Source organism: Lathyrus oleraceus, chromosome 4, assembly GCF_024323335.1.
Source record: "Lathyrus oleraceus cultivar Zhongwan6 chromosome 4, CAAS_Psat_ZW6_1.0, whole genome shotgun sequence".
In the NCBI taxonomy this organism is placed as follows: domain Eukaryota; kingdom Viridiplantae; phylum Streptophyta; class Magnoliopsida; order Fabales; family Fabaceae; genus Lathyrus; species Lathyrus oleraceus.
In genome coordinates, this window is record NC_066582.1 from 212,974,171 (window position 1) to 213,046,259 (window position 72,089).

General features: G+C 38.6%; 1 protein-coding gene across 1 annotated transcript; it reads right to left on the reverse strand.

Annotated features, from left to right (window-relative positions):
* Positions 1-3,364: 3,364 nt before the first annotated feature.
* LOC127136723 (sugar transporter ERD6-like 6) lies at positions 3,365-40,452 on the reverse strand. Its single transcript, XM_051063250.1, has 10 exons — positions 40,140-40,452; positions 39,210-39,379; positions 4,657-4,704; positions 4,514-4,576; positions 4,365-4,424; positions 4,082-4,147; positions 3,934-3,993; positions 3,715-3,829; positions 3,538-3,613; positions 3,365-3,419 (listed from the first exon to the last, which is right to left on the reverse strand). The coding sequence occupies exons 1-10, from the start codon at positions 40,450-40,452 to the stop codon at positions 3,365-3,367; spliced, it is 1,026 nt and encodes a 341-aa protein (XP_050919207.1).
* Positions 40,453-72,089: the final 31,637 nt, after the last annotated feature.

Genomic DNA, 72,089 nt, shown 5'->3' on the forward strand with positions numbered 1-72,089 from the left:
CTGGGGATCAGAGATACCAGGAAGCAAAGAACTCTGCAAGGGATGAATCATCAATCATTCCAGTTGGGGACGAGAGTTATCACAGACAAGGTCCACCACACCAACAACTCTACTCGGGAATCTATACGAGGAGATAAAGGATTTATCGGGATCAACCACCAAATACCGCTCTTGCCCAAAGAGATCCAAGCTGCTGAGGAAGAAAGATTGCTACTCTGCTGAAGGGAAGAGAGGTGACTCTCAACAAGCAATCCACTTGGTAGGATAAACCACAAGGGGTTTCGGAGGGAGGAGATATAGTCGTGCCAGGAATATGGACAAAAATCTTACCCTGTTGGGGATCGTACCACCCTTGGGAGAGCACTGAGGATCTCCTAAGTATCCTTTCGTCATTGTGAATGTTCACTTTGTTTAAAAACAAATTATAAAAAATTTGATCGTTTAAAACAATGATATTTTCTTAATCAAAACATGCAAAACATTTGTTGAATAGAAACAGATAAGAGTGCCAATAATTGGATAAAAGGCTCAAATTTATTTGATAGAATGGTAGTCTGCGAATGGCAAGACTCCATAGATCTTTACAAATTTGAAATTGGTGATATATATTGGAAAAGGGCTACATTGAAAATAATGACCATTTCTCCACCAATTCTGAATCCGATGTATTTGAAGCTTTGGCCGATAATGAGCAAGGATCTCTGACGGACGACAGTTGTAGAACAAAGTCTTGTCAGGATGCAGTTACTTGCCAAATCCCTAATTTTTGCCTAGATTGCCCCAGGATGAGGTACTCAATCTAGCGGGATACATATATCATTATTATATATTTTTTGTGTCTCTAACTTTTGCCTGGACCGCCCTTTCGGGTTTTCAATCCACCGAGACGCTCATTTTTGCCTAAGCTGCCCTTTCGGGTTTTCAACTTAACGAGCTATTCAATTTTTTTTTTATTTTTTTTTTAGGCGAAGTATTTCTTGACTGCATCTGAATTCACAGGACGAGTGAAATCCTCCCCATCCATAGTTGTAAGTATCAAAGCACCGCCTGAAAAGGCCCTCTTAACAACATACAGACCTTCATAGTTCGGAGTCCACTTGCCCCTGGAATCGGGCGCAAAAGACAAAACTTTCTTGAGCACAAGGTCACCTTCTCGGAACACACGAGGCTTGACCTTCTTATCAAAAGCTTTCTTCATCCTCTGCTGATATAATTGACCGTGGCACATGGAAGTCAATCTCTTTTCTTCTATCAAGTTCAGCTGTTCATAACGACTCTGAACCCATTCAGCATCAGTCAACTTGACTTCCATCAAGACTCTCATTGATGGAATCTCCACCTCTACAGGGAGTACAACCTCCGATCTTGACTTAACGATCATATCGTCAACGTACACCTCAATCTCTTTATGCATCATGTCATGGAACAAGGTAGTCATAGCTCGTTGATAGGTGGCTCCGGCGTTCTTCAAACCGAAGGGCATCACTCGATAACAGAATGTTCCCCAAGGTGTGATGAATGTTGTCTTCTCCATATCCTCGGGTGCCATCTTAATCTGATTATATCCGGAAAATCCGTCCATAAACGGGAAGACATTGAATTTAGCTGTATTATCTACCAACATATCAATGTGTGGTAGAGGGAAATCATCTTTCGGACTAGCTTTATTCAAGTCTCTATAGTCCACACACATCCGGACTTTTCCATCTTTCTTAGGCACGGGCACAATATTGGCCACCCATTGAGGATATGTAGAAGTCACCAGAAACCCCACATCAATTTTCTTCTGAACTTCCTCTTTAATCTTTACTGCCATATCGGGATGAGTTCTTCTAAGTTTCTGCTTCACAGGCACGCATTCAGGCTTCAAAGGTAGGAAATGTTGCACAATATCAGTATCTAGACCAGGCATGTCTTCATATGACCAGGCAAAGACGTCAACATATTCTCGTAACAACTTAATCAACCCCTTCTTAACAGATTCTTCCAGAAGTGCCCCAATCTTTAGCTCTCGCACACAATCTTCAGACCCCAAGTTGACTGTTTCCAGATTCTCAAGATGCGGATGAATGATCTTCTCTTCATGCTCAAGTAGACGGGTGATCTCATCAGGAATCTCTTCAACATCATCTTCCTCTGCCTCAAATACAGGGAACTCAAAATTGGGAGATGGTGTTGGGTCATTATGTTCAATGGGTCTAGAAATCAACCTGCATAATGATTTTTGGATATGAAAAGCTTTAGAATTCAAACAAGGCAAATCATTATGCAGATGAAAAGATTGATTTTATTCTTATTTAGGGTTTTATGTGATCACCAATTCCATGCAAAAAGCGAAAAGGGAAAATAAATGGAAAAACAAATATTTAACATGAATTTATTGAATGAAAATATCATTGTGTTTATGCGCCAACAATGTCATCACTCCTCCTTTTGGCATGGGAGAAGGGTTTTTAAACAAAGTGATCATTACGTTGACTTATGGACAACTGTTGGAATATCCACAACGACCCAATTGTTGCAGACCCCTCCAAGGATGATGAAATTGCCAGAATCCTTTGTATCTTCTTCTAAAACGGCAGCAGCCTCCTCATCTAGACCAGTGTGGATAAAACCTCCACCCTTGAATAAACCTTGCTTGTTGAAAGTAGCAGAAGAAAAACCTATGCCAGCCCGGGATTCATTGTCTTCTAACTCAATCATTTTTCCTAAACCAGTGGTTGCACCACACTCAATGGCCAACTTTGCATATTTGTAGGAAGCAAATGAAGGAGTTCTCTTCTCAATAGGCTCAGCTATAGATAAAGCTTGGAAAGGAGTCCCAATGTCAACCTCAACATCTATATAAGAGAAGGAAGACAAATGGCTAACCAGGAGAGCCCTTTCTCCCCCTACCACCACCAGCTTCTTGTTCTTCACAAATTTCAGTTTCTGGTGTAGGGTGGACGTCACGGTGCCTGCCTCACTATGCCAAATAAGGGAAAAGAGGGCGCTTTTTTTGGCCTATAACAGCGCTTTAAAGCGCCCTCTAATCTGGCGCTAGCATAGGTAAAGACAGCGTTTTTTTTCCTGGTGAAAGCGCTCTCTAAAGTGGCTCTTTAAGCCCTTTAAGGGCCACTTTAGAGGGCGCTTTTTAAAGAAAGTGCCCTCTAAAGTGGAAACTTTTAAGGGTTTAGAGGGCGCTTTTACTGGAAAGCGCCCTCTAAAGTGGAAACCTTTAAGGGTTTAGAGGGCGCTTTTATTGGAAAGCGCCCTCTAAAGTGGAAATTTAAAGGGTTTAGAGGGCGCTTATTTTGGAAAGCGCCCTCTAAAGTGGGTGGTTATTTAACATTTACATGCATCACATGTCTCTGTGACCATATTCTCATTTCAGGTTATGTTGCAGCCACAAGAGGTAACCAGAAGAAAATGGCATACAGCTGCTTGTTATAATTCACAAGAGCAACTAAAGGTTCTTTTTATGCTTTTATAATATTAAAATACAAATACTGATATATGCTTATTGTGCTACTCGAAAGGAAACTTCATCTGAAAAACTGTTGTATTTCTTCAAGAGTTTTTCCCTTTGTCTCGGGGACCCAAATGGCAACAAATCCTGCTGTGAAAACACACACTGCAGTATATATTGTAAAGGTTCCTGATAAAAACATAGGAAGCTTCTGGTTAGAAACAATAGATATTTATAGAAAATTAACATAGGCAATGCACACAAACCTCCCGAACTCCAATCCAAGAGCAAATTTGCTGTTAATGTAACCAACCAGGAAAAGAACCAATTGGCAAGTATTGTAAAACTTCCAGCTAGGCCTTTGATGTTAATCGGAAGAATCTATTATGTAAAATATATTCAACACATCAACTATCACATTATATTACAACAAAGGTTTGTTCATATAGGGTTGTCATGCATATTATTATTGAAGAAAATTGTACCTCAGACATTATAATCCATGGCATTGCTCCTAATCCCAGAGAGAATGCAATAACCATGACCTGAAAGAAATTGAAAGTTTATAATAATGAAGTTAGGGAAACAAACAATAGAAACCATCATTTGTGTAATAAAGTTGTATTTACACACCACAACTCCAGCCACCGATACGAGGCTCAATGTCGCATATAAATCAGAATCTGGTGATATATATTCCTGAGAGCAAATTCAACATAAAATATATTATCCATATAAAAAACCAAAATATAAAGAAGAATTTACTGATATATAATCCTGTGAATCTGTGTTACAAATTTCTGAACATTTATGCATGAATGCATGTGTAATATCTAGTTAATGTATTATGTATATATAAAAATAAACAAAAAAAAAAATGTTCAAAAAATATAACAAACAAAAAAATTATTATTACCTTCAAGTAGAATGATATTGAAACAACCAAAAGACTCAAAGCCATTGCAGATGAAGAAACCTGCAATAGGAGATTTTGATTAATCTCTTATTACCCTCCAAACAAATAGTAATGTGAATGCAAAAATTATCGAAAAAGCTCAGACTCACAATAAGTAAAAGCCGACGACCAGATTTGTCTGCTAACCACAAAGTTAAAATCGTAGCAAGAACCTAAATGACATGTAAATATTGTTCAGATTATGGTCTGATAAATTTGGAACGTTACAAATTTAGTTTCCTTTCGGTCGAACCTGAACATCACCGACTCCAAATGTTGCTACATCACTCGAAACATGCGTCTGAACAATAGCGAACGTCAGAAGATAAACCAAGTAATATGAAGATTAGAAAAATACCTATGGTGTCAAAATCGAATAGCTAACAACGAATTAATAGAAGGAGGAAACATCGTAGATCTAACAGAGGTGGAAGGAGAACGCCTTAGAAGTAGCGAAGATCGTAGCAGTGAGAACCCTAACGTGAAAAAGAACGAAAATAACAGAGAGTGAAATAACAAAATACGCAGTATGTTATAATTTTAATGTTTACTAAAGGGGACCTTAGAGGGCGCTTGTGGAAAAAAAGCGCCCTCTAAAGGGGGCCTAAGAGGGCGCTTATGAAAGTGCTCTCTAAGGCTTTCCAAAAGCGCTTTATAAACTGGAAATGCACATGGACTTATAGAGCGCTTTTTTAAAAGTGCCCTCTAAGGGTAACCTTAGAGGGCGCTTTCTAAAAAGCGCCCTGTATTGTTGTCCCTCTATCTCCTCCTTATTTTTTCGCCCCACCTTAGAGGGCGCTTTATTACAAAAGCGCCATCTAAAGTACGATGTCTATTCCAGTTGTTCGCTCCTTATTTTTTCGCTTCACTTTAGAGTGCGCTTTTGTAATAAAGCGCCCTCTAAGGTGCGCTGTCTATTAAAGTTTTTGGCGTAGTGCCTCTTGAATCCATGGTCTGCCTAAGAGACAACTATACGATGGGTGAATGTCCATAACCTGGAAGGTAATCTAAAAATCACTTGGTCCGATCTTGATTGGGAGATCAACTTCCCCAATCACAGTTTTGCGAGACCCATCGAAAGCCTTCAAAACTACTCCACTCTGCCTCATGGGAGATCCTTGATATGATAGCTTTGAGAGAGTGGACTTTGGCAATACGTTCAATGATGACCCAGTGTCCACCAGTACATTGGACATGGCGTCGTCTCTACAATTCATAGATATGTGTAAAGCCAAGTTGTGGTCTCTTCCCTCCTCAGGGAGATCAGAGTCACAAAAGCTCAGGGTGTTACAAGCAGTAATATTTGCAACAATGCTATCGAATTGCTCCAAAGTGACATCGTGATCCACATATGCCACATCCAACACCTTCTGCAGAGCCTCTCGGTGTGGTTCTGAATTTAAGAGTAAGGATAACACAGATATTTTGGATGGCGTTTGTAGAAGTTGGTTTACGACATTGTACTCACTTTTCTTGATGAGCCTCAGCATCTCGTCACAGTCTTCTTTCACATTGCCACTCGGGACAACAGAAGTAGGAGTTTTCAGTACGGAGGAGGGCTTAACAGCAAGTGCCGGATTCGGAGAATTCACAGCGTTCCCAATCGGGCGTTCAACAAAATCAGCATTAATTTGAGGCTTCAGCGACGCTGAAAACACATGGCCACTACGGGTCAAACCGCTAACATCGGCAATATTCACAACAGAAGAAGAGGGCAATGACACCTCTTTCCCATTCTCTACTGCTACGGCGTTGTAGCGATAGGGAACTGCTTTTTCAGAAGAGTAAGGCATAGGACCAGCAGGCTTAATGATCAGAGCGGGAGAAGCCTTCTGCTTGCTACCATTGTACTTGATGATAACAGGCTCAGGTATCCGGAACACTGGGGAGATCACATTGACCTCAGGCTCATTTTCATCAACACTCCTGTTTTGAAGGATCTCAATGACTCCTTCGTCCAACATTTCCTGAACATCCTTGTGCACCTGGCAACAACCTAATCGATTAATAGAGCAGACTCGGCATCTATCATGGTCATGCTCGTAATGACTGTAGTCACATAGCAAACGATGCATCTGGACCAGAGATTGTCGGATATGACTGACATACTTGACTTTGTATTTGCCAGGGCACCCCTGGACCATGTTAACAGATTTCCCATGCTCGGGCAATGGGTTCTTCTTCACATTAGGACCTACGTCCTCAAAACACAGAATTCCACACCTCATAAGGTCCTGAACCTTGGTCTTCAAAGGGTAACAATTCTCCACGTCGTGGCCGGGAGCACCAGAATGGTAAACACAATGTAACTCGGGCTTATACCACCATTGGGGGTTAGCAGGTATAGCCGGTGGGTCTCTCGTAGTAATCAGCTTCCTCTCTATCAAAGAGGGATATAACTTTGCGTATGTCATAGGAATAGGATCGAAGGTGACCCTTTTCCTCTCGTAACTTATATTGGTCTAATTACTGTTTCGAGGCTGGTAGGCCTGCTGTTGCGGACGAAGCTGTTGTTGCTGATATTGTTGATTGTCTCTAAAAACAGGTGCTATATGAGCCACCTGGTGCTGGTTACCGGCGGGACGCTCGGTCTTCCTCATCACAGAGGGTCTTCTTGGTCTCTCATGGGAGGTCACAGCATGTGCCTCTCCATCTTTCTTCTTTGCAAACGCCCCATAACGTTTGGCAGAAGAGCCTTCTTCTCTGGTTAACCGTCCTTCACGGACCCCTTCTTCTAGACGCGTCCCCATATTTATCATCTCGGTGAAGTCAGAAGGAGCGCTAGCAATCATCCGCTCATAATAAAAAGAACTTAAAGTCTTCAAAAAGATCTTAGTCATCTCTTTCTCTTCTAGCGGAGGCACGATCTGTGCTGCCACCTTTCGCCACCTCTAGGCATACTCCTTAAATGTTTCTTTATCCTTTTGGAACATGGCTCTCAATTGATCTCTATCGGGGGCCATACCCATGTTGTACTTGTACTGCTTGACGAAGGCCTCGCCAAGATCATTGAAGGATCGGATGTTCGCGCTGTTTAAACCCATGTACCAACGTAAAGCGGCACCAGACAGACTGTCCTGAAAGTAGTGGATGAGTAGTTGGTCATTATCGGTTTGAGTTGACATCTTCCTGGCATACATGACTAGGTGGCTGAGAGGACAAGTATTTCCTTTGTACTTTTCAAAGTCAGGGACCTTGAATTTCACAGGGATCTTCATATTTGGAACCAAGCAGAGTTCGGCAGCAGACTTGCCGAAAAGATCCTTCCCTCTGAGAGTTTTCAATTCCTAGCGAAGCTCAAGAAACTGATCGTTCATAGCATCCATCTTCTCATAAACATCTGGACCCTCAGACGGCTCAGAATGATAGATGGTGTCGTCTACCCTGGGCAAAGTATGCACGACAGGAGGAGGAACGACAAGGACCGGGCTAGATTCCGGCAGAGAAGCAAAGGTAGGAACAGGACCCTCAGGCATGAAATTGGGAGGCATCCCCCACGGGAACCCGGTTGGCATGGTTGTTGGAACAAAGTGCGTACTGGCAGCGGGCACAGTAGAGGAGACAATCTCAGAGATAAATGTCCTTTGGGGAGGAGTTGAAGGTGTCGGAGAAGACTGGCTCTGGGCAGCCATGAGTGACTCCATTAGGGCAGTCAATCTGGCCACTTCCTCTTTCAGCTCACGGTTCTCTTGCTCTAAGTGATCCATCAGTCTTGAAATGTTGGCTCTAGTGTAGTACCGGTGAGTCAGCTTGTCTTCAAAATAAATGAAGGACACAGAGTTAGACCACAGGGCAAGGGACCGGAAACAAAACCTGCTTATGCATATGATGCATGCAATGCTTGTGCATATGATTTGTTTTTTATTTCAAAGGGACTTTAGAGTTTTATTTGTAAATTCTGGAAATATTAAGCATTTTATCACATATGGAAATTGTAATACCCCAAAATTTACCCTTCATTTTTCCTGGAAGCATACGCTTTACACCTCATGCATGCATTCATTTTTAGGTCATTTAGCATTTGCATTTCATCATGGCAATCAGAATATTTTTTCAACAAAAAAAAACGAAAAAAAAAACGAAAATAAATAAATAATAATAATAATAAATAAATAAAAGAAAATTTTGGACTTGGGCCTCTCTCATTTGAGCCCATAGGTCCACAAATATCAGGTTATAAATTCAGAGTTTCAGTGAAACAAAATTTCATTCGATTCCTATTACCCTGTCTAGGAAAAAGATAGTGAGAGAAGAACCCTGGGGAAAAAGATAGTGAGAGAAGAGCTAACAGAGTTCAGAGTAGCCTCCAAACCCTGAAGGGAACTCAACTGCACAGAATCACCTCTGCCTCACATAAACCCTAAAGATTGTTTTGTAAACCTCACGGATGCAACTCAATTTCAATCAAGCTCTCCAATCAGGTTTGCCCTATATCCATCATCTTTATGCCTTTAATTTGAATGCTCTAAATGCATGAGGTATTATGGGTGAATTTGATACCCTTTTGATGCATGTGTTTGACAAGAGGTTTAGGCCTCCTACCCTTGGTTGCTTTTTGTGAGCTTTTTGTGAATTTTAATGGCATGATTCATGTGGTTACATTTTGATTTAGGGGCAACTCTTGGTTACCCTGTTCTGTTTCTCTAACCTGTTTGTTGAGTTTTATTCTGTGAGGGCTCATATGACTCTTGCAGAGATGGTTTGCCTGGTGTTCCACTTTATTTGTGGGATACCGCCTAGAGGTTTCATTTCGATTACCTGTACTGACCCACTTTCTTTGATGATGTTAGCTTGGAGGGATCTTAGGGTTTATCGTTCCTTTAATTGTTGTTACCTCGGATCTTTATCCGCGTGGTACTTTTACATTTTTCCCGCACTTTACTACTTTCCTAGCTGGAAGACCTCGATAGGAGGCAATGTTTCTGTGTGTTTATTTTTTTTACAGGTTCCTTCGCCAAGGACTGCCTTTTTGCATGAGCATCCCAAACCCTAACCCTTCATTGATTTTTCTTCTCCTAAACACACGTTTACTCCTTCTACTACAGGCGAGTAAGTCTCCAAAGGTCGAGCATCCGGTAGATTGTGTAGTAACGTCGTTCGTCCAAACCCAATTCATAACCCCGTAGTTAGCCGAACTACGGCTTGCTCTGATTCTCATTCCAGATGAGATACGTAAGCATAAGACGCGATGTCTTAGCAAGCACACATCCCCCCAACCCATAGGTCAGCCGAGCTACGAAGACTCTGATTCTCATATTCAGATGAGATACGTATGTAGTGGATGCGACATCTGTGCGAGTCATTTTCATTTAACCCCCTTTTTTTAGTAAACAGCACAAGATAAACTCACACCCTTTAGACAAGAACTACAAAAGTGGATCCCGTAGAGTACTACGGATGCGTAGGGGTGCTAATACCTTCCCTTCGCATAACCGACTCTCGAACCCAAGATTTGGTTGCGAGACCCTGTCTTGTCCTTTCCTTTTTCCAGGTTTACTTCGAGCGTTTCCTTTCCCTACTTTGGGATAAATAACGCACGGTGGCGACTCTTCTGTCATATTCTTTCGCCGGTTGTTTTTTCGCACACTGTATTTTTCAGGTTGCGATAGAAATATCTCATCAAATAATATCAGGGAAAAAAAGTGCAGCATTGTCAATCATATACAAGAGAAAAGGAAAATATTCGTCTTATGGATCCCTAGAAACAATCATCTAAAGCTCGGGACACAGGAAGATAAGATGCGTGAAGCCTCTTCACCTCCCTCTCATAGGCTGCCTCCATATCGGCCTTCTCTTTGGCGAGTCGATCATACTTCCTCTTCCAGAACTTAGAAGACTGGGGAAGTAGAGAAGTCCATACATCATCAGGGTCATCAATAACCTGATGCTCAAGAAACTCAATCAACGCATCCTTCTCCTTAATCTGCTGAAGCAACTCTTCACGTTCACGGATCCAGGCACGTGAACGGTCTTCGTCTCTCAACTCCTCTACTCCTTGATTAGGGAGGGTTGAAGGCCCAGCCATAATCATAGGTGTAGGTCTCGGATACTCGTAAGGCATGAGATACTCAGAAGCTTTCCTCCTTACCCAAGCAGTGTAAGGCTCCAAAGCGATGCAATTCTTAGGACCCAACTCCTTCCTTCCTTCCTTTCTTATGAATCTTGCACCAAGCGCGGACCATCCTAGCTTTCAAGCCTTGGGGATCTTTACCATCCTGAAAGAATACACCCTCTAACAGAATGTTATTGGGTTTATCCTTTAAGGGGAACCCAAGCTGCCGACGTGCCAAAACATGATTGTAGTTAATACCACCACATGTACCAAGAAGAGGTACATTGGAGAATTCGCCACAAGAGTCAATAATCTGCACACCATCATACACACAGTTATACCAAGAGATATCATCATTAGTGAGAGACATGAGTCTCGTGGACCACCGTAGACATCCCTTATTCTCCTTGAAGGCGACCGTCTGCGGTAAGTGAGAAATAAACCACTTATACAACAGAGGCAAACAACACACAATGGCGCCACCACCCTTTGCATTCCTCATATGCAAAGAGAAATAGGTATCGCCCAACAGAGTCGGAACGAGATTAAGAGTAGAGAAAATCCTAATAGCGTTCACATCCACAAATTTGTCGATGTTGGGGAATAACACTAGCCCATAGATGAGAAGTACAAATATGGCCTCAAAGGCGTCCTCACTCATGGCCTTCCCATACATAGTAGCTTGAGCAATGAGGAACTCAGAAGGGAGACCTTGAATTCCACCTTTGGTAATCATATGAGCACCAACCAGAGATTCATCTATGTGCAACATGTCTGCTATCTCTTGTGAAGTAGGAATACTCTCCAAGCTACTGAACGACACCTGGTCCAGAATAGGTATACCCACAAGATAATCATACTCCTCAAGGGTAGGCAAAAGCTGGAAATCCGAAAATGTGAAGCAACGGTACAAGGGATCATAAAACTGCACCAATACACTCATCAATCCTTCATCCACCTGAGTAGTCAGAAGAGGAAGAAGCTTCCCAAAACGAGCCTTGAAACCCAAAGGATCTAATACATAAGATGTCAAATTCCTTAACTCTTTCAAGTCTGGTTGTCTGAAACTGTACTTCTTTGTATTCCTTCTTTGTCTTTCCATGTCTGAAAATTTTGCAAATAGACCTCTTAAGTTCCTTGAAAATTTTCTTATTATTTTGATGATATGAATGCAAATGGGTGCATGAATGCATGAATGCAACAATCACACTCAAGGATCAAGCAAAGCACACCAAACAAAGGTCATGGGATGGATCATGTTATCCTTAATATCAATCATCCATTTTGGTGGATTATGGTTTACACCTTATCAACACCCAAGTTCCATTGATATTAAGGATACCTGAATGGATCAACCATGGATCAAGGGTTTGTTGCAAGTCACGAGCATGGAGTTAGGTTAAGAACCACCCAAAAGGGAGTGTACTAAGGTTTAAACCTGCGAACATGTTCTACAAAAGGTTCCCATAGTCATCATCCCATCTTTTGGATATTATCGGAGAAATTACTACTCGTATTCCAAAAATATTCTCAAGAGAGACTCTTATGAGTGTAGTATCGCGTAACAATCGTATCAAATCTTACACTTGAACGACCTTCGCACTACATCCTAAGCATAGGTCAAGATGGGTTTGGTAAACTAAGGTCCTTGGCTTCTAAGGTCTATATTGGAAAAGTAATGTCTAACCACAACTTACTTGTGTGACATTATTGATCCCAACATAACCTCCACCAAGTGAATGGACTTGCAAGTCAACTTGCTAAGGAATAACTCCACATAAGTCGACAAGACTATGCCATTCTCCTATCCTAAGTGCACTCGAGTTCGGGTATAGAACTCATCTCACGAAGATCACCAAGCATACAAGGAATTAATATTCAAACAATTCAATCATTACATACAATACAGTAATCCCAAATTGCACAAAAATATGTCACAAAAAAATATACAATACAATACAACAAATATGAAAAGTAGGCAAAACCCACTAGGCAAATTATTTGTCCCCAGCAGAGTCGCCATTTTTCTGTAGCGGGGTATTCGTTACCATTAGAGATATTGACTAAATCCAAGGTAAATCATACAAGTCGAGTCGCCACCGCACTTCTATTTATCCAAAGGAATGGTTAGAAAGCGAACAAAAACCTAAAAGTTTTATCGAATCAAAAACTAGTAAAAATGTCAGAGATCTGGGTAAGGGGGTTGGTTATGCAATGGGAAGGTGTTAGGAACCCAAAGCATCCTAGGTACTCCTAGGGAGCCCTTTTCACATTTGTTGTAAGGTTGTTGTTTTTTTTTTGTGAAAATTTATTTGTGCAAACATTATTGAAGGGATGAGAAAAGAATATATAAATTTATTTACATTTTGTGTCTGAATGGATGAACCCATTGCCTACGTACCATCTTAAAAAAAGATTAGGATCAAAACCTCGTAGTTCGGGGTAAAAAAATTCAAAAAAAAGCTGGTGAATTGATTGGTCCAAAAACCTTAAGGTCTTTTGTTATCAAAGGGAGAAACCTCAACCTAAAACCACAAATCCACCATGTGAGGATAGCTTCAACATGCTAGTGAGGGGTTAACCCTATAATAAGCATGGAAGACTCATTGTCCATCACTAAGGATAAATGTGAGTATTATATCTACCTCAAGGATAACTCAAACCTAATAGCTAATGGTTATAAAAAAAGGGGTTTGATTAAGAAGGTGGCCATTGAAACCACAAAAAGTATTTGAATGGGTTATATTTACCAATTAAAAGTATTTACAAAAATATGGTTAAAGTGGATTAAAAGGTTCAATTCAGAATAAGTGTTATGAAAAATAAGTTTTGAAAATCAAAAGCATAAGGCTTAGGTTTCTAATGTTGAAAACAAAAGTTATTGTTTGCACAAAAAGTTTTGGCTTGGGTTAGAATGGGGGAAAAAAAGGGTTAAATTCCTAAACATACAAGAGATAAGGGAAAAGAAAATAAAACCACATTAGGAGTTCCCCTCTTGAGATCATATTGATGATCCAAGTAGCTCCCATCCTTTGGAATAAGCAGTCACAAACAAATATCTCAAGTCATTAAGCACAGGTAATCGGAATAAACCTCCAGGGGGTATCCCACAAATAAAGTGGAACACCAGGCCATCTCTGCAAGAGTCATGTGAGCCCTCACAAAAAAACTCAACAAACAAGTTAGAGAAACAAGATAGGGTAATCAAGAGTTGCCCCCAAATCAAAATGTAACCACATGAATCATGCCATTAAAATTCACAAAAAAAAGCTCACAAAAAGCAACCAAGGGCAGGAGGCCTAAACCTCTTGTCAAACACATACATTAAAAGGGTATCAAAAAATTTCAGGTTGAAAGTATAAAGTAGTGGAAATAGGGCATACCTGATTGGGGAGGATCGATTGAAATTGAGTTGCACCCGTGAGGTTTGCAGAGCAATCTGAGGGTTTATATGAGAGGGAATTGGTTCTTTGCCGATGAGTTCCCTTCAGCCTCTGGAGGTTGCTCTGAACTCTGTCAGCTCTTCTCTCACTTTCTTTTTTCTGCCAGGGTAATAGGAATGGAATCTCCTTTTGTTTCACTGAAACTCTGAATTTATAACCTGGTTTTTGTGGACCTGTGGGCTCAAATGAGAGAGGCCCAAGTCCAAAAAATTTTTTGTTATATTTTATTTATTTATTTATTTATTTATTTTCGTTTTTTTTTTTTTTTTTTAGTAAACAAAAGTAAGAGAAACAATGATGTATAATTCAAGCATGCTTGGTGATCTCAAACCAATCACAAGGAGTCCCACCCAAAGGCAAAGGGAACCAAGATGCTCATGATCCTTAAGGCTATGCAAATGCAATATTATGATGCCATGAGGGATCTTAGGGTCAAAATTGGGGTCTTATAGACATCATATTCGCATTTATGGGTCCTCTTCCTAGGCTTGTCAGGAAGTCTGGCTTCTTGGAAAAGAACTTCCCTAACTACCATGGGCGGGAACCCATGGTTTTCTGTGATCAACCTTTTGAATTTTGTTTTCTAGAAAACCAGGTATATTTTCCTCCCCCACTTGAGGCTCCTGACTCAGCCTATATAACATGGTTAAATAGGGTGGAGAAAAGGAGAAAAGCTATATGGTAGGAGTTAGGAAAAAATTTCGACCTCATTCAGCTTTCAAGGGTGCACCTCAAATATAACCCTGCCATGCTACTTGCCACGATGTGATTTTGGTAATCGACCACCAACACTTTCCACCTTCCTTGTAGGATGTTGACCCCTACTCTCTTTAACCTTGCTGCCATTGTCGGTCTTCAACCAACTAGGGAAGATTATAAACCATCCCAATCATCACTGACCAAACCAGACTTCAATTTCTTTGATGGGGGTTTCGATTCTTTCATCAGGGATCATTGTGGCTTGACTGGAGATGTTGATTCTTACGAGCATAAAGAGTTCTTGACTTACTGGTTAAATCACTAGGTTTTTTAACCTGTGGGGACCAAATTATGAAGATGTTTGTGCCTTTGGCCACTCAACTTCATGAAAAACACAAGGTTTGTCTTAGCAAACAAGTCTTGTGTGGCCTTTACAAATTGTTGGGGACGTCGTGCCATAAAATCATCAGGCAATCTTACCTCAATAGTTTACAAATAGGGGGTCCCATCTGGTTACTGCAATTGTGGCTCAATGCCACTTTCATGCCTATCTTGCACCCCGAAACTCACTCTAATATGATATTGGGTGTTGAAGGTGCCCGACTTGCCCACACTACTCTTGACAATGGCGAGATTATGTTGCAAGAGACGTCCAAGAAGTACGTCTATATGTTTTACAAGAGTAAAACATTTGTCTCCACCATGGCGCCATTTGCTGCTCGACAGCGTGGTCTGGCATAGTTCCACAAACCTTTCCCCAGTCCTACTGTTGAAGGGGAAAATGACATCCATGGTATCCTTATGAAGTGTTTTCGGCCTACTCCTTTATGGACGAAGCTCTCCACTGCTGAGAGCGGTATAAGACTGGCTGAATACCAGCCCAACTTGGTAACCAAGCAATTTGGCCTAAGTCAGTTTCTCCCTAAGTTTCTTACTCCTTCGGAAGATTGTATGTTCATCTCTACTGCTAACTCTTCTGAGGAGACATTAGTCCAATGCCTCATAAATTTCAAGAAAAAATCGTTCGATTTTCCCTCTTTTAGGTTTTCTCTCTCTTTTTACTACACGAAAGAGTTCGAGGACTGGTGGCAATCTTATTATCAGTCGGCGGCAGATTGCACCCTTATGGCACAACACATCTCAGACACCTTTGCTTTTCACCAGGAAATAGGTACATAGTTAAAGTTATATGTTATCGGCACCCTTCTCAAGTATTGACAAGTTTCTAACCTCGGTATTATCATTTTCCTTTTTTTTTTCTTTTTCCTGGCCTTCTGAATTATCTTTCGCTTTCGGCGCTTTTGAAATATTGTCGTTCTGCCCAAATCAATGATATTTTGAGTACTATTTTCATTTTTTTATACTGATTTCTTGAATCATAATCCGATAATTTTTTTAAAAATATCCCATTTATTCGCAAGGTTTGATTATCAGGGCATGATTCCTCAATTTGATATGCGTTATGGAATTCCTCTTTTAAAATGTTTTTTTTTTAATTTTCGTGTTTGTTAAGACTTTCTTAGCCTCGTGCCTACGTACCCACAAAGTGAAATAGAGGATCAAAACCTCGTAGTTCGTGGTAAAAATAACAAAATGTTTGTTTTGATTCATTTTTAATGAAAATACATTTTGTTATTTTAAGGAGAACACTCAACTAGCCACCCATAAGTATGAGAATTGTGCATCACCACGGAGAAGGGCTCCAACTTAGATAAAGATCAACAAGTATGCCACTAGCTCTCTTAGGTGGAAAATAATTATCATCAATATTATGGGGATAGGAGAATTACATCTCAATTATGGAAATGGCTCATGTCTAAACCTTGAGAAAAAGTTTTTAAAGAAAAAGTGCACAAAGGGCACACAATAGTTTGAATGAGTTATGTATTTTTTTAAGTCTTTTTGAAATTGGTTTGAATATGCTTAAGATGTATTAGCATTTATTAAGGAAAGGTTTTGAAAATCACTTGCCAAAAGTCAAGGTTTATGGAGAAAGTGGTTCAAGTTTGAAAATAAAAAGGTTTTTGAAAAAACGAGAGAAGATTTTGAAAATTAAAGAAGGGAATGAGATGAAGAGACTATCCTAGAACATAAAGTAAAAGCTATGGAGGAAAAATTTGATCAAAAGATAGCAAGCTTTATGACAGGAGTTAAGCAAGAATTCCCTCATTTGGATTAAGCCTCAAGCAAGCCAAATAAGCAAAGAATAATCCATGTATCACATGAAACCAAAGTATCCAAGTCAAGTCTTCAAAATAAGACCAAAGTCAAAGGTACCATATCAATCCCAAGGTCTCAAATCACATGCTTGACCTTAAAATTGATCAGAGGCTCGACCATGTACATACTCATTTTGATAGCATGAAACGAGAGTTAGGGCTCTAGATTGTTTTTTTATTCTTTTTTCTGGCCTTCTGAATTATCTTTCGCTTTCAGGGCTTTTGAAATATTTTCATTCTACCCAAATCAATGATATTTTGTGTACTATTTTCCTTTTTTTTTATACTGATTTCCTAAAGCATATGCGTATAATTTTTAAAATATTTCCCATTTATTCGCAAGGTTTGATTATCAGGGCCTAATTCATCAATTTCATACGCGTTATTGGAAAAACTTGATTAATTTTGAAATGTCCTTCCCAATTTGGTGACCATTTTCTAAAATCTTCGTCTTTCTTGTCGACAAGAAGTATAACTTTCCAGACATAATCTTCGACATAAAATACTTTTGACTTAATCTTTTTGTTATAGGTTGTAGCGGTAAATTCATGACCATTAAGCTATGGATGAACTTAACGTCAATAAAACCAGAGTCGCCACCGCGCTTTTATTGTTTCAAAGGAAAAAGGGAAAAGTACGAACGAAAACCCAAAGATAAGAAGTTTTCAAATCAAAACTAATAAAATGCCAGAGATTACAGGTAAGGGGGTTGGTTACACAGAGGGGAGGTGTTAGCACCCAAAGTGTCTTGGGTACTCCTAGGGAGCCTTTTTGTGTGTGTAGTGTTTTGGCATAAAATGATGTTTGCAATAAATAGAGTGTGAGGATGAGAAAAGAATTCATTAATTATATTTTATGTTTGACAAGGCCTTCGGAGTTGTGCCTACGTACCAACATAAAATGAGGGATCAAAACCTCGTAGTTCGTGGTAACAATTTCAAAGTGAGTGAGTTGCTTTTAACAAAATTTCAAGTTTAAAAGAGGCACCAAAGGCCTAAAAGAGTTTGAATGGGTATTATTTCTTTTTGTCTTCTGAAATTTTAAGTCAATATGGTTAGATTCATTTACAAATTTGATTAAGAAAAAGAGTTTTAAAATGCAATGACATAAGGTCAAAGGTTCTAATTTGCAATAAAGAGACTAAGTTTAGAAATCACAAGTAAGGAAGATTTTAAAAGGAGGGAGAGATTTGAAATTAAAGAAGTGGGAGAAGACGAAGAGACTAATCCTAAGCAAAAATTTAAAAGTTAAGAGTTGAAAAGATCTGACCAATGGGATGCAATCCAATAGACAAGAATGTCATATAGAAACCCAATTTCCCTTGGACTTTAGAATCAAGCAATATCAATACACACAATAGCAAGGTGAAGAACAAGGCATTAAATAAAGATATCCACATCCAAGCTTAGCAACTCCATGATGTTCTTCATGATCTCCTATGTATCATATGAGATACTCCTTGAATGGCTCAGAGATAGGCATTAAACACAGGTTCAAAGTAACAACTTCATCAAAACCATGTAGCAGATGAACTTAAGAAGGGGTCTCAATACTTGCATCAGATGAAAGTTCAATTCACAATGACTGGCTTCAGAAAAGTTGGCATTGACCAAGTCCTTTTTGCATAGGGAGTGTTGCCTAATCCTAAGTCCAATGTCTCAGATCAAATCCAACAGTCTACACAAATCCCTTTTTTAGAGTTTTTATTGTTATTTTGTACATTAAGGTCAAAAGACCACAAACACAAACAAAATACACAAATAAGTATATACAATCACAATATAATCACAAGATATGGCTCAAGTGAGCAAAGTAAAAATGGCATTAAAGTAAACAAGTTAAATGGTATGAATAATGGAAAATAAATAAAGACTTGAATTTAAAGTGCAAAAGGTAAATGACTTGAAATTAAAAGTTAGTCAAATGTTAGCTGATTAGAAGTTAGTATTTCTTTTGCTTTTCAATTGTTTAAGTCATTCTTTGAAAAATACTCAACCCTCTATTCACAAGCATGGATCCTTAAACCAAGACATCTTCCAAAGGAAAGAAAAAAGGCCAAGTCTACATACAATACCATGAAAGGGGGGAGACTTACAATCTCACTTACTGGAATGCTATGCCTTTTGGGTCAAAATTTAGCGCTATGTTAAGCAATCATAATTGGACTTATGTAGAAGTCACAACTATTTGCGGACGGGCCATTTTTAGTGTTAATGCATGTTAGAGATATGGTATTATGAACCATACTCCTAAAACATACCACACTTAAAAGAAAATGGCAAAGGGGGTGGACCTAATCTCATCCATACTTATGTTGATTTTGCAATCAACTAGCCTTAGGGTATCGAGATATCATAGGTCCAAGAAATGAATGGGAATAGAATGGGATTAAGATGAAGAGGGAGAGGGAATGAGATCAACACAAATTGGTCAAAGGAGGAATTTTATCAAATTAAAATCATTCATTCATTTTGGGAGATGAAATGTATATTTCATCAATCCCCTAAATCCAATGATTTTAATTCAACAAAGTCAAATCAACCTTGACCAAGGCCCAACAACAAAAGTCAAACTCAGCAAGTCAACAAAAATAGCTCAACACAATTTATTTGCAATTAAACAATTAAAAATCAATTAAAAATATATTAAATTAAATTATGGTTGGTCAAAATCCTAAAACCTCTTCAAAACACCAAATAAATAGCCAAGAGATTTATCATAGGTCAAACAAGTTCAAAGGACCTTGGAGGAAAAATTTCATTATTTTTGGAAACTTAAAAGTATTTTTAAACAATTAAAAATATGCACAAAAACAATTAAATCATGAAAAATATTAATATTGATCCAAAAAATAATTTTAATTCAGAAAATGAAAGAGAAAAATATTTGAGAATTTTTGGCGAAAGTCCCATATTTTTTGGATCAATATTAAAATTAATATGAATTAATGAAAATAAGGCAATTAAAATAAAAATCAGAAAATGTAAAAATACGTGGACCACTAATATCCCTCATTAATTGAGGTGGCAGATCAAGTGGATCAGAGTGCGTGTTCCATGATGTTCCCTAGTCAATGTGTCACACACGTGGTAATCAATTTGGACGCTCAAGATTAAAACAAAATAGACGGATACTATGGTCTGGAGACATGCCAACACATCGCCGGAGCCATAGCTCCGGTCTTCTTCTCCGATGGACCTCACCGGACTGGTCCACCCTCAACCATCACCAAAATGAAAAAGGAGGACATGAATTTAAAGTAAAAATGCTCAGGAGCTCGAATCTAGCCTCAATTTCACCTAACTCCAAGTATATTGAAAGATACAGGGATTTGAATTTTGAGGATCATGATCTGAGTTGCTTCAATTTGACCTCAAAGCAACTTAATCTTGTTGCCTACATTGGTAGGACTTCAGACAACCAAAAATTATCAAGAATAGTGGAGAACTTAGTGAGAATCAAAGAGATGGAAAATTCAGAAATTCACCTCCACTGCAGGTTCAGATGGACATGATCTTGCTCTCAACTGCACTTGGCCTTGCTCTGGATGCTTCACGGAGTGGAAATGGATCAAGAAAGAAGCAGGACTCTTGGAGATTTGAATCTCAAAATAGTGGAGATTCAAACTCGATTTTCAATGAAAATCCTCAAGGTTATCCTTTGAATATGGAGGTTTAGGGTTGGAGATTCAAAGTTGGCGCGCCAGGGTTTTCAATTCTGAGCATAGACACTTCTATTTATAGCCAAAGCCTTTGATATTTGCACACTTCTTTCAAACTTTTCAAAAATAGCAAAATGCCTTGCATGGATGCATGGGTGTGTGATAGGCCCATCTAATGATGCATTCAGGTCCAAAAATCATGTGCAAGCAATGATGAATGCATGTTAGCAAGCCATGCAATTGTGTGTGGAAAGTGGAAGTTCAAATATGCCAAATGGTCACTCAACTTTAAGGCATGCGCAAGTCACTCATACTTTGTCCAAATGGGAATTTGGACTTTTAAGAAAGGTTAGGTCAAGAGGAACAACTTTCATGTTGGACATTTTTCCATTTGAAGCTTGGATCATGATGAATTTTGAGGTGGATGTTTGGAAAATCAAATATATCAAAAAAAAAATATCTAAGTACCAAGCCATATGTTCACTTCTTCCACCTTGAGTAACTTTTTCTATGGGCTTAAAATGAGAAACGTTCCTTTCCCAAAGTTGTAGGTCTCTAAAAGAACTTCAAATTTGTCACAAATTTGACATCATTTGGATTTATCATGAAGGAGTTATGCATTTTAGAAGTTGAGGAAAATCACTTGTTCAATGGCATTGGCCCAAAATGACCTATAATCTCTCCTTATATCACATGCATTTAAAATTTGATTTTGCATTTCATCCAAACATCAAAGTTAAATTAGAATCTTGAATTTGATTTTTCAACTTTAATGGCTTTCATCTCATAAAAATTGAGCAAGTTATGGTCTTGGGAAGTTGACCTCCAAATTAGGGTTTAGACAAAATGACCTATAATCTTTCACCATATAAAATGACTTTCCAAGAAAAACTAGCTCTTGACCTCAACATAAAAGTTGTTTGTAATGTCATTTAGAGTAATTTTTATCTTGGAATTATTTTCATATGACAAACATTGTAGGAGATAGGGTCTAGGGAACCCCAATTTTGATCAGTTGAATTCCTCTGGTCAACCACCATGAACCAACTTGCTAGCTTGCTAATTTATTGACTTTAGGGACTCATGGAGGACCATATATGTATAAGATGATGAAATTTTAAGTATACCTTAAAATATTTTATCAATTGGTGAAGAAACTTGTTGAAGAAGTTACACAAGATACCCAGGTGAATTAGGGTTTCCAAGGAAAACCAACTCCAAACTCTTGATGATTTCTTGACCAAAATAACATGTGAAGATAATGGGGATTCATATATGATACTTAGAGCCATAGTTAACCACTTCTTGATTGAGCTCCTTGCAATGAGGGTCTTATACCCTATATGTGAGCTTGACAGAGCATAGGTGAGCATGTTCACTACCTACAAAAGAGTTAAACTATACAATGACATATTTTTGGTATTTGGGTTAGTAAAATCAAATGTGCTTGGTGATCTCTCCCAATACAAACCCAATGAATGAGGGGTAAGGAGGATGCCAAGGTGTGATCCCAATGCTAATTCATATGATGATAATAACATGAAGGATCGTAGGGTCAAAATTAGGGTCTTACAGCTGCCCCTATTTAAGAGCGTTATAGCTGAGGAGATGAAGGTAAAAATCTTTGTATCGACTCAATAGAATGGGCTTAAATAACAACATATAGAAACAAATTTTGGTCCCTAAGAGTCCTCGTGATGTATATGATGTGAATGCAACAATAATCTTTGTGGGGGGAAATGTTGCCACAAAGGAAAAGAATCCGGAGAGACTAAAAGTCCGCAGGAGAATAATGCATTCCATAAGGAAAACTCACTTGGGAGACATAAACTCTAGGGATAAAAAAGTTGTGCGTAGGCCAGGATACGACTTAAAATTGCTGGGGGACTCGAGGGATTCCATGAAAATAAATCAATGGAAAGACTCAGCCGGAGAAAGAAAAACATCTGCTGGGGGAACGGGTAGATCAGAACAAAGCTGAAATACTCGACCTAAGCAGGAAAAGGCGATTACCTGGGGGAAATGCGCACTCAAACTCAACTGGGGAAGAAAAGATCTTCAACACAGGAGAAATAGAAGTATATTATCCATTGTCAGTTATCGGGTAAAGGTATAACAAATTCTGACAGGGAGGGCATTCGTTACCGGTTAGGGTAAACATATCAAGGATCACTCGCTGAGGGCAGACAAACGGTATATTCATCACCAGTTAATGGGTAAGAATAAACTGGTGGAGAAAAGCCAAATAGGATTTACAGCTACCGGTTACTGGGCAAAAAACCACAAAGGAAGAGAATATTCGTCACTAATTAAAGTGAACATATCAAGGATAGACTCAAAGGGGAAGAATATTTGTCATCGGTTAGGATGAACATATCAAGGATAGACTCACCTGGGGACATTAGAAAGGATATCTGTCACCGGTTAAGACAAACATATCAAGGATAAACTACCTAAAAAAGTAGGAATTATATCTATCAGATACTGGATAGAATACCAAAAAGAGGATATCCGTCATCGGTTAGGATGAACATATCAAGGATATAGTCCGAGGGGAGAAATAGGAACTACATCTATCAGTTACTAGATAGAATACCGAAAAGAGAATATTTGTCACCGGTTAAGATGAACATATCAAGGATAAACTCTGCAAAGGGAAAGCAGGATTTTCAACTACCGGTTACTGGGCAGAAGACCGCAAAGAAAGGAAACTCGTCATCGGTTAGGATGAACATATCATGGATTAACTCTTTGGGGAAAGAAATAAGGATTACAACTACCTTTTATTGGGTAGAATACCAAAATGAGAATATTCGTCATCGGTTAAGATGAACATATCAAGGATAAACTCAAAGTAGGGGAAGAAAATATCTGTCATCGGTTAGGATGAACATATCAAGGATAAACTTCCTGGGGAAACGTGAAAAACGAATCCGCTGGGGAGAAAAGGGTTACTTTTGCTGGGTATTAGGCAAAAAGTAAAAAAATCTGCACAAAATGAGAAGAATATCACCAGTTACTGGGTAATAGACTCTCAAGGGGACCAAAAGCATCTATCTAGGTAAGATCTAGAAAGAAATGGTCAATCAAAGACTCAACCCAATGAGTATATAGCTCAAGGAGAGTGGTTCCATCTAGATAGTCAACTGGGGAGGAAACTAAAATAACAATCATCCACGAGGAAGCAACTCGGTGGGGAATAAGAAAGGTTAAATTATTTTTGCTTAGGGGGATGACACTCTACAATTGAAAGAGGACAAACAAACCAAATCTGCATGGGGGGAAAAGTATATCACCATAGCAGAGGATCAGAGAAATAATGAATCACAAAGTGTATTAGTAATGCAATAATGAAATGAATGTATATGTATATGTATATGTATATATGATGATTATGCTGACAAAACAATCACAAAGGATACAAATGTCACTGGTCTGAATCATCGGTACAATTCTCCGCCAATCCACAAAGGGAGGAAACAATTACTAGAGAGAATAAGGTGCAAAGGAATGCACAAGAATCATCCACCTCAAAGGCTCAACCCAGGTTGGGGAGAGAGAGGAGAGGATTTGCTGAGGAAACTGCAACATCAACTCTGCGGGGAATTTTAGGTCAACACCATGCCAAATGGGAGACAACACTGCAGGGGACACCTACAACACTACTCAGGATCAGGGCTAATAGAGGTTAGGGACAATTCTGATGGCAACTTGCAGGGAAGCAATATTCTGCCGAACTGTGCGAACTGCCGCTAGGACGCGCCTACAACTCATGGGAGGCAAATACAAACTTAGCTGGGGAAACTAACCAAACTCGGCTGCTGAAATGCTGTTGGGGATGAAATAAGGATCATGTCAATCGTTTGGGGAAAAACCAACAATGCTTCGCATTTAGGGCTTACCGCTTTTCAAACCGTTGTTGATATTGCTTTTTAAAAGTTACTGCTTTTATTATTTAAGAAAACATGTTTTTTACTTTAAAACTTTAACTTCAAAATGATCATAATAAAATTTAATTCTAATTGGCTGAATAAATAAGAGTGGAAACAATTGGATAAAAAGCTCAACTTTATTTAATAGAATGGTAGTCTGTAAATGACAAGACTCCATAGATCTTTACAAAAGTTGAAAATTGGTAATTTACATGGAAAAGGGCTACATTAAATACAATGATCATTAATCCTTCTACCGCCTTCAATATCCACTATGCCCTTAGCTTTGGTTGAAGATGAATCAGAACCAAGTATTATGCTCAAGAACGTCTTCAAGACTGAAGCTCAACAGGATGCAGTTACTTGCCATAACCCCTAATTTTTGCATAAATTTCCCCAAGGTGGGGTAATCAATTTATCGGGATAATTTTCTATTTTATGTATCTAATTTTTTTCCTGGATCGCCCTTTTGGGTTTCAATCCACCGAGACGCTCATTTTTGCCTAAGCCACCCTTTCGGGTTTTCAACTTAGCGAGTTGTTCTTTTCTTTTTAGGCGAAGTATTTCTTTACTATATCAACATTCACAAGACGCGTGAACTCTTCACCATCCATAGTTGAAAGAATCAAAGCACCGCCTGAAAAGGCTCTCTTAACAACGTATGGGCATTTATAATTAGGAGTCCATTTGCCCCTAGAATCTGGTTTGAAAGATAGAATCTTCTTGAGCACAAGGTCACCTTCTCTAAACACACGAGTTCTGACCTTCTTATCAAAATCTTTCCTCATCCTTTGCTGGTATAACTGGCCATGATACATGACAGTTAACCTCTTCTCTTCAAATGGGAGCATCTCATGTTGAAGTGCGGATAGATGTATGATACCCATGTAAATCAAATGGGAGCATCTCATGCCAATCCTTGTTCGTCACAACCATTTTCTGAATGGTCTTCTTAATGTTCTTGTTTGCAGCTTCAACAGCCCCATTCATCTTAGGTCTGTATGGAGAAGAATTATGATGTGCAATCTTGAAGTCTTTACAAAGAGCTTCCACCATATTATTATTCAAGTTAGATCCATTATCAGTAATGAAATTACTCGGCATACCATACCGGCATATAATATGATTCTTGATAAACCTCACAATAACTTGCTTGGTTACATTCGCATACGATGCCGCTTCAACCCACTTTGTGAAGTAGTCAATAGCCACCAAAATGAAATGATGTTCGTTCGATGCTTTGGGCTCAATCATGCCAAACATATCAATTCCCCACATGGAGAAGGGCCATGGGGAGGAAATGGAGTTCAATAGTGTCGGAGGAACATGAATCTTATCTGCATAGATTTGACACTTGTGGCATTTTTTCATAAACTTGCAACAGTCAAATTCCATTGTCAACCAATAGTAACCTGCTCTCAACATCTTCTTAGCCATATCATGTCCATTGGAATGAGCACCAAAGGATCCTTCATGGACTTCAGTCATCAACAAGTCTGCTTCGTGTCTATCCACGCATCTGAGCAGAACCATATCGAAGTTTCTCTTGTAAAGCACATCACTATTCAGGTAGAAGTTGCCAGCTAATCTCCTCAAAGTCTTCTTATCTTTCAATGATCCCCCAAACGGGTAAATCTGACTTTGGAGAAAACTCTTAATATCAAAGTACCACGGTTTCTCATCTTTGAATTCTTCAATAGCAAACATATGACATGGCCTATCAAGACGCATCATAGTCAAATTAGGAACTTCATTCCAATACTTCACCATAATCATTGAAGCCAACGTTGCAAGAGCATCTTCCATCCGGTTTTCATCTCGAGGGATATGATGAAACTCAACCTTTGTAAAGAAAGTTGAAATCCTCCTCGCATAATCTCTATATGGTATCAAACTGGGTTGATTCGTCTCCCATTCACCTTTGATCTAATTCACAACCAAAGCTGATCTCCATAGATGTCAAGATATTTGATTCTGAGATCAATAGCCTCTTCAAGCCCCATAATGCAAGCTTCATAATCAGCCATAATATTCGTACACTTGAAAGTCAATCTAGCTGTAAATGGAAAATATGTGCCTTGAGGAGTAATAAGTATTGCCCCAATGCCATTACCATACTGATTAACAGCTCCATCGAATACCATGCCCCAACGGGAACTAGGTTTTGGCCCTTCTTCAAGCAATGGTTTGTCATAATCTTTCATTTTCAAGTATAAGATCTCTTCATCAGGAAAATCATATTGTACTGACTGATAATCTTTAATCGGTTGGTGAGCCAAATGATCAGCCAAGACACTACCCTTCATTGCTTTCTGAGATTCATATTCGATATCATACTCTAATAACAACATCTGCCAACGGGAAATCCTCCCAGTTAAAGCAGGCTTCTAAAAAATATACTTGATTAGATCTATTTCGGATATCAACCAAGTGTTATGGTTTAACATATACTGACGTAGACGCTTAGCAGCCCAAGCCAACGCGCAACAAGTTTTCTCTAGCATAGAATATCGAGTCTCACAATCGGTGAACTTCTTACTGAGGTAGTAAATAGCACATTCTTTCTTTCCAGTTCCGTCTTGCTGACATAGAACACGACCCATACTCTCTTCAAGCACAGTCAAATACATGATCAAAGGTCTTCCTTCAACAGGCGGAGGCAGAATTGGAGGCTTAAGCAGATACTCTTTGATACCATCAAAAACTTTCTGGTAGTCCTCGGTCCAATCACAAGACTAGTCTTTCCAAAGAAGCTTGAATATAGGTGCACATGTGGCAGTCATGTGCAAAATGAATCTTGAGATATAATTCAAGCGGCCGAGAAAACCTCTGACTTGCTTCTCAGTTTTGGGCGCAGGCATCTCTTGTATTGCTTTGACCTTGGCAGGATCAACTTCAATACCCTTGTCGCTGACAATGAAGCCCAACAATTTACCAGAACGAACACCAAATGTACACTTATTGGGATTCAAGCGGAGTTTATACTTCCTCAAACGCTGGAATAGCTTCAACAAATGCTCAACATGTCCTTCTTCGTCACTGGATTTAGCAATCATATCATCAACATAGACTTCGATCTCTTTATGATTCATATCATGAAAAAGAGTGGTCATTTCTCTCTGGTATGTTGCACCAACATTCTTTAAACCGGAAGGCATCACTCTATAACAGAATGTTCCCCAGGGTGTAATGAATGCGGTCTTCTCCATAACTTCGGGTGCCATCTTAATCTGATTATATCCGGAAAATCCGTCCATAAACGAAAAGACCTTGAATTTAGATGTATTTTCTACCAACATATCAATGTGTGGTAGAGGGAAATCATATTTTGGACTAGATTTATTCAAATCTCTATAATCAACGCACATGCGGACTTTTCCATCCTTCTTCGGAACATGAACAATATTGGCCACCCACTGCGGATACTCAGTAGTAACGAGGAAACCAACATCAATCTGCTTTTGCACTTCTTCTTTGATCTTTACTACCATATCAGGATGAGTCCTCCTCAACTTCTGCTTGACTGGCGGGCATTCTGGCTTCAACGGCAATCTATGCTCCACAATCTCAGAATCCAAACCAGACATGTCTTGATAAGACCAAGCAAACACATCTGAATACTCTCGAAGAAGATCAATCAACCCATTCTTAACCTCTGGACACAGTTGAGACCCAATCTTGACTTCCTTCACATCACCTTCGGAACCCAAGTTGACTAACTCAATCTGCTCTTCGAATGGCTAAATGGCTTTTTCCTCGTGCTCAAGTAGACGGGACAATTCATCAAACACTTCTTCATCACTTTCTTCCTCTGCCTCAAACACAGGGAATTCAAAGTTTGGAGAAGGAGTATGATCATTGTATTCAATGGGTTTAGAAACCAACGTGCATAATGATTTGTTATTTTGATTTTAGAGAAGTGAATTGTGACCAAATATTATGCAGATGGATAATTATTATTATTTACTTGTGTTTTTTGTAATTACCATTTTCAGAAAAGCAAAAAAGTAAAGATAAAACATCATAGATGTGGATGAATAGAATTGAATTTTATTAATGATCAAATTGAAAGATGCCAAACAATATTCACTTCTCCCTTAGGCATAAGAGAAGGATTTTTAAAAACAATAAAAGTAATTACTTAGAGCGATGCATAATAACAGGAACATCGACAGCGGTCCAATTGTTGCAAGTTTTTCCATGCGTCACAAAATTGGTGTAGTCTTCATCTTCATCCCCCTCGATCACGACAACTAAGTGTTGTTCATTACCATGAATGAACCCTCCGCTATGGAAACTGGGTTGCACATCTTCAGCCTTAATCACAGACGTCCCTTGTTGGAATCCCAAACCAGCTCTGCTCTTGTTCTCGGCGACCTCTACCATCCGGCCCCACTGATCAAAATTACCATCTTCAACAACTTCATGCGCGTCTTTGAAAGAGGACATAGGTTCCCCAACCCTCTTCTCTTCATCAATAGATAGAGCTTGGAAATGAGTTCCAACCTCATCCTCAGCTTCCACATACGAGAAAGACGATAGGTGACTCACCAATAGAGTCTTCTCTCCACCGATGATAACAAGCTTACCATTCTTCACAAACTTCAACTTTTGATGCAGAATTAACGTCACAGCTCCAGCTTCATGTATCCATGGCCTTCCCAACAAGCAGCTATAGGTCGGGTGGATATCCATTACTTGGAAAGTAATTTGGAAATCACTCGGACCTATCTTCACCAGAAGGTCTACCTCACCAATAACAGTTTTGCGATAACCATCAAAAGCTTTGACGATCACGCCATTGTACCTCATCGGAGCTCCTTGATACAAAAATTTGGAAAGAGTTATCTTGGGGAGTACATTCAATGAAGAACCGGTATTAACCAACACATTGGAAAACACATCCTCCTTGCAGTTCATTAAAATGTGCAATGCTAAGTTGTGATTTCTACCTTCCCCGAGAAGTTCTTCATCACAAAAGCTCAAGTTATTGCAAGAAGTGATGTTAGCCACAATATGGTCAAACTGATCTACTATCACATCATGCTCTACATAAGCTTGTTCCAATACTCTTTGCAATGCTTCTCTGTATGCTTCAGAGTTCATGAGCAGAGATAGTACTGAAATTTTGGAAGGAGTTTGGAGAAGCTGCTCCACCACATTAAATTCACTCTTCTTGATTAAACGGAGTACCTCATCATCATCATTAGGCTTCAAACTGCTGGATTCACCTGACTGACATCTTGGAGCGCTAACTGGATCTACTGCAGGCACATCAACCTTCTTACTGACAAATATATCTTCTACACTCTTCGGGAACACGGGCCCAAAAACACGACCACTACGGGTCACCTTCGTCACATCAGCAATGCTCATAACAGAACTGGTCGTAGGCAACGAAACCTCTTGACCATTCTCTAACATAGTAGCATTATACTGATATGGAACATCTCTATCGGATGCATACGGGACTGGACCCGCTAACCGTATTACCAATGGCGATATCGATCTATTGTTGATGTTGTTACTGATGCTGCTATCAAACTGGATTACCACCCTTTCTGGTGTCTTGAACACTGGCACTATTACATTGACATCATCTATATCCCTAGACTTTGAATCTGGATTACATTCTCATCCATCAACCTCTGGATATCTCTCTTGACAACTGAACACCCACGGGGGCTCACATTACAGATTGCACAACTGGCGTGATCATGCTCACAATCATTAATAGTACACAGGGTTTTATGCATCTCAACCAATGATCGACGAATTCGTCGCACATCAAACACCCAGAAACTCCCTGGACAACCATCTACCATGTTGCAGAGGAATTACCATGAGCAGGCAATGGGTTAGCTTTTACATTTGTCGCATGGTCCTCAAAGGACACCATTCCACTCTTTACCAACTTCTAGACTTCATACTTCAGCAGGTAGCAATTCTCAATATCATGGCCAGGAGACCCTTGATGAAAGGCACAATGAAGCTCTGACTTATACCACCATAGAAGTGGTTCTGAGATTTGTGGCGGATTTCTCGGTTGGAGAAGGTTCTTAAGAACCAGAGATGGGTAGAATTCAGCATAAGTCATAGGAATAGGGTCGAAAGAGACCTTCTTCCTCTCAAAGTTCTGTTGTTGTTGATGATTATTGTTGGTGTTGGTGTTGTTATAGTTATTTGTTCTTTGTTGTGGTTGTTGTTGGCGTTGTTGTTGAACTGGCATTGATTGATTATTAGAAAATACTGGAATAACAGATGAAACTTGGTGATGATGTTGACGGGGTTGCTGATTTCTTTTGACATGAGGCCTCATTTGCCTCCTAACTGATACTGCATTGGTTTCAGCTTCCTTCTTCTTAGCGAAACTGTTACCATACCTCTTGCTTGATGATGCCTCTTCTTTAGACAACCGTCCCTCATGAACACCTTCTTCTAATCTCATCCCCATATTTACCATTTCGGTAAAGTCACTAGGGGCACTTGCAATCATCCGCTCATAGTAAAATCAGCTCAGGGTCTTGAGGAAAATCTTGGTCATCTCCTTTTCTTCCAAAGGAGGGATAATCTTAGCGGCTAGCTCTCTCCATCTCTAGGCATATTCTTTGAACGTGTCCTTATCCTTCTGAGACATTGACCGAAGTTGGTCCCTATCAGGCGCCATATCCACCTTGTACTTGTATTGTTTCACAAATGCCTCACCCAAATTGTTGAACGTGCGGACACTCGCACAATCCAAACCCATGTACCACCTCAGAGCGGCACCAGTCAGACTGTCTTGGAAATAATAAATCAGTAACTGATCATTATCAGTTTGCATCGACATCTTTCTAGCATACATGACGAGATGGCTGAGCGGGCAAGTATTCCCTTTATACTTTTCAAAGCCAGGGACTTTGAACTTCATTGGGATTTTAACATTAGGAACCAAGCAAAGTTCCATAGCACTCTTACCGAAAAAATCCTTTCCCCTCAAGGTCTTCAACTCCTTTCGTAGCTCAAGGAATTGGTCTTTCATCTCGTCCATCTTCTCATAAACATCCGGACCCTCACACGGCTCAGAATGGTAGATGGTGTCCTCAACACGAGGCAGCGTGTGAAAAATCGGAGGAGGAACAGACATGACCGGGCTAGATGTCGGCATGGAAGCAAAAGTAGGCGGAAACCTTCAGGCACAAAGTTGGGCGGAATTCCCCACGGGAATCCGGTAGGCATGGCAAGAGAGAACTGAGTGGCAGGCACAGTTGAAGTAACAACTTCTGAAATGACAGTCCTCTGAGGAGGAGGAGTTGCAGGAGTTGGAGAAGATTGACTCTGAGCAGCTAACACAAACTCAATCATGGCAGTCAAGCGAGCTATCTCGTCCTTTAGTTCTCTGTTCTCTTCCTCTAAATGCTCCATGATTCTCAGATGATTGGCGCGGGTATTGTATCGATGAGTCATCTTGGCTGAAGCACAGAAGAATAACCAATAAGACATCTGGCGGAAGAAAACCTGCTATGCAAATGATGCATTAAATGCAATGTTTAATTGTTTTTATTTTCAAGGAACATACTATTTTATTTGCAAATATAATAATAACAATTTGATTGACCATAAAAATCTCTTTTATTCATAAAATTGGAAGGATTGCACTGAGTACAATTTCAGAAACCAAAATACAAATACAAGAGAAGAGGAAACTAATCATCCTAAGGACCCCCTAACAATGGTGTCAGATGATCTGGCTGCAGGCACGTACTTCCTTCGGATGCGTCGAATCTCGGACTCAAAAGAAGTCTTCATTTGAGCCTTCTCGAGGACAAGTTGGTCAACAATCTCCTTCCAAGCACCGGAAGGCTGAGGCATGCTAGAGGAAGATGAAACCTCGGGCTCTCTCTGTCTCTTCACTTCTCGGTCTTTAAGAAGCTCAATAAGTGCATCCTTGTCCTTAGACTCAAGCTATAACTCTTCATGCTTTCTACTCAAAGCACGAAATCTCTCTTCCCACATATCCTTCTCTTGCTTCATCTTAGCGAGTGTGTCTTCCAACTTATCTACATCTTGGTTAGGGAGATTTGATGGCTCAACCACAACCATAGACATAGGTCTCTCACAAGCATACGACATCTTCAATTCCAAAGCTCTCTTCTTCACCCAAAGAGTGTAAGCTTCCAAAGCTACACAGTTGCACGAACCAAGCTCGGATCTTCCATTCTTATATACATTATGCCAAGCATGCACCATCTTTTGCTTCAAATGTTAGGGATATTTACCCTCTTGATAGAAAAGACCTTCTAACTAAGTGTTATTAGGTTTGTCTCTCAAGGGGAACCCAAGTTGACGACGAGCCAAAGCAGGGTTGTAGTTGATTCCTCCTTGTGTACCAATGAGAGGCACATTAGAGAATTCACCACAACAATCAGTAATATCCAAGTTACTCAATGAAGAATCATACCAAACTATATCATCATTAGTGATAGACATAAGCCTCTGAGACCACCTTAGACATTGTTTGTTCTCTACAAAAGCAGGCGTCTGAGGCAAGTGAGAAATAAACCACTTGTACAGAAGAGGAACACGGCATACAATAGTTCCACCTCCTTTAGAATCCTTAAATGCAAAGAGTAATACATATCGCCCAACAAAGTAGGCACAAGATTTCCAATCAAGAATATTTTAATGGCGTTAACATCAACAAAACCATCAATGTTAGGGAACAAAGCTAACCCATAGATGAGCAACACAAATATAGCTTCAAGAGCATCCACACTACCGGCTTGAGCAAAGGCAGCAGCTTCCTTGATGAGGAACTCAGAAGCCAACCCAAACATTCCTCCTTTCTTCACCCAATGAGCCTCAATCTCATACTTCTTCAAGTGAAGAGCTTCGGCTATAAGATGAGATCTGGGAATCTTTTCCAATCCACTAAAAGGCACTTTGCTGGAAATGAGTATTGCCAAGAGATGGGCATACTCCTCCAACTTTGGCACAAGCTGATAATCAGGAAAAGTGAAGCAACGGTAGAGAGGGTCATAAAACTGAACCAACACACTCAAGAGTCCTTCTACCACATCAATAGATAACATAGATAGAAGCTTCCCATGATGTTGCTTGAAGTCCAAGGGATTTAATACAAAAGATGATAGCTTCCTTAACTCTTTCAAGTCAGGACATATGAAACTGTACTTCTTAGTGTTCCTTCGTCCATAATCCATGGTCTGAAAATATTTGCAAATAAAACCTCAGTTCCTTGAAGCTATTTTTGGTATGATTAATGTTATGATGCACATGAATGCATGAATGCAACAATCACAATTAAGGGATCACACACAAGGCAAACAAAGGTCAAGGGATGAATTAAGTCATTATCAAGATCAATCATCCATTTTTATGGATTATAGTTTTCACCTTATCAACACCCAAGTTCCATTGATATTGACAAGACTTGATTGGATCAACCAAGAATCAAGGGTTTGTTGTGAGTCACGAGCATGGAGTCAGGTTAAAAACCATCCTAAAGGAGTGTACTAAGGATAAAAACCTGTAGATCATGTTCTAAAAAGGTTCCCAGAGTCTTAATTCCATCTATCAGATATTACAGGTTAGGATGATTGACTCATCAACCCATAATATTCTCAAGAGAAATTCGTCTGAGTGTAGCATCGTGTAACAACTATTATCAAGTCTACACCTGAACAGTCTCTGCACTATGTCCTAAATAGGCCAAGATGGGTTAAATGTTCTACGGTCCTCAGCTTCTCGGACCCCAAATCAGAGAAAGTAATGCCTAACCACAAATAACTTGTGTGACATCAATATCTCCAAAAGGGTCTCCACTTAGTAGATGGGTCTCAAGCCAACTTGTTAAGGACTACTCCACACAAGTCGAACATGACTATACCATCCTCCTATCTTAATTGCACTCAAGTTAGGGTTAGAACTTATCTCACCACTTAGAGATCACCAAACACAACAAGCAGATTATATCATACAAACAAATATACATACATCAAATACACAATTATGTACACACAAAAAAGTAGGCTAAACCCACTAGAGACTACTCCCAAGCAGAGTCGCCACTTAATTTCTATAGCGGTAAATTCATGACCATTAAGCTATGGATAAACTTAACATCAATTAAACTAGAGTCACCACCACGCTTTTATTGTTTCCGAGGGAAAAGGGAAAAGTACGAACAAAACCCAAAGATAAGAAGTTTTCAAATCAAAACTAATAAAATTCCAGAGATTACAGGTAAGGGGGTTGGTTACACAGAGGGAAGGTATTATCACCCAAAGTATCCTAGGTACTCCTAGGGAGCCCTTTTTGAGTGTACACGTGTTTTGGCATAAAATGATGTTTGCGATAAATAGAGTGTGGGGATGAGAAAAGAATTCATTAATTATATTTTGTGTTTGACAAGACCTTCGGACTTGTGCCTACGTACCAACATAAAATGAGGGATCAAAACCTCGTAGTTCGTGGTAACAATTTCAAAGTGAGTGAGTTACTTTTAACAAAATTTCAAGTTTAAAAGAGGCACCAAAGGCCTAAAAGAGTTTGAATGGGTATTAGTTCTTTTTGTCTTTTGAAATTTTAAGTCAATATGGTTAGATTTATTTACAAATTTGATTAAGAAAAAGAGTTTAAAAATGCAATGGCATAAGGCCAAAGTTTCTAATTTGCAATAAAGAGTCTAAGTTTAGAAATCACAAGCAAGAAAGACTTTAAAAGGATGGGGAGATTTTAAATTAAAGAAGTGGGAGGAAATGAAGAGACTAATCCTAAGCAAACATTTAAAAGTTAAGAGTTGAAAATATCTTACCAATGGGATGCAATCCAATAGACAAGAATGTCATATAGAAACCCAATTTCCCTTGGACTTTAGAATCAAGCAATATCAATACACACAATAGCAAGGTGAAGAACAAGGCATCAAATAAAGATATCCACATCCAAGCTTAACAACTCCATGATGTTCTTCATGATCTCCTATGTATCATATGACATACTCCTTGAATGGCTCGGAGATAGGCATTAGACACAGGTTCAAAGTAACAACTTCATCAAAACCATGTAGCAGATGAACTTAAGAAGGGGTCTCAATACTTGCATCAGATGAAAGTTCAATTCACAATGTTTGGCTTCATAAAAGTTGGCATTGGCCAAGTCTTTTTTGCATAAGGAGTGTTGCCTAATCCTAAGTCCAATGTCTCAGATCATATCCAACAGTCCACACAAATCCCTTTTTTAGAGTTTTTGTTGTTATTATGTACATTAAGGTCAAAAGACCACAAACACAAACAAAATACACAAACAAGTATATACAATCACAATATAATCACAAGATATGGCTCAAGTGAGCAAAGTAAAAATGGCATTAAAGTAAACAAGTTAAATGGTATGAATAATGGCAAATGAATAAAGACTTGAATTTAAAGTGCAAAAGGTAAATGACTTAAAATTAAAAGTTAGTCAAATGTTAGCTGATTAGAAGTTAGTATTGCTTTTGCTTTTCAATTGTTTAAGTCATTCTTTGGAGAACACTCAACCCTCTATTCACAAGCATGGATCCTTGAACCAAGACATCTTCCAAAGGAAGGAAAAAAGGTCAAGTTTCCACATAATACCATGAAAGGGGGGAGACTTGCAATCTCACTTACTAGAATGATAAGCCTTTTGGATCAAAGTTTAGCACTATGTTAAGCAATCGTAATTGGACTTATGTAGAAGTCACGACTATTTGAGGTCGGGTCATAAAATTTTTAGTGTTAATGCATGTTAAAGATATGATATTATGAACCATACTCCTAAAACATACCACACTTAAAAGAAAATGGCAAAGAGGGTGGACCTAATCTCATCTATACTTATGTTGATTTTGCAATCAACTAGTCTTAGGGTATAGAGATATCATAGGTCCAAGAAATGAATGGGATTGAGATGAAGAGGGAGGGGGAATGAGATCAACACAAATTGGTCAAAGGAGGACTTTTATCAAATTAAAATCATTCATTCATTTTGGGAGATGAAATGTATATTTCATCAATCCCCTAAATCCAATGATTTTAATCCAACAAAGTCAAATCAACCTTGACCAAGGCCCAACAACAAAAGTCAAACTCAGCAAGTCAACAAAAAAAGCTCAACACAATTTATTTGTAATTAAACAATTAAAAATCAATTAAAAAATATATTAAATTAAATTGTGGTTGGTCAAAATCCTAAAACCTCTTTAAAATACCAAATAAATGGCCAATAGATTTATCATAGGTCAAACAAGGTCAAAGGACCTTGGAGGAAAATTTTCATAATTTTTGGAAACTTAAAAGTATTTTTAAACAATTAAAAATATGCACAAAAACAATTAAATCATGAAAAATATTAATATTGATCCAAAAAATACTTTTAATTCATAAAATGAAAGAGAAAAATATTTGAGAATTTTTGGTGAAAGTTTCCATATTTTTTAGATCAATATTAAAATTAATATGAATTAATAAAAATAAGTCAATAAAAATAAAAATTATAAAATGCAAAAATACGTGGACCACTTGATCTCCCTCATTAGTTGAGGTGGCGGATCAAGTGGATCAGAGCGCGCGTTCCATGATGTTCCCTAGTCAATGTTCCACACGCGTGGTAATCAATTTGGACGCTCAAGATTAAAACAAAATAAAAGGATCCTGTGGTCTAGAGACATGCCAACACATCGCCGGAGCCAGAGCTCCGGTCTTCTTCTCTGGTGGACCTCACCGGACTGGTCCACCCTCAACCATCACCAAAATGAAAAAGGAGGACATGAATTTAAAGTAAAAATGCTCAGGAGCTCGAATTTGGCCTCAATTTCACCTAACTCCAAGTATATTTAAAGATACAGGGAGTTGAATTTTGAGGATCATGATCTGAGTTACTTCGATTTGACCTCAAAGCAACTCAATCTTGTTGCCTACATTGGTAGGACTTCAGACAACCAAAAATTATCAAGAATAGTGAAGAATTGAGTAGGAATCGAAGAGATGAAAGATTCAGGAATTCACCTCCACTGCAAGTTCGGATGGACACGATCTTGCTCTCAATTACACTTGGCCTTACTCTGGATGCTTGATGGAGTGGAAATGGATCAAGAAAGAAGCAGGACTCTTGAAGATTTGAATCTCAAAACAGTGGAGATTCAAACTCGATTTTCAATGAAAATCCTCAAGGTTATCCTTTGAATATGGAGGTGTAGGGTTGGAGATTCAAAGCTGGCGCGCCAAGGTTCTCAATTCTGAGTATAGACACTTCTATTTATAGCCAAAGCCTTTGATATTTGTACACTTCTTTCAAACTTTTCAAAAATAGAAAAATGCCTTGCATGGATGCATGGGCGTGTGATAGGCCCATGTAAGGATGCATTCAGGTCCAAAATCATGTGCAAGCAATGTTGAAGTCATGTTAACAAGCCATGCAATCGTGTGTGGAAAGTAGAAGTTCAAATATGCCAAATGGTCACTCAACTTTAAGCCATACGCAAGTCACTCATACTTTGTCCAAATGTGATGAATTTTGATTTTTTGTAAAGTTTAGATCAAGAGTAGCAACTTTCATGTTGGACCCTTTTCCATTTGAAGCTTGCATCATGATGAATTTTGAGGTGGAAGTTTGGAAAATCAAACATATCAAAAACAATTCTAAGTACCAAGCCATATGTTCACTTCTTCCACCTTGAGTAACTTCTTCTATGGGCTTCAAATGAGAAAAGTCCCTTCATCAAAGTTGTATCTCTCTCAAAGTACTTAAAATTTGTCACAAATTTGACCTCATTTGGATTTAGCATGAAGGAGTTATGCATTTTAGAAGTTGAGGAAAATCACTTGTTCAATGGCATTGGCCCAAAATGACCTATAATGTCTCCTCATATCACATGCATTTAAAAGTTGATTTTGCATTTCCTCCAAACATAAAAGTTGAAGTAGACATATTTAATTTGATTTTTCAACTTGAATGGATTTCATATCATCCAAATTGAGAAATTTATGGTCTTGGGAAGTTAACCTCCAAATTAGGGTTTAGACAAAATAACCTATAATCTTTCACCATAAAAAATGACTTTCCAAGAAAAACTATCTCTTGACCTCAACATGAAAGTTGTTTTCAATGTCATTTAGAGTAACTTTTATCTTAGAATCATTTTCATATGACAAAAATTGTAGGAGATAGGGTCTAGGGAACCCCAATTTTGATCAGTTGAATTCCATTGGTCAACCACCATGAACCAACTTGCTAGCTTGCTAATTTCTTAACTTTTTAGACTCATGGAGGATCATATATGTATAATATGATGAAATTTTAAGTATACCTTAAAATATTTTATCAATTGGTGAAGAAACTTGTTGAAGAAGTTACACAAGATACCCAGATGAATTAGTGTTTCCAAGGCAAACTAACTCCAAACTCTTAATGATTTCTTGATCAAAATAACATGTGAAGATCATGGGGATTCATATATGATACTTAGAGCCATATTTAACCACTTATTGATTGAGCTCCTTGCAATGAGGGTCTTAAATCCTATATGTGAGCTTGACAGAGCATAGGTGAGCATGTGCACTACCTACAAAAGAGTTAAACTATACAATGACATATTTTTGGTATTTGGGTTAGTAAAATAAAAATAAAGGAAGTATGATACAATAAAATGTGCTTGGTGATCTCTTCCAATGCAAACCCAATGATAGAGGGGTAAGGAGGATGTCAAGGTGTGATCCTAATACTAATGCATATGATGAGAATAACATGATGGATCTTAGGGTCAAAATTGGGGTCTTACATAGGTTTCAACTATTTTCTTCTTTTGCCTCATCAAGGCATCTAAATCAAGTAGCCTTTCTTCATCCAAGTCGAACAACTCATCCATCATCATGCTCCAAAAATGGTCAGACGGGATTTCATTTTGCCTTTGAACCCTTACAGATTGTAAGCATATCTCTGCATGTAAAACTGCACCATGGCCAAACGTTAGTTGAAACTGTGTAGAAATAATGACTTCTTTGGGAGAAGTTATTCAAGCCCAAAGTGCTTTATTCAAGGTTTTATGCCAACTTCTAGGCTTTTGGCCTATGTGCTTTTTATCAAACTTATGATAACTTTGTTTGCAACATCTACTTGGTTGTTAGCTTGTGTGTAGTAGGGGTCGACTTAGGAATTTAATTCCGTCTCTGTGGCATACTCCATTACTTTTTTGCCGACAAACATTAAACCTTGGTCAGTTGTTATGGTTTCAAGCGTTCCATATCTATACATGATACGGCTATGTATGAATTCAATCACAGTGTCTTGGTTGACATTAGTCAGAGGCACTGCTAAGATCCATTTTGTAAAGTAATCAATGCCCACCAGGACATATCTATGGCTTTTAGAAGGCATAGGTTTTATCTCACCTATTAGGTCTAATGCCCATCCCCTAAATGACCATGGCTTGATGATCGAATGTAATTCACTAGCAGGTACATGTTATATTCCTCATGCTTCTGACACTCATGACATCCTTGAGCAAACTCAGTGCAATCTTTCAACATGGTGGTCCAGTATACCCCCTTTCGACACAACAACCACTTCATTTTGTGACCTGCTTGGTGAGTGCCACACGATCCATTATGGGTGTTAAAAATTGTCAAGTAAGTTTCGCTCTCACTAATACATTTGAGCAATAACTCTTATGGAGTCTTTTTGAACAACTTGTTCTGAATAATGACGTAACTTAGCGCCTTGTATTTAGTTTTTTGATCTGTTATTCCTGTTGGGTTCTTAAGGAACTCGATAATCTCCCTTCGCCAGTCGTTGTTTGCTATGTTGTCGATGATAAAAGTTTCAAAAATTTCTAGTATTAACTTCTCTGCCCCCACCATTTTTGGCATTGACAATGCTGGTCTGATGACGCTACTCGATACCAGTTTGTCTTTTACTTCAGTCAAGTTCTTTAACTTTCTCCTGGCTACCTTGTATCCTAAGGCACCTTGGGCCAAATCGTTGGCCTCTTGGTTTTTTATTCGTGGTACATGTTCAATATCCATGGTTCAAATCATTTAAGCATGGAATTTTCCTTGATGAAGTATATTAATAAATTATCTTTAATGCATTTGTATTCTCTTGTTAACTGTTTGATTACCAGTTCGTAGTCACCCTTGATCTCGACTTTGGTTACCCCCAAATATAATAATATTATAAGACTTGGTATCAAGGCTTCATATTCAGCCTCATTGTTAGAACAATGGTCGTTGATCTTGAACTTATACTTAGTCAAAATTCCTTATGGGGACATGATGAAAAATCCCACGCCCGTTCCCTTGGAATGAGTGGAACCGTCAAAATATAATTTTCATGTCGGGAAATCGACATAGTTCTGCGCTATTTCTGTTATTGCATGATCCACTATGAAATCAACAATAATTTGGCCTTTCATGGACTTTAAGGGCGCGTAAGTTGAAGAGTATTAAGTCAAGGATAATGCCCATTTTCCAACTCTACTATGTAAAATTGGTTTCGACAACATGTGCTTAATTATGTCGAAGTGTGAATAAACAAACACATCTGCAAATTTTATATAATGCTTGAGTTTAGTACAAGAAAAATATAATGATAAACACAATTTTTCTACCATAGTGTATCTAGTCTCAACATCATTCATGATTCAACTCAAATAATTATTGGCTCTTTCGATGCCATTTTCATCTTCTTGGGCTAACATACTCCCAATTGTCGACCCAGATGCAGCAATGTACAACTTCATAGCTTTGTTCCTCGTGGGAGGTTACAATGTTGGAGGCTTCGATAGATACATGTTAATCTCATCAAAGGCTTATTGATGTTCTGGTTCCCACCTAAAACTTTCTTCTTTCTTTAAACGTAGTACTGGTAAGAACACTTTTGTCTTGTCACTCAGAATCGAAATTAATCTTCTAAAAAATTTAATTTTCCCAACAAGGACTGAAGCTATTTTTCTTGGTCGGAGACTCAGTATTTTGTATGGCTTTTGTCTTGTTTGAATTGATCTTTATGCCCTTCTTATGGACGACAAAGCCAAGAAAATCCCATGCACAAACACAAAAAGCACATTTTATGAGTTTATTTTAAGCCCATGTTTCCTCATCCTTATGAACGATTTTCGAAGATGGTCAAGGTGGACATTCATTCTTGGATGAAGATTTGATGACTATGTCATCAATGTACACTTGCATGAATGTCTCAATGAAGTCATGAAACATCAAGTTCATTACTCTCTGATAAGTGGCACCAGTGTTCTTCAGGCCAAAAGGAATTATTACCCATTCATATGTGCCTAAGGCCCTGGGCACTAAAACGCCATTTTTGGTATGTCTTCCTCTACAATGAAAATATGGTTGTAACTAGAGTATCCATCGAGGAGACTAAGGTATTCGAATCCAGCCTCCGAATCGAACAACATCTCAGCCACTGGCATCTGATATTCTTCTTTAGGAGTGGAAACATTAAGATCTCTAGAGTCTATGCAAACTCTGAGGGTGCCATTTTTCTCAATAACTAGAATAATATTAGCTAGCCATCCGACATACTTGGCAGGTCTGATGAACTTGTTCCGGAGAAATCTCTCGATTTCAACTTTGATCTTCAACATGATTTCTAGCGTGAAGCTTTTTGGGTTCTTATTTACTGGCTTCTTATCAGGTCTGATCGGCAACTTTAATTCTACTAAATCGCGGCTAAGTCCAAGCAGTTCATCATAGTCCCAAGCAAAGAAATCTCTAAACGCCTTTAGCACCTTGATTACTTTTGCTTTCAATTGTGGGGCGAGTTTTGCACTAATGTATGTCAGCCTTTTTGTCATCCCATCTCCCAGGTCTATCTCCTCCAAAGGATCATGCGCTTGCATTTTCCTGGTCAAGATTGTTGTGTCTTTCTCGAACCCCAAAGTCTCATCATCATAGATGCAATCTAACCTCCGACTTTCTGAAGCTGTTAGTTTGCCGGTCGAGCTTGTAGCGATAAAAAATTTGAGATTAAGTTATTGATTAACTTAACTCACAAAGCAAGATTCGTCACCGCACTTTTATTATTTCCAAAGGAAAAAGGGAAAAATAACGAACAAAATCCAAAGAAGTTTTAAAACAAAACTAATAAAAACAGAGATAAGGGTCCAGGTTTGGTTATACAAAGGGAAGGTACTAGCACCCTAAACATCTACAGTACTTTGTAGGAGCCTCTTTGAAAATTTGTGCATTTTGGCTTTAAAATGGTGTTGTTTGCAAAAGATTAGGGAGATGAGAAAAGAAATGTTTTTTTATAATTTTTGTGTTTGCCAAGACTTTCTGAGCCTCGGGCCTACGTACCCACAAAGTGAAATGGAGGATCAAAACCTCGTAGTTCGTGGTAAAATTAACAAAGATATTTGTTTTGATTCATTTTTAATGAAAAGACATTTTATCATTTTAAGGAGAACACTCAACTAGCCACCATAAGTATGAAAACTTTGCATCACCATGGAGAAGGACTCCAACTTGGATAAAGATCAACAAGTATGCCACTAGCTCTCTTAGATGGAAATAATTATCATAAATACTATAGGGATAGGAGAGTTACATCTCAACTATGGAAATGGCTCATGTCTAAACCTTGAGAAAAACTTTTTAAAGAAAAAGTTCACAAAGGGCACAAAATAGTTTGAATGAGTTACGTATTTTTTTAATTCTTTTGAAATTGGTTTGAATATGCTTAAGATGTATTACCATTTATTAAAGAAAGGTTTTGAAAATCACTTGACAAAAGTCAAGGTTTATTGAGAAAGTGGTTCAAGTTTGAAAAAAGAAGGTTTTTGAAAAAAAGAGATAAGATTCTGAAAATTAAAGAAGGGGAGGAGATGAAGAGACTATCCTAGAACATAAAGTAAAAGCTATGGAGGAAATATCTGATCAAAAGATAGCAAGCTTTATGACATGAGTCAAGCAAGAATTCCCTCATTTGGATTAAGCCTTAAGCAAGCCAAATAAGCAAAGAATAATCCATGTATCAGATGAAACCAAAGTAACCAAGTCAAGTCTTAAAAAGAAGCGCAAAGTCAAAGGTACCAGATGAATCCCAAGGTTTCTAATCACAAACTCCCAAAGCAAGGGTCAAGATCCTAGTTCTAAGTCTATAACTCCACAATAATGTCAATAATAGTAACCTCAAGTCCATGAATTAAGAGAACCAATTTTTAGGGGTTTTTTCCTTTATTAATCTTTATAAAAGAAAAAGAAGTCCAAATGGACAAAGGAAAAAAATATAAACATAAACAAAGGTCCAAGTGGAGAAAGAGAAAATAACATAAATACAAACAATATGATATGGGATGCTAAAATAAAAGCATAAAGTAAATGACAAAAATAAAGAGCATAAGCTAAATGACATTAAAGTAAAGTCAATACAATAATATGTTAGTAAGTTGTGTTAGTAATCAAAAATAGAAAGACAACTTGTCATGTTTGGGTGTTGCTCAATTTCAGTTGTGAGTTGTTTGTTGGGAAAGATGTCTTAGGAATTAGGCATCATAATATTTTGGATATTAATGAATCTGATTTTGGTAATATGTTAAGTCTAGAATCAGAAGCAATATATTGTTGCATCACTAGTTTTCTATACCAGGTAGGAACTCATGCTACCTTGGAATGTGAAGAATGTTGTATTTGTCAATTGGTTAAGCATGTCGAGTCTCATGGCATCTAACCACTTATTGGTGTTCCCTATAAAATCTATCATATTTTGAGTGTTCAAAATAAATAAATTGTTATTTATGATGATGAGATTGGTGTTGCCCCAAGTGTTTTGAATTTGAGTTACATACTGAATATTGGGAAAGATGTGACAAACATGGTGCACCTGTTGATGAAACTGATATGGTTTTTGATGGAGAAACATTGGAGTTTTTTCACCTCAACTTGTTCTTGCTGCTACATAAGTACATTGTCATACACATTGTGTAAGACATTGTGTTTGACATATGTCCGTCTAAAGAACAAAATTGTTGCTGTTACAATTTTGTGATATGTGTTCTTGTGTTCTTGTTATCTAGTACTTATGTCCAATCGGGGATAGATTTTTCTGTTACCCCTTGTCCATTTTGAAAAAATTAGGGAGAGATGATGATATGATGATGTCAAAAAAGGTGTTACTACTATCTGGTATTCATAAGAAGTTGTGGGTGTAATACCCCAAAATTTACCCTTCATTTTTCCTGGAAGCATGGGATTATGTTTTACACTTCATTAGCATCATATTAGGTCATACTCATTGCATATGGCATTAGTGACATGGAGATCAGGTTTTGATCGATCACTCCTTAACAGAAGGAGCCCACACAAAGCAAGATTGAGAATTGGACTTCATTTTCTAAGTATACAAGTCTCAAGGGTCTCAGGGGGGTCCAAGTATCTTATTATGGTCCTCAGTTCATCAATGAAGGATTCAAAGCTATCAGAGTGTTCATCTGGATTTAATCAGGAAGCTAGGGTTTTCATGGCTACCTGGCCACAAGCAACGTTTGGTTGTAAGTAGAGGGGCTCATTGTCATACCCCAATTTTGTCCGGGCATATTTAAATTTTCGTAGAATTAATTTCATTTTTTATTTAGCATCATATGCACAGCATGACATACATTTCATCATAAATAATACCTAAAATGTCAGTCAGAATGAATTTATTTGAGAATACAGACAAATCGGTTGAATCGTTAAAATTTGAGGTAACAGTGTATTTTTCAAATAATATGTTTTGTGCTGACAATTTTGGTGTGATTGATTTAATTTTCCGAGCAAATTTATACTCGTTTTCTATTTCTAATTGGTCAACATTTTTGGTTTAGTTATTTAATTAAAACAATTAAAATTTATTTAAGTCAAATATTAATTAGAATTTGTTTTATGATTCTATTTCTTTAAGTAAATAATAATTGTAAAAAAAAATTGTGCATTGGATTCTATTACCCGTTCACACTCACAAAATCCCTCATGTCTCACCTCACTCTCTCAACATACATAGATGATTCACAACTGCTCATACTTATCCAAAAAAAATTTACTCACACAAATATCACATGATCCTCCACTAACCAAAAATCCCACAAAAAGGGGATCTCAAATCCTAAACAGGGGATTTTGTTATAAGAGAACAAATTCAACAAAGAGAAAGAAAACGAAATTGGTTCTCTCCTCATCATTCCAAAAAATATCTTCTTCCCCTTTTCCAAACCCCATCCTCTCACTCCACCGTCTTCCATCATCTTCCGCCGTTAACCCACACAAACACGGCAACCTTCAACCTCTTCAAAACCGCCCACCCTTCAACCTCCTTCCACCACCCTAATCGTTCACCCTTTCACCATCCACCGTCAAACCCCTAACCTCCTCCTTCATCCTCACCTTCTTCAACCACCATCCGTCATCATCAACTCCATCCCTAACTCACAACACCACCACCTTTAAACTCCTTCACTTCCGCCTCCACTCCATCCAAAACCGTCGTCGTCCTCTCCCTCCAACGAAACCCATCACCAACCTCTTCAAACCCTCAGCCGCCGCAAACCCACCGGCGAATCCACGATCTCCACCGCCACGAGCTCAAACTCGCACAACCCCAACAACCGCCGTCAATTCCAGCTCGAATCGCCTTCAATAAACAACGCATTATCTTCAACTCAAATCTGTTTTGTCGGTTTCGATTTCAAGGAGTTTATTTTCCGTTTTTAGTTGTCTCTGTTGTTGATCTGTGCGCAGGTTATGAGTATCATTCAAGATTTGGGAACAATCGTCTAGACATGGCCGGATCCCGTTTCAATTGCGCCGACAAAAACGAAATATAACAACAACATCGCCGCAAAGAATCTCAACGGTAACAATCATTTTTAATACAGTTAATAAGGAAGTTTGTCCAAGAATGTGTATCAATTGATTGGTTGTATAATCTCTATAGTGTGAATAAATTGACGTCTGTTGCATATACTTTTAGGTCGGGATGTGTTTTAGGGTAAAAGTTTGGATCTATTGTCATTAGAATAACATTGTAAATGATCATAATTCGTTCTGTTTTTGCATTTGATTTAATACTGTTATATCCATTTATGTTTCGATAGAATTCTATTGTCATGCTGGCTATGTGGTGTATAAATATGTTTCGATTCTGTATACTTTTATGTCGAAGTACATTTCGGGATGAATGTATATTTTGTGTCAATATTACAATGGCCCTGTATATAATCACAAGTTGTGGTGGTACACTTTGTTACCATTATGATATCCATGCCAAGTTCCATTTTGTTGTACATAGTCAATGTATATCATGATTCTTGATTATAAGCTGTTTTGGCTATGTCGCAACTATGTAGGAAGATAATAATAATCAGGATTTGTTTTGTATTGCCGTTGAAATTTGTGGCTACTGTAATATCTCGTTCATTTTTATTTGAATTAAGAATTGGTTATGAATACCAACATGCTTCTACATAACTTCTGCAAGTTTCAGTTTAGATTGTATTTGGGGGGTATTTTAAGTGGAACCATATTAAAATTCTACTCCTAAATTCCTAGATTAGTTTATGGTTGGATCACTTTGTTGGTATCAAATGAAAAGAGAGAGGGAGGATTATGTATTATTAGCCTTTGTTTATACTGATAGTACTGATAAATGATAAAGAGGAAAAGATGTTCATGGTAAAAGTATATGGTGGGTCTTTGAGAAATCTATCCAGTTTTCTTTTAGTTTTACTGTAAATATTTTGTTTTATCAATTTTCTTCTAAAGAAAACTTTACGATCATCTAGAATTATTATTATTGTTCTGTCCATGTCATGTAGGTGTTAAAAGGTGTGGCCTTAGGTCATTTTGAGTGTTAGAGAACACGTCCATTATGTTCTTTACATATTGTGCACACTGTTTTTTTCATTGCGCATTTTTTATTTTTTTTTAAAAAAAGCAATTGACTTGCATCACTAATAGTTTCAGTAATCATTATTGTAAACCTTTATTGTAAACCTTGTAAACCGTCAATTTCATTTTCTAAGCAAACCCAAATCAAACTTTTTTTATTTAAATTCAAATCATGAAAATTTAAATCATTATTTTCCTAACTAATTAAAATTTCTAAAGACTTTTTATTTCTAAATATTAGAGCTATGAGCGAAAAGGAGCATAGTAAGCGCACGCTTCACTATCTCTCGATTATTCGAACAATTGGCGTACGCCATATTGCTCGGATTTTCGTCATTCATTTAAGACCCTAAAACTCCATAAAATTAAAATCACTCCCCTAATTAATTATAAATTCTGAAAGCTTTATTTTTAATAATTAATCTTTGAATGAAAAGGAGAATAGTGAGCATCCGCTTCATTATCTCTCGATTATTCGAATAATTGGCGTACGCCATATTGCTCGGATTTTCGTCATTCAATTAAAACCCTAATAATAATACAAAATACAAATCATCTTCCTAAATTAGGGTAATACTCAAAATATATCTTTTTATAAACTTGGTATGAAAAGGAGATAGGAAGCGTACGCCTCACTATTTCTCAATTACTCGAATAATTGGCGTACGCCATATTGCGCGAGTTCTTGTCACCCGATTAAATCTTAAATCACACAATTTCAAATCACTTTTCAAAATCAAATATAAATTCCGAATTCAAATTATCCAAACCATAACACTTCAAATCATACTATGTCAAATCATTACTACAAATTCTACAACAAATTCCAAATCCTTTTAATCCCATATTTCAGATGAAAAGAGGATAGGAGGGTACGCCTCACTATCTTTCGATTATTCGAATGATTGGCGTACGCCACATTGCTCGAATCTTCGTCATCAATTCAAAACCACAATCGAATAAACTCAAATCATCTTTTACATCAAACACAATTTCGCGAAATAAACAACTTAAACTTCAACAGAGAATGGGAGGCGTACGCCTCATCATTCCTTGATCATTTGAATAATTGGCGTACGCCACATTGCTCAAATCATTGACTTTCAAAACCTACCAATTCAAAATTCAAACTATTTTTCGTAAATCACATACAAACATCTAAACATATCTTTTACAATTTAAACTTCGGGTGATAAGAGATGGGAGGCGTACGCCTCACCATCTCTCGATTATTTGAATAATTGGCGTACGCCATATTGCTCAGATTATCGACTTCCGACTAAAATACTTTAAATAAACTTGGATAAGGGAATAAGTGGCGTACGCCTCATTATTCTTTGAATAAGCAAGTAGGAGGCGTACGCTTCACTACCGTGCATATTCAACATCCGTAAACAAACTTTCAAAATAATTCAAACGAAAAAGGAGTAGAAGGCGTTTGCCTTATTATTCCTCGAAAGAATTGGACGATTGGTGTACACAATATTGCTCAATCTTTCGTCGTTCTTCAAAACATATCAAAACAAAATCAAACCTAACTTCTAGCCCCCGAGCGATCGAAACCAATCAACCAAAACACCCAAACACATCAACTCAACCTGTCACTCCCGCGTGACCAAAACCCTTTCAAAAAGAACAATGTCAATCCTTTCTAATGCGCACAACAAACCAGTGCTAGAGCCTCCACCGAGAGTAGACAAACCAAGCGTTTAGCCGTTAGAACGCCGACCTACACAGTCATTCATCAAAACAAAACCCACCAATTATTCGTAGTAGCCCGAACTACGAATGCTCTGATTTCCTTATTGCACCATAAGGATACGTAGACAGGAGATTGTTGTATCTTCGCGAGCACACTAATAAAAAACCTCTCATTCCCCTTCCTGAGGTCTTCATCCATATCTATCATTAATTCTAAATCACTCGAAGCAAGCGAATAACAGTCAATTAACAGTCAAATAGCAAAATTTGACTAAAAGGTTCCCGTTGAGTACAACGGACGTGAGGGGTGCTAATACCTTCCCCTTGCGTAATTGACTCCCGAACCCGAATATGGTTGCGACGACCATTATTCTATTTTTAAAGGTTTTCTCGATATTTTCCTATTCCTTCATTGGAATAAATAAAGTTCGGTGGCGACTCTGTTTCGAACAACATTTTTTCCGCGTTCCATCGCGAGGGATCGCATTATCATTTTTGAGGTGCGACAGACTGGCGACTCTGCTGGGGACACTGCTCCAAGCAAGAGAGAGTCTAGCCTAACTTAGTCTGATTTCGCTATGACTGTTAGAAGATGTTCTTATCTTCCATGCTTGTTTCTCTTTATTTTATTATGTTGCTTGTATATAATTTGCCTTGATACTTTGATATGGGGCTTGATGTATGTTGTGAGATAAGCTCAATACCCGAGCTTCGAGATAAAACTTAGAACCCGGAGTTGTGTAGTATTGAACCGGGGGGTGTACACCTCATTGGGACAATACGAAGACTCCACCTAGAGTAGATCTGTTTAGAGTTTCCATCATAATATGGCTAGCCCATCATTGTGGGGAGGTTCTATATACGATCCGTGACTCTAGGGACCTCGCCTTAAACCCAAGTTTGGTTTTCATGATTGGTGATTGTGTAGTATTGAACAGAAGGGTCTACACCCTGTTCGAACAATACGAGAATCCCACTTAGATTAGATCATTTCAGAACTCCCATCACGATGTGGCCAGCCCACCATTGCGAGGAAGTTTTGAACTTGATCCGTGACTCTAAGTTTCTTCCTTGAAAACATAACTTTAGAACCTACCTTTGGGGAATTTCTAATCAGAGAAACCTTTGCTTCTTCTTGTTATCCTGACGTACCTGACATGTGGATAATTTTGAGTCTGTATTCCTCTACGAAAATCATGGCAAAATTTAATGCATTTGCATATCATCAACATGCATTGCATATCATCTTCCTCAAACAAAAGCTTACACCATATTCTACCCTTTGTCCAGTAACGCTGACTACTCGACACCGGTACGAGACACGCCGCAACTACAAGATGACACTTGAACAGTTGGAAGCAAACCAGGTTTTGATGAGAACCGACATTGACTCCATGCAGGCAAAGATGGATCGCTTGCTTGAGACCATGTTGCTCCTGGCCCAGAAGGAAAAGGATGCTGAGACTAACGCTGAAGCCAGGAAAGTTGCTGCCCAGTTTGGATCACCATCGCTAAGTATCCCTGGAGTGACTGACCTTGATGGTAACCCTAATCAGCCTATAGGAGGACCGGTCCCTATTCCGATCCCCATGGTTAACTTGAACCCCTATGAGCATTCTGCTACATCTGCTCGACATGGATCTGTGATAGGTGATGAAGATCCATATGACGCCTTCTTCATGCCACAACCAGCCAAGCCTGATGTTGGAGGTCTCCCAGACCCAGCTGTCGAGAGACTCCACGCGTTGGAAGAAAAATTCAAGACCCTGGAGGTTCACACTACTCCCGGTTTGGACGATGTTGATATGTGCTTGGTGCCAGGCCTTGTGATTCCACAAAAATTCAAAGTCCCAGACTTTGGCAAGTACAAAGGAATCAGCTGCCCAAGAACACACCTCAGAGCCTACTGTCGCAAAATGGTTGCCCACATCAGTAATGATCAACTCCTGATTCATTACTTCCAAGATAGCCTCAATGGGGCATCCTTGGAGTGGTACATGCAACTAGAGAGAGGTCAGGTCCAGTCATGGAGAGAACTTGCTGAAGCCTTCCTTAGGCATTATCAGTACAATATTGATTTAGCACCCAACAGCACCCAGCTGCAAGACATGACTCAACGCAACAACGAGTCATTCAAGGAATACGCCCAACGGTGGAGAGAGCTAGCAGCTCGTGTCCAACCTCCCCTACTTGACAAAGATCTAATTGACATGTTTATGGGAACTCTGCACACCCAATACATGGAGAAAATGGTAGGATCCAGTTTCCCAACTTTTGCTGAAGTTGTCTCCGTGGGAGAACGAATTGAAACCCAGATCAAGAAGGGAAAGCTACCTTGTGCTGCTAATGCTTCAAGTGGGATGAAGAACCCTTATCCTAACCTCCCAAAGAAGCCAGAAGGTCAGACCAATGCCATAATGGGAGGAGAAGGATATAGGGCACATCCAAATGTTCCTATGCCTTATCACCAGACTGCCACTGTCATCCCAACACCATATCAGCCTCCATATCAGCAACAATATCAACAACCTTATCAACAGCCAGCTTACCAGCAGCCGCATCAGAATCAACAACAATGTGCTCCGCAACAACGTTAACCTAACCAGCAGAGGGCAAGGAGGCCAGAGAGGCATTTCGATCCTTTGCCAGTATCATATAGCAAGATCCTTCCCTTCCTGCTAAAGGATGGAGCAATTGTTTTGAAGGAGCTAACACCTGTAACTCCACCATATCCTCCAGGCTACGACGCCAATGCTCACTGTGAGTATCACATGGGTGCCTCAGGGCACACAATAGAGAACTGTAAGGCTTTCAAGCACAAGGTCCAGGACCTGATTGATAGTAAGGCAGTTACATTCACACCAGTGAGGCCAAATGTTGCAACAAATCCCATGCCAGCGCATGCAAAGTCGAGTGAAGGTCGAAGATAAAGCTTCCAACCGGCCTGAACAAGCAGAGCAATTCCGTCGAAGAATCCAAAGATGAAGGCCCGTTGCTTTGAATGAAGGCAATCATTATGCCATTTTTACCATTTTTGCATTCTTGTAATTTATTCTTGTTTGTTTAAGTACTGTATGCTTTAAACATTGTTATTTCTGTTTGGTTTTATTAATGGGATAATTATGCATGCTTTGAATCAATCTTTCATATTCACTCATCTATCACATTTACAAATCACAAACACATACTTTTCCACCTCACTTTCTTTCATCACACTATTGTTAGTAAATGTTGGAAGGAGGATGACGAAAACAAAATACTCATAATTGCTGATCGTATGCTTTTGGATAAAATTTTGCTAATGATGTACAGGCATTGTTTCAAATCCCCAAACACCGGAGAGATAAGGAGTTAATCCCTAGTCAACCACTTCGAGCCTAGAAGTAGGAGTTTCTTTCAGATCTAAAAAACCCTTACGCTTAACCTGGGGCAGGGTAGTGTTCAGTTGATTTGACTACGCATTCAAATTACAAGATGAAATATCCCATACAAGGATCAACCATATGAAATTCTTCGCACACATCCTGAAGTGTCGAAAGAACCATACAAATCCAAAATCTATGTTGGTTGTTCTTCGATGACCAATGACTTGGCAGTCACAATTTCAAAAAAAATCAAACCAAAAAGAGCCCGCTAAGTCAAACACCCTAAAAAGGAGACTTAGGCAAAAACTGGGGCAATCCCGATGGATTAAAGCTTCAAACAAAGCGGTCCATGCAAAAGTTAGGGATCAAAACAAAAATCGAAAGAGACAATGAAAGTCTCCAACAAAACAAAACAAGATTCAGTGACCACCATACCAAAATCAAAGGGTCACCGACATCCAAAAAAAAACGAAATAAGGTGGCTGCCATTCAAAGAGACCTTGAATCACCATCTTTATCCTTACACCTGCAAAAAATGAATGTGTGTGAATTAACAAAATGTAGGATTGGAGATCATCATGAAGAAGGGGTGGGTTAAAATAAACTTTGAGCCTTATATCCTTTTGTTTCAATAACCGTGAACCAAGCCACGTTACAACCTTCAAAAGACCTAATTGAAGTAGGGTTTATTCTGAAGGCATACTACAGCAAGGTTGAGTAAACTGACTCCTAGAGATTTGCTAATATTCTCTTCTCACTATATCACTCACACGCTAGCTAAATTCAGCACCGCGTTTGGACTCATGATCCACTCGTCACACACTACCATAACACTTCCAAAATGAATGATTGTTTTTCAAAACTTACATAACTGTTGCATTAACATCACCATTTCTTGGATAATAATTCTTAATTGTTAGTCAGTGCTTGACATCGAGAAAATTCCAACAAGGGGCAATTCAAGAGGTACTTGATCTTTGCTGCTGACACGAATCAAGACCATCTCATAAATCAGGGGCATGGCATCTTCTGATCATGTTAACATAAGAAGTAGTCAGCATAAGACAAATCTCCAAGCATCGGTTGATCATGGAGGAAAAGTACTTCAGTACTCAACCCATCTGGGGCAAGTCCCTCAAAGGCCAGACAGGGGCAATACAAGTTGCAAGGGGCAAAACTCCCTTCATATCTTCAAGTCAGACAAGCAGATTACGTCAAACGCTAGTGATTGCTTGAATTCACAACCAAAAGTGTTGAAAGTTCATACCAATACAACATCATATCTTGACAAGAATCCTTGGGGCACATCAAAGGCATAACCAACATGCGTTGATCACGTCGCTATGCTCAGTTACAGGCTGGCCATACATTTCAGAAGAAGAAATCGAGATCTTCTCAAAGACAAATACACAATATATCAGCAAGAGATCAAACTTGGGGCACCAAGAGTATCCGCATCTATTGCGTGTTCATCACATCATCAACTACCGAGTGTCGGGAAGTCAGATCCTTTCACCAATTAATAGCTCAATCCACATTGACAATCACCAGAAAAACCAAAGTCACCTCGCTGGCATTCTCACAAAAACAAATACAACCAACATTGATATCCATAAAATACTGCCTTTGAAAGGGGGGCCAATCCCAAACAAACCAATCATTCTTCGTATTCAAACATGCATCACATGCATCACATGCATCCCCTCATACATAACGCATACATGACATTTATGCATATAACAAGAATAAAAATCCAAGGTTTAGTCGTAGGCATCCAGGCCAACCCTCAATTGAGTCATTATCTTTCTCTGAGTGAGTTCCTACCTTATCATCGGGCGTTCCCCATTGAGTTACATCTTTCGACCTTTTGTTGATAAGACGTTACCCTCAGCTAAATCAAAACATTGTTTCTCCAAACACTTACCTTGTTTCGCGTTGAGCGTCCCTCAATGAGTCGTTTCCTGTAGCCTTTTGTTGACAGAAACTACATCTCCCCAGAGAATATTGGTTTTGCAACCTTTTGTTGTTGATACCCCAAGCAAATCCTACCCAGTAATGTTCCAACACTACCCAGCAAATCAGGTTTACTGAACTTTGACAGTAGCCTTATATTTCAAATATTTTTCTCACTATCATCCTTTTGGTGAAAGTCCATTGAGGAATAATATTAATCATCACCCTGTTTACGATAACCATTATCCTTTTGGTAATGGTAAATCCTTGACGTTTGTGATCTTAACGTCATCCTTTTGGTGTCGAAGATCCTTGAAGTTTTGGTTCAACCTTCATCCTTTTGGTGAATAGTGACCTCTACAATTATTACAGCCTACCGTCATCCTTTTGGTGTCGACGATCCTTGTGGTGCTAAGGATCCTTGTCATTTTGGTTTAACCATCATCCTTTTGGTGATGACGTCCAGTTCAGTCTAAAATCATCCTTCTGGTGATAGAGATTATGAAGTTTGGCTTAAGCTGTCATCCTTTTGGTGATGGTGACATTTGGAAAGTCCAACCCCAATGTCATCCTTTTGGTGTCAGCAATATTTGCAATTATTATAACTTATTATCATCCTTTTGGTGGTAACGATTTTCGAAGTTATGATCTCACCTTCATCCTTTTGGTGATAGTGATTGTTGATCCATTATCATCCTTTTGGTGATAACGAGTCCTGTTGTTTGTAGTACCTTCATCCTTTGGTGATGGTGACTGTCGACTTATTATCATCCTTTTGGTGATAACAAGTTTTGAAGTTTTAACTTATTATCATCCTTTTGGTGGTAACAAGTTTTGTTGATTGGTCTTACCTTAATCCTTTTGGTGACGGTGGCCATTTGAGTTATGGACTCATTATCATCCTTTTTGGTGATAACGAGTTTTGTTTTGGTCTTACCCTCATCCTTTTGGTGATGGCAATCATTGAGTCTGTTTCAGCTTATTATCATCCTTTTGGTGATAACAAGTTTTGAAGTCTGTCCTTATTATCATCCTTTTGGTGATAACAAGTTCGGTTTGTTTGATCTTACTGTCATCCTTTTGGTGTCAGTGATATTTAAGGTTATTGACTTATTATCACCCTTTTGGTGGTAACAAGTTCTGTTGTTGATCTTACCTTCATCCTTTTGGTGATGGTGATCATTTGAGTCTATTTTGACTTATTATCATCCTTTTGGCGATAACAAGTTTTGTCTTTTAATTATACCTTCATCCTTTTGGTGATGGTGATTGTTGACTTATTATCATCCTTTTGGTGATAACAAGTTTTTGTCTTGATCTTACCTTCATCCTTTTGGTGATGGTGATCAATTGCGTTGTGTACTTATTATCATCCTTTTGGTGGTAACGAGTTTTGTCGTTTGACAATACCTTCATCCTTTTGGTGATGGTGATTGTTGACTTATTATCATCCTTTTGGTGATAACAAGTTTTTGTCTTGATTTTACCTTCATCCTTTTGGTGATGGTGATTGTTGACTTATTATCATCCTTTTGGTGATAACAAGGTTTTGTTTGATCTTACTATCATCCTTTTGGTGATGGGGATCCTTTGAGTTGTGTGGCTTATTATCATCCTTTTGGTGGTAACAAGTTTTGTTTTTAATAATACCTTCATCCTTTTGGTGATGGTGATTGTTTTGACTTATTATCATCCTTTTGGTGGTAAAAAGTTTTATCTTGTACTATACCTTCATCCTTTTGGTGATGGTGATCATTGAAGTTATTTGACTTATTATCATCCTTTTGATGATAACAGGTTTTGTTGTTGTATCTTACCTTCATCCTTTTGGTGACGGTGATCTTTGAAGTTGATGAATCAACTATCATCCTTTTGGTGATAGCTTTGATATTATACTCTCGGTAATGCGAAACTTTATCAAAATAACCATCATCCTTTTGATGACGGACATCGTCCTTTTGGTGATGGAAATCTTTGGATTGTGTCTAACTTTCATCCTTTTGGTGATAGCGGGATTTGTTGTTGATCTTACCATCATCCTTTTGGTGATGGCGACCTTTGTTATAGCCACTATAACCATCATCCTTTTGGTGATGACTACTTTTGAAGCTCGGATCTTTCCATCATCCTTTTGATGATGATAGTCCTGAAAATCATGGTGAATTCTATCATCCTTTTGGTGATGGCAATTAATTTTACTGTCATCCTTTTGGTGCCAAAGAACCCTTCGGTTTCCGCTCTCACATCAATGACAACCTTTGCAAGACCTGAATGTCGACTCGAGGGTTGACATTGATCGAACATTCTACCCCTATTACCTTGGTGTTGTTAGAATCCATTGCATTTTCCGTCTGCATTTCTCCATTGCATCCCAAAGGACAAAATTTGAGTCTTTTCGTATTTAATTACCTTCCACTATGAATGTATGAAGACCGTTGTCATTCTTACTTTCTAGTTCAAGATAATTAAATAGGGGCAGCTGTCATACCCCAATTTTGTCCGGGCATATTTAAATTTTCGTAGAATTAATTTCATTTTTTATTTAGCATCATATGCACAGCATGACATACATTTCATCATAAATAATACCTAAAATGTCAGTCAGAATAAATTTATTTGAGAATACAGACAAATCGGTTGAATCGTTAAAATTTGAGGTAACAGTGTATTTTTCAAATTATATGTTTTGTGCTGACAATTTTGGTGTGATTGATTTAATTTTCCAAGCAAATTTATACTCGTTTTCTATTTCTAATTGGTCAACATTTTTGGTTTAGTTATTTAATTAAAAAAATTAAAATTTATTTAAGTCAAATATTAATTAGAATTTGTTTTATGATTCTATTTCTTTAAGTAAATAATAATTGTAAAAAAATTATGTGCATTGGATTCTATTACCCGTTCACACTCACAAAATCCCTCATGTCTCACCTCACTCTCTCAACATACATAGATGATTCACAACTGCTCATACTTATCCAAAAAAATTTTACTCACACAAATATCACATGATCCTCCACTAACCAAAAATCCCACAAAAAGGGGATCTCAAATCCTAAACAGGGGATTTTGTTATAAGAGAACAAATTCAGCAAAGAGAAAGAAAACGAAATTGGTTCTCTCCTCATCATTCCAAAAAATCTCTTCTTCCCCTTTTCCAAACCCCATCCTCTCACTCCACCGTCTTCCATCATCTTCCGCCGTTAACCCACACAAACACGGCAACCTTCAACCTCTTCAAAACCGCCCACCCTTCAACCTCCTTCCACCACCCTAATCGTTCACCCTTTCACCATCCACCGTCAAACCCCTAACCTCCTCCTTCATCCTCACCTTCTTCAACCACCATCCGTCATCATCATCTCCACCCCCAACTCACAACACCACCACCTTTAAACTCCTTCACTTCCGCCTCCACTCCATCCAAAACCGTCGCCGTCCTCTCCCTCCAACGAAACCCATCACCAACCTCTTCAAACCCTCAGCCGCCGCAAACCCACCGGCGAATCCACGATCTCCACCGCCATGAGCTCAAACTCGCACAACCCCAACAACCGCCGTCAGTTCCAGCTCGAATCGCCTTCAACAAACAACGCACTATCTTCAACTCAAATCTGTTTTGTCGGTTTCGATTTCAAGGAGTTTATTTTCCGTTTTTAGTTGTCTCTGTTGTTGATCTGTGCGCAGGTTGTGAGTATCATTCAAGATTTGTGAACAATCGTCTCGACATGGCCGGATCCCGTTTCAATTGCACCGACAAAAATGAAATATAACAACAACATCGCCGCAAAGAATCTCAACGGTAACAATCATTTTTAATACAGTTAATAAGGAAGTTTGTCCAAGAATGTGTATCAATTGATTGGTTATATAATCTCTATAGTGTGAATAAATTGACGTCTGTTGCATATACTTTTAGGCCGGGATGTGTTTTAGGGTAAAAGTTTGGATCTATTGTCATTAGAATAACATTGTAAATGATCATAATTCGTTTTGTTTTTGCATTTGATTTAATACTGTTATATCCATTTATGTTTCGATAGAATTCTATTGTCATGCTGGCTATGTGGTGTATAAATCTGTTTCGATTCTGTATACTTTTATGTCGAAGTACATTTCGGGATGAATGTATATTTTGTGTCAATATTACAATGGTTCTGTATATAATCACAAGTTGTGGTGGTACACTTTGTTACCATTATGATATCCATGCCAAGTTCCATTTTGTTGTACATAGTCAATGTATATCATGATTCTTGATTATAAGTTGTTTTGGCTATGTCGCAACTATGTAGGAAGATAATAATAATCAGGATTTGTTTTATATTGCCGTTGAAATTTGTGGCTACTGTAATATCTCGTTCATTTTTATTTGAATTAAGAATTGGTTATGAATACCAACATGCTTCTACATAACTTCTGCAAGTTTCAGTTTAGATTGTATTTGGGGGGTATTTTAAGTGGAACCATATTAAAATTCTGCTCCTAAATTCCTAGATTAGTTTATGGTTGGATCACTTTGTTGGTATCAAATGAAAAGAGAGAGGGAGGATTATGTATTATTAGCCTTTGTTTGTACTGATAGTACTGATAAATGATAAAGAGGAAAAGATGTTCATGGTAAAAGTATATGGTGGGTCTTTGAGAAATCTATCCAGTTTTCTTTTAGTTTTACTCTAAATATTTTGTTTTATCAATTTTCTTCTAAAGAAAACTTTACGATCATCTAGAATTATTATTATTGTTCTGTCCATGTCGTGTAGGTGTTAAAAGGTGTGGACTTAGGTCATTTTGAGTGTTAGAGAACACGTCCATTATGTTCTTTACATATTATGCACACTGTTTTTTTCATTGCGCATTTTTTATTTTATTTTTAAAAAAGAAATTGACTTGCATCACTAATAGTTTCAGTAATCATTATTGTAAACCTTTATTGTAAACCTTGTAAACCGTCAATTTCATTTTCTATGCAAACCCAAATCAAACTTTTTTTATTTAAATTCAAATCATGGAAATTTAAATCATTATTTTCCTAACTAATTAAAATTTCTAAAGACTTTTTATTTCTAAATATTAGAGCTATGAGCGAAAAGGAGCATAGTAAGCGCACGCTTCACTATCTCTCGATTATTCGAACAATTGGCGTACGCCATATTGCTCGGATTTTCGTCATTCATTTAAGACCCTAAAACTCCATAAAATTAAAATCACTCCCCTAATTAATTATAAATTCTGAAAGCTTTATTTTTAATAATTAATCTTTGAATGAAAAGGAGAATAGTGAGCATCCGCTTCATTATCTCTCGATTATTCGAATAATTGGCGTACGCCATATTGCTCGGATTTTCGTCATTCAATTAAAACCCTAATAATAATACAAAATACAAATCATCTTCCTAAATTAGGGTAATACTCAAAATATATCTTTTTATAAACTTGGGATGAAAAGGAGATAGGAAGCGTACGCCTCACTATTTCTCAATTACTCGAATAATTGGCGTACGCCATATTGCGCGAGTTCTTGTCACCCGATTAAATCTTAAATCACACAATTTCAAATCACTTTTCAAAATCAAATATAAATTCCGAATTCAAATTATCCAAACCATAACACTTCAAATCATACTATGTCAAATCATTAGTACAAATTCTACAACAAATTCCAAATCCTTTTAATCCCATATTTCAGATGAAAAGAGGATAGGAGGGTACGCCTCACTATCTTTCGATTATTCGAATGATTGGCGTATGCCACATTGCTCGAATCTTTGTCATCAATTCAAAACCACAATCGAATAAACTCAAATCATCTTTTACATCAAACACAATTTCGCGAAATAAATAACTTAAACTTCAACAGAGAATGGGAGGCGTACGCCTCATCATTCCTTGATCATTTGAATAATTGGCGTACGCCATATTGCTCAAATCATTGACTTTCAAAACCTACCAATTCAAAATTCAAACTATTTTTCGTAAATCACATACAAACATCTAAACATATCTTTTACAATTTAAACTTCGGGTGATAAGAGATGGGAGGCGTACGCCTCACCATCTCTCGATTATTTGAATAATTGGCGTACGCCATATTGCTCAGATTATCGACTTCCGACTAAAATACTTTAAATAAACTTGGATAAGGGAATAAGTGGCGTACGCCTCATTATTCTTTGAATAAGCAAGTAGGAGGCGTACGCTTCACTACCGTCCATATTCAACATCCGTAAACAAACTTTCAAAATAATTCAAACGAAAAAGGAGTAGAAGGCGTTCGCCTTATTATTCCTCGAAAGAATTGGACGATTGGTGTACACCATATTGCTCAATCTTTCGTCGTTCTTTAAAACATATCAAAACAAAATCAAACCTAACTTCTCGCCCCCGAGCGATCGAAACCAATCAACCAAAACACCCAAACACATCAACTCAACCTGTCACTCCCGCGTGACCAAAACCCTTTCAAAAAGAACACTGTCAATCCTTTCTAATGCGCACAACAAACCAGTGCTAGAGCCTCCACCGAGAGTAGACAAACCAAGCGTTTAGCCGTTAGAACGCCGACCTACACAGTCGTTCATCAAAACAAAACCCACCAATTATTCGTAGTAGCCCGAACTACGAATGCTCTGATTTCCTTATTGCACCATAAGGATACGTAGGCAGGAGATTGTTGTATCTTCGCGAGCACACTAATAAAAAACCTCCCATTCCCCTTCCTGAGGTCTTCATCCATATCTATCATCAATTCTAAATCACTCGAAGCAAGCGAATAACAATCAATTAACAGTCAAATAGCAAAATTTGACTAAAAGGTTCCCGTTGAGTACAACGGACGTGAGGGGTGCTAATACCTTCCCCTTGTGTAATTGACTCCCGAACCCGAATATGGTTGCAACGACCATTATTCTATTTTTAAAGGTTTTCTCGATATTTTCCTATTCCTTCATTGGAATAAATAAAGTTCGGTGGCGACTCTGTTTCGAACAACATTTTTTCCGCGTTCCATCGCGAGGGATCGCATTATCATTTTTGAGGTGCGACACTCATCCATGTCATGATTAAAGAGGCATCTTGGCCTAGGAAGATTCACATTTATCTCAGAAAGATCCATTGGCAAGCAGTGCAATCAGTTCCCGATCATTTTGCCCTAAAACTAGGGTTTGGTATAAAATCAGTTTATTTCTGATTCTTTGGGTGAAACTCTTTTCCATGGCCCTCCATATGTCCACAAGGGTCTACATACAAAAAATAAGCTCTTTATTTGAGTTAGAAGTGCTTCAATTGATCAATGGAATCGGGAATCAGACAGTTTGGGAAAAGTCAACTGTGGGGCCAGAAAAGTCAACTCCTGACATTTTGAGAGTGGAATCTCAAAATCCATGCCTAGGGGATCCTACATGTGAAATTTGATCAAGGTTGGATCATGGATTCATCATTTAATCAGGAATTGGAAAAGTTACTTAATTTGGAAATGGTTGACTTTCCATTTAGGGCAAGTTTTCATGATCGTTGCACTCACTTTAAGCCCACTTTGTATCAAGATAGAAGCTCAATTTGAAAATTTCTCCAACATGAAAGTTGTTCCTCTTGTTCCAAGATTTCTAGATATATAAAGTTTTTTCCATTCGGATTAGAATTGAGAAAGTTATGCTTAGTCAAAGTGAGACATTTGTTTTAGGACACTGAGAAAAATTTCTAAGTCCAAAATCTTCAAAATTTGTCAAGACTTCTTGGCCAGTTTTCTTGCACTTCAAGGAATTATTTGAAAATACTTTCTTCACAATAATTTTACCTTGCCATGTCCTCTTTCACATCCTTTTGGAATCATCTCATTTGGATCCATGGTTTGAGAGATACATTCATTTAAAGTGGGCACCATGACTTGATTTTCTAGGCAGATTTTGGGTCTGGCTGGCCCAATCAGATTTTCTAAGCATGCTACACAAACCAGTCACGTTTTTTTTACCTATTTTGGCCATACAATGGACATCCATTCACTTAAGTTTGACACAAAATAACAACATTTTACACCTCACTTCACACTTTTATTCTTATGGATAAATCACTTATTAAAAAGCTCATGAGAACACCTAATCCACCCTATTTAAGAAGTTGAAACCCTAACCCTAGAGGAGCATTGGAGTTTCGTGGCAAGGAGGCAAAGCTTCATCACATATCAGATTCCATTCCACTTCTATTTTCCATTAGGTAATCATCTCTTCCATGATCATGTTTTGATATATCTACGCTTGCTTACGATGTTCATCACCATTAATCCTTCTATTTTCATATTTCTTTTTCTTATTTAAAATATTTTCTTCGTCCATAAAATTACCCAAAAATATTTTTCACTTTTCTTAACGCTTTATTTAATTTTATATCATTTTTATTTTCGTATTTTTTTAATATTAATATTTTATTTTAATTATTTATTCTAAATGGTCCATTTTAACACACTTTTTTATTGATTTTATTTTTGTGACTTAAAATTATTGTTAGCATTTGATTTTTGGGATGAAGGTTGACCACTGTCTCATGGTCAACCTGAGCTTTTCTTGGAATTTTATTTCACATTTTCAATTTATTTTGGATTTATTTTTGACCTAGTTTGGTTGGTTGACTTTTAATTTGACTTCTGTTTTATTTTAATTAATTCATGTACCAATTTTCATTATTTTTAAAATATTTTTGGGGGATGATGATGTCCTGACCCCACCTTATTTAATTTAATTTTTCATAATTTTCTTGTTTAATTTACTATTTATTATTGATTTATTTCTAACCTAGTCTTATTAATTGACTTTTGGTTTGACCTATGTTTTGTTTTAATTAATTCATGTGCCAATTTTTATTATTTTTAAAATCTTTTTGGGGGATGATGATGTCCTGACCCCACCTTATTTAGTTTAATTTTTCATAATTTTCTTGATTAATTTGCTATTTATTTGTTATTTTTTAAGTTGACTTGAATTTTCATTTGACTTCTTTATGATCGATGTTTGACTTAGGGATTGCTTATGGCAATTGAAGAGATCTTTTGATCCTCCCTCGTTCATCTCATATGCCATGTATTAGAGGCCTTTTACCTTGATTTTATTTGGTCCTTACCTCATTTCCTGATTAAATTATTCAGTGGACCCTTCGTGTGCATATTTTCATCTGTTTGATTCATCTGTTATCTTTTATACTTGTTTCTCTCATTCATGATTTCTATTGCTTGATTATTTAACATGTTCATACTCCCATGCATTGTTTAAATGCTCCATTATTTGATTCTTTGGTTTAATTATATATTGTTTATTTATCCGATCTGATTGATAACTATTGCCTACTTGTATGATGTATGAGGCATATATTCTTATTGTTTGTTTGCCATGAACAATCCCCATTCATAACAAATGTACCCCTCTCCCATAAAGTGTATAATATTTATTTCTTTATTTCTTTAGTCACCTGTTAATACAAGAATTAAAACGAACATCCGATAACCATTTCAAAATAAGATCAAAAGCTCGATCCAACGTCGAGTAATCATTTTCAAAACTTAACAGAACCAACACGCATTCATCCATCCTCTTGTAAGTCGATTGCCTCAGGCATCACCATCTACCTTTAAGTTGATTGCCTCCAGCATCGCCATCTACCCTCATCCGTAACTCCTCTCCGCGCTCCATCCGTCGACTCTTGTTCCGTTTAGGTAGCACCCATTAGGTAGAACCCTTTGTATGATAGCATAGGTAGAATTCTCTTATTCTTTGCATGCTAACATCAGGTAGATGTTCCCCTTTGTAAATCCTAACACATAGGTCCATATTGCATGACAACTCTAGAGCAGAGCTTCCCCACTTTTAGACCTTCCGTGCGTCTCCGATCTTGTGGCATGTCAGTCCGTTCTATTGCAAAGAGGTAACTGCCTAAGACTCGATTCGGCAAGCTGCGACACCTACTGCTAGGATGTTGAACACACTTCCCACCCTCCTTTGACACAGCTGGTGTCCACTTTTGTAAGTCCATGTTCAGATCACAATCCTTAACCCCTAGTTAGCCGAACTACGTTTTGCTCTGATTCTCATTCCAGATGAGATACGTAGGCATAAGACGCGACGTCTTACCGAGCACACTTCTCTTTAAACCATAGGTAGCCGAGCTACGAAGACTCTGATTCTCATACTCAGATGAGATACGTAGGCAGTGGATGCGGCATCCTTGCGAGTCATTTTCTTTTAACCTTCCTTTTAGTAAATAGTACTTTAGATATACCTACACCCTTTAGACTAGAACAACACTTATGAAAAGGGCTCCCTAGGAGTACCTAGGATGTTTTGGGTGCTTAAAACCTTCCCTTTGCATAACCAACCCCCTTACCCCGATCTCTGACATTTTTACTAGTTTTTTACTCGATAAAACTTTTAGGTTTTTGTTCGCTTTCTAACCATTCCTTTGGATAAATAAAAGTGTGGTGGCGACTCGACTTGTATGATTTACCTTGGATTTAGTTAATATCTCTAATGGTAACGAATACCCCGCTACAGAAAAGTGGCGACTCTGCTGGGGACTATCATTTGCCTAGTGGGTTTTGCCTACTTTTCATATTTATTGTATTGTATGGTATATTGCTTTGTGACATATTTTTGTGCAATTTGGGATTACTGTATTGTACGTAATGATTGAATTGTTTGAATATTAATTCCTTGTATGCTTGGTGATCTTCGTGAGATGAGTTCTATACCCGAACTCGAGTTCACTTAGGATAGGAGAATGGCATAGTCTTGTTGACTTGTGTGGAGTTATTCCTTAGCAAGTTGACTTGCAAGCCCATTCACTTGGTGGAGGTTATGTTGGGATCAATAATGTCACACGAGTAGTCGTGGTTAGGCATTACTCTTTCCAATATATGCCTTAGAAGCCAAGGACCTTAGTTTACCACGCCCATCTTGGCCTATTTTTAGGACGTAGTGCGAAGAATGTTCAAGTGTAAGATTTGATACGATTGTTACGCGATACTACACTCATAAGAGTCTCTCTTGAGAATATTTTTGGAATACGAGTAGTCGTTTATCCGATAATATCCGAAAGATGGGATGATGACTATGGGAACCTCTTGTAGAACATGATTGTCAGGTTTAACCATAGTACACTCCCTTTGGGTGGTTCTTAACCAAGACTCCATGCTCGCGACTCTCAACAAACCCGTGATTCGTGGTTGATCTGTTCTTGTGTATCCTTAATATTAATGGAACTTGGATGTTGATAAGGTGTAAACCATAATCCACCAAAATGGATGATTGATATTAAGGACGACTTGATCCATCCCATGACCTTTGTATGGTGTGATTTGCTTGATCCTTGAGTGTGATTGTTGCTTCCATGCATTCATACACATCCATATCATCAACAATGAGAAAACTTTCAAGGAACTTAAGAGGTCTATTTGCAAATTTTCAGACATGGATAAGAAAAGAAGGAATAAAAAGAAGTACAGTTTCAGACAACCCGACTTGAAAGAGTTAAGGAGTTTGACATCCTATGTATTAGATCCCTTGGAATTCAAGGCTCGTCATGGGAAGCTTCTGTCTATTCTGGCTACTCAAGTGGATGAAGGTCTAATGAGTGTGTTGGTGCAGTTCTATGATCCCTTGTACCGTTGCTTCACTTTTCCGGATTTCCAGCTTTTGCCCACGCTTGAGGAGTATGCCTATCTTGTGGGCATACCTATCCTAGACCAGTTGTCGTCAGTGGCTTGGAGAGAGTTCCTTCTTCTCAAGAGATTGTTGATCTGTTACGTATAGATGAATCTATTATTGGTGCTCATATGACCACCAAAGGTGGAATTCAAGGTCTCCCGTCTGATTTCCTCATTGATCAAGCTATTATGTTTGGGAAGGCCATGAGTGAGGACGCCTTTGAGGCCATATTTGTACTTCTCATCTATGGGCTAGTGTTATTCCCCAACATCGACAAGTTTGTGGATGTGAACGCCATTAGGATTTTCTCTACTCTTAATCCCGTTCCCACTCTATTGGGTGACACTTATTTCTCTTTGCATATGAGGAATACAAAGGGCGGTGGTACCATTGTGTGTTGTTTGCCTTTATTGTACAAGTGGTTTATTTCGCACTTGCCTCAGACGCTCGCCTTCAAGGAGAACAAAGGATATCTACGGTGGTCCACGAGACTTATGTCTCTCACTAATGATGATATCTTTTGGTACAACCGTGTATATGATGGTGTGCAGATTATCGACTCTTGTGGTGAATTCTCCAATGTACCTCTTCTTGGTACATGCGGTGGAATTAACTACAACCCTATTTTGGCATGTCGTCAGCTTGGGTTCCCCCTAAAGGATAAACCCAATAACATTCTGTTAGAGGGTGTGTTCTTTCAGGAGGGTAAAGATCCCCAAGGCTTGAAGGGCAGGATGGTCCGCGCTTGGCGCAAGATCCATAAGAAAGGAAGGAAGGAGCTAGGTCCGAAGAACTGGATCGCTTTGGAACCCTATACCTCTTGGGTTAGGAGGAGAGCTTCCGAGTACCTCATGCCTTATGAGTATCCAAGACCCACACCTTTGGTTGTGGCTGGGCCTTCAACCCTCCCTAGCCAAGGAGTAGAGGAGTTGAGAGACGAAGACCGTTCACGTGCTTGGATCCGTGAACGAGAGGAGTTGCTTCAGCAGATCAGAGAGAAGGATGCTTTGATAGAGTTCCTTGAGCAACAGATTATTGATGATCCTGATGATGCATTGACTTTTCTACTTCCTCAGTCTTCCAAGTTTTGGAAGAGGAAGTATGATCGACTCGCCAAGGAGAAGGCAGATATGGAGGCAGCCTATGAGAGGGAGGTGAAGAGGCTTCGTGCAGCTTATCTTCCGGTCTCGAGGGCTTTGGACGATTGCTTCTAGGGATCCATAGGATGTTCATTTTCCTTCTTTCTTGTATTGTATTTGGTTACCAAGACTGTACTTCTTTGGCGTAAAAACATTTCCAAATATTAATTGACGTGATATTTCCGTATGTGATAAACATTTAATATTTCCAAAATTTGCAAATAAGTCTCTAAAGTTCCTCTGATATAAAAATTAAATCATAAGCATTGTATGCATCATGTTTATCTATTCCTAGGGGTTTATATCTTCTTCTTGATTCTAGTCGGGGTTTTCTTACACTGTTTATCTAATGTGAGACTGGAATCAAGGGGTAGAATACCCTTTGAAATTGATAAACATGTCATTGCATTTGCATATTCATTAGCATGTCTTGCATAACAGGTACCGCCACAGTGTTCTCATCTTGTTTGGTATTCCATTATTAGGATAGCTGACTCAGGCATTCACCGATACAGTACCCGAAGGAATCAACAAAGAGCAATGGAAGGTTTACAAGCAGAGCTCGCTGAGATGAGGATTCGCATGAATCAGTTCATGGAAATGGTCCAAGGAGTGGCTCAAGGACAGCAGGAGATTAGATTGTTGGTACAGGGGAATCCCCCTACTACTCAACCGGAGGTTGTGGCTGATCCTCCCGCTGGAGAGGCTAATGGACCCAATGGACCGGGGCCTATCCCAATCCCACATGGCAACCTTGGTCAACAACCCATCCATGATGATCAGGAGGATCAATTCCCTCTACTTCAAGAGGACTTTGGCGTGGGCCATGGTATGGACCCTATGTTTCGGAGACTAGAAGAGAGGTTGAAAGTTGTGGAAGGGCGGAATGCTCTTGGTGTGGATGTTGCTGACTTGGGGCTGGTCCAAGGCGTGAGAGTTCCGCCAAAATTCAAAGTCCCCGTGTTTGATAAGTACAATGGCGACTCTTGCCCGAAGACTCATGTACAAGCTTACTTCCGCAAGATGATCGCGTATTCTGATGATGAGAAGCTGCTCATGTACTTCTTCCAGGACAGCCTAGCTGGGGCATCCTTGGAGTGGTATATGAGGCTGGACAGAGCCCATATTCGCTGCTGGAGAGACTTGGCTGAGGCCTTTGTAAAGCAATATCAGTACAATGCGGATATGGCACCTGATAGGACTCAGCTCCAGAATCTGTCTCTCAAGAGCAACGAGTGCTTCAAAGAGTATGCTCAACGCTGGAGAGAGTTGGCTTCCCGTGTTCAGCCTCCGATTTTGGAAAAAGAGATGGCTAACATGTTTATGAACACACTGCCTGGATCTTATTTAGAGTGTCTGATGGGTTGCAACGCCTCGAATTTTGCTGATGTGGTCTCTACCGGTGAGAGGGTGGAGAACTACTTGAAGACATGTAAGATCCAAAATTGGGTTGGATCATCTTCGGGGTCAAAGAAGTCGTTCTTAGGAGGACAGAAGAGGAGAGAAGGGGATGCAAATGCCATATCTTCTTATCAGAATAGGGGTAACCAGAGGAATAACTTCCAGAATTACCATCAACAACCTTATGTTGCAGCAGTGACCATTCCGGCTGCAGCACCAGTGCAACAACAACAACCACAACGTCAACAAAATCAATACCAATAACAACAGGGTAACAAACCTGCTTATCAACAGAGACAGAGGATGACGGATAGGCGTTTCGACACTCTTCCGATGTCGTATGCCCAGTTGCTTTCCAACCTTCAACATTTGCAACTTGTGCAGTTACGCACTTTGGCTCCTCCCGTTGGCAGGCTTCTAGTGGGTTATGACGCCAATGCTATGTGTAATTTCCACTCTGGGGCATGTCGCATTACGCGAAAAACCGGCGGGAAAACAAGAACAACAGAGCCGCCACCGTGCGTTATTTATCCCAAAGGAGGGAAAGGAAACGCTCAGAGTAAACCTGGAAAAAGCATGGTCTCGCGACCAAAGAGAATGGGATTGGGAGTCGGTTATGCGAAGGGAAGGTATTAGCACCCCTACGCATCCGTCGTACTCGACGGGATCCACGCACAAAAGGAAGGGAAAATGGTTGCTAAAACACTGCTCAAATAAACATCGGCTGAAAGAGACTCAAGAAAACAAACAAGACTGACTCGGCAGGATATCGCATCCTGGGCCTACTTAGTCTATCAAGCATAGACATCAGAGTCAAAGTAGTTCGGAATGGGGGAACGACATGTGCTCGCTAGGATGTCGCATCCTATGCATACGTATCTCCTTTGGATGAAGGAGAATCAGAGCATTCGTAGCTCGGCTAACACGCACGCCAAACACAACAGACACGGGAAATCGACTGCCAATCGCTGGGCTTACGTCAAACTCCACACAAAATGGGCAAACATGGAACCCGAATGCCAATCGCTGGACTTACATCAGCTTCCGAACCAAACACACCCACACTGAAAACCAGATGCCACTTGATGGACTTATACCGGACTCCAAGCACATAACAAGAGGATACGGAATGCCAATCGCTGGTCTTACATCCATCTCCTGACACACACAAGACAAAACAAAAACGGGCGCCCGGAGAGATCAGCTCATCTCCTGCCTACGTACCTCATCTGGTATGAGGATCAGGGCGACGTAGTTCCCCTACGAAGGGATACAGGACTAGCCTAACCAGATAATAGAGGGAGACACAACTAGGGAGACTACGACTCGAGCCTAGATGTTATCATGTAAAATCATCCCTAAGTTAAGGTTTCTAGCTAACTTGCACAGGAAGCAAGCCTATCCTAAAGCACAAGCAATAGCAAATGATCCCAAATAGCACGCACTATATGCACACAAGTGAGGCTCAAACAAGGGTGGGGCTGCAAGAGCAAGCCAACTGTACAGGGTGAGTTTTGCTCTTAACCTTGACATTGAGAGCCAAGGTGAAGCAGATGAAAGGTGAGTGAAGATAAGACTTCACAGCTCTTATCCCTGGTCAGGGAGAGCTTCAGACAATGAAGTGTGGGTCCAGAAAGTGGGAACCCTTCTACACTTATGACACTGACACAACTGTACACTGTACAAGATCTTGGGTTTGTATCCCAATGCATCAACACAGTGGTGTGAGCAGAGGGATGACTCAACAAAAGAGCGGGAGATAGATGGCATATCTCTTTTATCCGCCAATTGCCTCATAGAGGTCTTTACCTGCTTGGGGACAAAAGTAAACAAGCACAAACATCGCCTCTTAAGGAGGACTTCAGACAGGTGCCTGGCCGAGTAACAGGCCAGGTCTTCCAGACTACATGGAGACAAGAATGTTATACCTCAGTGCAAATTGCTTATCAAGCAAAGCAAAGCAATATTAGCAACTAATGTACCTGAAATCAATCAAATACGATCAGTATACCAATCACAGAATTAAACAGCAAATGGTTCACAATTAACTATACACAGACAAACACAAGCCAATGCACCAAAGTGCAAGCCATTAAGGCTCAAACTCAAATATCAAACCCTGCAAAACAAAGTCAAAATTAGCTATACACAAGTCACAAGTCAACTCCAATGGAAGCACATCATCAAGCATAGGCCATTTGTGCTATTAACCTGAAACACAACTCAAAAGTGACATCACAAACCACTAGTCCAAGACTAGGGCCAAAAGGAGATGAAAAACCCAAAACAGCAAGTGAAAAATGATCAAAACCAAGATAAATCAATTAAGAAGAGAATCCAATTGGTCTCACATCAAAACTATGCACCAAATTCCTTTCATGTACAATTTAAGTCAAACTAGGCAAGTGTGAACCACATATGAGCAAACAGAATGATCACAATCAAACAAATACCAAAACAGCTCAATAAATTCCACAAAAATTCAAGTCTAAACATAATACATTCAATGAGCATCATGTCAAATTTCATGCTATTTGGAAAAGTGGAAGTAGGGAAATTAAATCCAACAAGTCAGGACATGCAAAAATCAATCCAAACTAGGTCACAAAGCATGTGCCAACTTCAAGCAAATGTAAAACAGTGACAACAAATGAGAAATAAATGGGACCAAATCCAAAATGACATTGAACATGTTAAGAATCAATCCACCAAATTTCATCTTCATATGAAAAGGAATGAGAATTTCACAAGCCATGTAAGTTGATCACTCAAGAAAAGTTCACAAAATGGTAAACAGCAAACAAAAATACCAATCAAATAGGAAATTGATCAACAAATCCTACAAAAAATCATGCTCAAACTAGACATACAGATGTAATCACATGCAAAAATCCAGAGCAAATGGCATTTAATAAGCATGCAAACAGAATTCATGAAGTTGGCATAACATAGTGTGACACACATTGTCACACTCAAAAAGATCACATCATATCTCTCTAACCAGGAACTCAAAAATAGCAAACTATACATCAAAATCACCAGGAAAGAGTCAAGATCATGCCTATAAAATTTCATGCATTTTGGATAAGGCATCATTATTTTATGAATGAAATGGCAAAACATACATCAAAAGCATACATGTCCAAAGTCTCTAGGCAAATTTAAAAATCAATCAGGCACAACTTTAATTATCATATCTAAAAAAAACTAGAGAGAATTTGGAGATCAACACAAAAATCCTCACTCAAATTGGATCATCCATGATTTAATTATGATTTTTTGAAGATTGGTGAAGAAATGAAATGTTTATTTAATGTTTAAAATGAAATAATAGGCGCGGATGGCAAACTTGTAAATACTACACAGCCAGGGCAAAACGCAGCGTTCTATTAAAACGCTGGCATCATGCAATTGGCCAAAACGCGCGGTAAACACCTTTTCGAAACGAGGCCAAGGCAAACACGATCAAAGCGCATCTGGAACGAAGATTCATGTGTTCGTAGCGTTCATCAACACTCATCATCACCAGAAAA

What these genes read in the sequence shown, in the direction of transcription:
- LOC127136723 (XM_051063250.1), bottom strand. Translation starts at nt 40,452, where the DNA reads ATGGATATTGAACATGTACCACGAATAAAAAACCAAGAGGCCAACGAT. An exon ending in AACTAAATACAAGGCGCTAA is followed by an intron (nt 39,380 to 40,139) that starts GTTACGTCATTA and finishes GCCATGGTGCAG; the next exon opens with TTTTACATGCAGAGATATGC. An exon ending in GTCGTCGGCTTTTACTTATT is followed by an intron (nt 4,425 to 4,513) that starts GTGAGTCTGAGC and finishes CTCCTATTGCAG; the next exon opens with GTTTCTTCATCTGCAATGGC.